The sequence below is a fragment of the Serinus canaria genome, chromosome 20 (genome assembly GCF_022539315.1).
Source record: "Serinus canaria isolate serCan28SL12 chromosome 20, serCan2020, whole genome shotgun sequence".
NCBI classification, from domain to species: domain Eukaryota; kingdom Metazoa; phylum Chordata; class Aves; order Passeriformes; family Fringillidae; genus Serinus; species Serinus canaria.
The window spans coordinates 8,248,075-8,302,992 of NC_066333.1; the positions used below are offsets into that span (position 1 = coordinate 8,248,075).

The window sequence follows — 54,918 nt, forward strand, 5'->3', positions numbered from 1 at the left end:
ATCAAGTGTCAGTGTTGGCTCTGAGTGTGGCTTTCAGTGGAGGGCTCCTTCTTTCACTAAGTGCTGGCAGGAACTCGGGTGTGTTTTCTTTTAAATCTGGTTGAGAATTTGCACAATGTGCTGCAGAGCAGCGGTGATTATTTTGGGCTGGTCACACCCAAGCCCATGCTGAGTGATCACCAGGTGACTCCATTTTCTTGAGGGCTTGGCAGAGCATCCCCCTTCCAATCCCGTGCTGCCAGCAGCACCTGCTTGCCTTGTCTGACCCCCTCAGGAGCTGGCTCCAGGCCAGGGATACCCAGACAAGAGGTAGCTTTGCTCCTCTTGGGATGTTTATCTCCTGCACAAAGGTGTTGGGTTGGAACTTTCAATCCTGCAGGAAAGGAAAATGCTCTGTGTTCAGCCCTGGAGGTCATGGCCTCCTCTGGCTGAACCCCCCTCATGTGGGGCCAGCTCCCCTTTCACTGAGGTCACCCTGCTCTGTGACAGGTCACATCCTGTTTGCTGTGCCCTGGGTCAGATATGGGACCTGCTCCTCACCCTGTCTCGAGCAGCTCTGATTTAGTAAGAGCTGCGGTTGGGGTGAGCTCTGTTTCACTTTGGCTGCTGAACTCACAACAGGCACTTGGTGCTTCTTCATGATCCCAGTGAACCTCATAGAATCACCTGAGTTAGAAGAGACCCACAAGGATCATTGAGTCCAACTCCTGGTCCTGCACAGGACACCCCAACAATCCCACCATGTGCCTGGGACTGCAATGCTCCTTGAGCTCTGGCAGCCTTGGGACTGTGATCACTGCCATGGGAAGCTTGTTTTGGTGCCCAACCACCCTCTGGGGGGAAGAACCTTTTCCTACTATCCAACCTAAAATATCCCATGACACAGCTCCAGATGTTCCCTCAGGTCCTGTCCCTGGTCATACACAGAGATCAGTGACTGCCCCTCCCCTTCTCTCAGGAGGGAGATGCAGACCCTGACAGTTTCTCCCCTCAGTCTGCTCCAGGCTGAACAAACCAAGTGACCGCAGCTGCTCCTCACGTGGCTTTCCCTCCAAATCCTTCATCATCCTTGTGTAGCTCATTTGGACACTCTTTGGTTTCCCTTCAGGCAGGAGGAACCGCCTCTACTCTGCCACCAAGTCTTTATTTGGATAGAAGGTGTGGTATTCTTGATCTCCCATCACTGCCCATGATACCTTCCCTCCCAGCACTGTAGTCTTGAAGGGTCACAAATCCTTCTAGGCACCCATGGGAAGTGACAAAGAATGACTCAGTTCAAGAAAACCAGAGAAAAAATTTATTATTGTTCTTTATAAAATATCTCCAATAAGTTATATAGGCAAATATTTAAATTAAAATAAATTAACTCCGCTCTATGCTGGGACACGCAACTGCCCATAAAGTCAAACTAGGATTTACGTTTCTCTGAAAAAATATGCCCTAGATCTCCGCTGTAAGATTTGAAAAAAATATCTATGCTTGGTGAGAGGAAGGAGAAATCTGCACTGGACAGAGGGGTTAAGGTGCGGTGCTGAAGCTGCCTGGTGCCAGTGGCACCTCCAGATCCAGCTAAGTGCTGAGAGCATCCTCATCGTCGCTCCAGTCAGGGGGAGCGTCCGTCCCGAAGTACCGATCTCCAAAATTCCCTGTGGGGAGACAGAGAGTGCAGCACTGTGGGAGCCTCGAGACCCATCCTCCTGCCTGTCCTCATCAGAGCAGGCAAGGGGACCAGAGCAGGTTTATATGACAGCTTGAAGAGCAGGAAAACTTGAGTGGCAGCAGAACTGGAGCAGCCTGTAGGCTGGTTTACCACCCGGTGGAAGGTGTTTCCTGGCACAGTAGAGGTGAGGACAGAACACAGTGAGCTTATTTTGGGTGAACTTGTGGAAGGCGGCAGTTTAGGGAAGGAGGTGGGCACAAGGCTGCTTCAGCTGTCCCAGCCTGACTTCTCAGCCTGGGGCTGGAGGAGGCTCATGGCATGTGGAATGGCTCCTGCTGCTGACAAGGCGATGGCTGCCCCGCAACCCCCAGAACCAGCATGGTGATCCTGACACCCAGCTGGCAGCAGGACCCACGAGGGGCAGTGAGGCTCTGGGTAATAGCAGAAAGGCCAGACCTAAACTGCTGCTGGCAACCATGTCTTCTCCCCACCAGAAGCACTAAAAATCCCCTCAGAACAAGACCTGCCTAGCAGGACACTCACCGATGCCGGGGATTATCCGAAAGAGGTCATTCACCTTCTTGTCCACAGCTGTGGTGATGATCTTCACCCGGGGGAACGCATAGGCCACCGAGTGGACACCCATCTCTGCCATGAGCAGGGAGAGCAGGAAGATCTTGTCCTCTGGGACATCATGATCCTACAGGAAATGCACAGGGATAGCTCAGGGTAAGTCACCCCAGCCTGTGCTGTGCACCCTGACACCCTCCTTCCCACAGAGGAGTCAGTTCCAGGCACATCCCCTCAGCATGGCTGTGGCAGGTGCTTTGCAGGCTGCTCTGGAGCAAAGCCCCTGCCTGACCCGTCCGTACCAGCAGCACCCTCACTGCCATCATGGCCGCAGCACCCGTGGAGACTGTGCAGTCCATCAGGATGACGTGGTCTTCGCTGATGTCCTTCGGCAGCCGCAGGTAGTGGAGCTGGGCGCAGAAAGGAGAGAGCAGCTTAGAGGCTGTAGGTAAATGGAGCAACCTGAGTCCTTCTCTTTGAGGAGTGAAGGATCCCTCCTGCCTCTCTGTCTCTGGACCCTGGCTGTCAGCTCAGAGCCAGCACAAACCAGCCCTTGTGTGCATAAGCCTGCTGGCAAAACCCACCTGAGCAGCTTTCAAAGCACTCAGCCCTGAATGGGCTGTCACTGCTGGGTCACTGAAGGGCTGTCAGGAAACACCTGAGCCACAGCCCCACCCTGCATGCAGGTTAACACCAGGAGATGTCCTCAGCAGCCCAGGGCCTTACCTCTGGCTCGCCAGTGTTGCAGTTGGTTTGAATGAGGATGGTGCCAATGCGGACGTCCTTGCACACCGCGCGCAGCGCCGGCTCCATGGTCTCTCCGGCTCGCAGGATGGACACCCCAGTGATCTGCAGCACATGGCCAGGGTGGTTGCACAGGGCAGGAGTTGCCACCACCCAACACTGGGTCTCAGCAGCGGGGGACTCTAATGGGCAATCTAAAAGCCTATCCCTTCCAAGAGGGTTGTGCCACTCCCTCAGTGAGAGGGCATGAGCGGCACAGTGACAGTGCTGATGGCACCCTTGGTCATTGACCAGCCTTTCCTGGTGGTACAGGGTGTCATACTCATGATAGCAGGCACCAAACCCAGCCTGATAGCAGCCAGGGCTTCCACTGCACCCCCATGAGGCAGGTCTCAATGGCTTCTACTTACTTGCTTCCCGCTGTATGTCCTCCCTTCGTAGTCGTGTCCCTGAGGGGTCTGGACTGTGCAACTCTACAAAAAACATGTGAGAAGAGTTACCAGGGGCTCTGACCTGGCTCTCACAGGAGCTCAGGAGTCAGCAAGCCACGGGGGCTGGACCCTTGGACATCAAGGCTGGACAAAGAATTGTCACCCAGGGCCACAGCATTGCTCCATGGCCTTGGGGAGTACTGGTGCATTTTAATCTGAGGGTTGAAAGGACTGGCCCATGGGGAAGGTTGGAGGAGCAGCACCAGGACTGTCCTGGCTGCCCAGCAGTTGAGGGCTAGGAATCAGAAAGGAAACCCAGCACCTACAGCCTTGAACTCACCTGGAATGGGAGCAGGGAGAGCGCGTGCTCAATCAGCAATCGCATCAACCTTTTGGAGTAGAAAATGAACTCGTCTCTGCTGGTCTCCTTGTTTCTAGAGGGGAGGGAAAGGCAGCATCAGCTCTGGACCAAAATGTGTCCCAGGAGATGCTGGCACAGGTCTGGCAGTCCCTGCCCCTTCCTGGTTCTTGTTTGCACCATCTGAGCCTGAAACTGTGCTGTCTGTTTCAAGGTAAAAAGCAGAAAAACTGTTGGCAAGATCACTGAGCAGTAACTGCACAACTCCTTTATGCAGGGGCCACCACCATTTGCCCTGTCTTGTGTCTCCAAGCCATACTGACAGCCAAAAGTGGGATTGGGAAGCCCAAAGACAGGCCAGCCCATCCCATCAGCAGATGAGCCCCATCCCACCCCAGGAGCCACAGCAGGGGCTTTACCTGATGATGGTGTGCATGCCCCTCACCTGAGGGGTGCTCTTCAGCACACTGAGGGTCTGCGGAAGGGGGTGGCACTGGTGGGCAGAGGCCAGGGCAGCCCTGAAAACCAAACACATGGTCAGAAGGTCTGGGGAAGGCTGCCCAAAGGGTGGAGCACAGCACATGGCCAGAGCCATCCTCCCAGATGTCATCTCACACTGCAAACACACAGAGGCCATCCAGCTGAACTGAGTGAGCAGCCAGCCCTGCCTAATCCCTGCCATGGCAAAGGGACCTGCACCCACAAAACAGGGCCACTGGAGTTAGGGTGACCTGCCCTTCCTTCTGGACAGCTCACCCAGGATCATGGTTTGGGTTGGAAAGGACTTTAAAGACCATCTTGTTCCAGCCGTGTGCCACGGGCAGGGATACTTTCCACCAGACCAGGTTAATCCAAGCCTTATCCAAACTGGCCTTGAACACTTCCAGGGATGAGGCAGCCACAGCTTCTCTGAAGGTGGCTGGCCCATCTTGGTTTCCACTGTTTGGGAAGAAAGTAGAAAATAAAATCAAAACTTCTCCTATTCCAGAGTCTTATCTATTGATGGATCTTGGACTCATGGGCTGAGAAGGGGCTGTTGTGGCTGTCTCTGACCTACGAGTGCCAGATGCCACGAGGAATTGGACAGGCAGCCAGGCTGGCAGCACTGGCACATATCTGGAATGTGATTATTTTAGAGACCACTTGGCCCATTTCAAATTGGGAACAGCTTCAAGACTTTATGGCTGAACAGGACTGGCTCTGTGTGACTCATTCCACATAACGAATAGGGCTGGGAGCTATTCTGGGATCAAGGGAACACCATTCACGGGGAAGCACACAATGGAGCCCCATTAGTCACTTCTCCCTGTGAGAGTGGCAGTAATGAGAAGGTCACATTTGGCTTCCACAAGGCTGGGCAGGATGGACAAGCAACTTTGTCTGGGAGGAGGGCTGGGGCTGGAAAGCCACACGTCAGATCACACACGTGCCAGTGGCTGCATCCAGCAAACACCACAGAGATGTCAGGGAGGCAGAGAAGAGAGCAAATGAAAGCACTGCATGATTAAGACTTCAAATCAAGCAGAAACCTGGATTAATGGCACACAGAGGCACGCAAGCAGAGAGGAAGACAGAAGATGGATAGGCATGGAAGAGGGCAGAGCTTGAGGCCTCCATCCACACAGCCATCTCCTGGTCTTGGCCAACCCACACCAAATGAGACATTCTCAAGATCTGTGGGTACTTAAGGGCTCCTTCTTGCTTTACCAGCTCCTCTCCTCCGTAACAGCCAAGAGGTCCATGCAGGGAACACTCCAGGACAGCTGGCAGCCACACAGAGAGCATGGATGGGTTGTGATCCCCCCGTGGGTTTGCCTGCTGTGTGCAGACCCCATTGCTGGTTGGGACAAGCAGCCCTCAAGGCCCCAACCCTGGTGTCAGTGAAGCAAGCTCACTCTGTTAGTTGCTGTCCCATGAGTTAGAAGCCCTTGGAAATGCTCCCTGCTGGCAGCACTCACAGCTCTGCCCTCACAGCCCTCCCTTCCCTCTCCTGTCAGAGCTGGCCTGGGGACAGATCCTGGGCACACAGACCTGCCTAAACCCCTCTCAGCCCCTGGGATACCAATACATGTGGTGGTGAGGGCCTTGGGCAGATGTTGGTGCTGGCATGGGGGCTGCCAGCTCACCTGCTTTATGGAGCAGAGACAGGCCCCCAACACAGAGCCACACACCCACACGGCCCTGGCTGGGTTTGCCCAGGTGATAAACTGCTGTTGCCTAAACCAGAGGAGCTGTTTGGGTCATGTCCCATCACAACAGCTCACCAAGGAGCACAGGACTGAGCTTGCCACTGACACTTTTCCCCTCCATCACTGTCAGGTCCATGTCACAACATCCCACCATGCCAGCGGAATGGGCAGACCCCCTCCAGTCACAATGTGACCTGACTACTGCACCCTGCCCCAGATACTAAGGGTTTTCCAACCTCCATGAGTAGTGGGAATACCTACCCAGCATCCTAAGCTATCAACAGACCCGGAAGAAATGCTGTCAGCATTCTGTCACCAAGTTTTCCCCACCTTCCTTCGACACCCATGCAGTGTGGGGACAGGAAGGTCTGGATAGCACCTTGCTCAGAAGCCACTCACTGTTGTGAGGGTCTCCCCATGGTGCTTTCTGGGGAAACAGGTCCCAGTTTTGGGATAAAGCTTCTCTTTCAAGTGCCCCCACAAAGCCCCAGCAAGGCAGGACCCCATGAGCTGTGTGCCCCAAGGTGCCCTGCCTGGGTTAGTGAGGCGGCTCGCCCTGCACAGCCCTCGCCCACTCCCCACTGTTAGTCACAACCAAACACTGCCATAAGCATTTGTCTCCTCACATATCCCAGCGCAGCTTCCTCTGGTCACCCGGTGGGAGGGATGTTCAGGGGAGACAAGACAGGAGACACCAGAGTTTAAGAGGAGAGGGACAAACATGACATGAAACAGAGGAGAAAGCACTGTCATTAGTCAGAGGGGGAAAAAAATCCCCTAATTGATCAACGGCTCTTGGACCTGCCTGGTGCCTGGGCCATCACTGTGCAGACACAACACTCCTCCCTTGGTGACTAAGGCAAGTCACCACTGCTCTCCACAGCACTGGCTCCACTCCAGGCTCCATGAAGGAAAAGAACAGTCTGCTCTCACTGTCCGGAGTCACAACAGGGACACTGTCCCACCTGTGTCCCAGGAAGTACCACAATGCAATGGTGGCTCTTGGAGTTTGAAGGGACGTAGAACCATAGAATGCTAGAATTATTTGGATGAGAAGGAATATTAAAGATCAGCTCATTCCACCCTCCCTGACACAGGCAGGGACACCTTCCACTACAAGAAGTTGTTCCAAGCCCCATCCAGCTTGGTTCTCAACACTTCCAGGGCTCATGCCAAGCCCTCACTGAGGGCTCAAATGCAAGTTCAGAGCAAGCACAGGCACTCAAGGCCAAAAACCTTTGTCCAACCTAAACATTCTTCATACAACCTGCTCCCAGGCAAAATGCTTGTGGACTTCCAGGGGTGTCCCCTTCCTGCACGATGATGATCTCCAAGCCTTGGAGAGCACGGAAAGCCAAGAGCACTGGAAATGTGGAGAGAAACCTGTCTCTGAACAGAATATCATCTGCAGGGATGACTTTCCTTCCCCTGGGCTCACCTGGACCTGCCCGGGGCTCACCATGAGTGGAGAGGGCCTACAGGCTGAGGGAAGAGTTCAGCCCTTCCAGCAGCCATCTACCCTGTCACTCCCTGCCCAACCTGGGAGGGAAGGAGGGACTGTGATCCCTCCTGTCCCTCCCTGCCAACACTGGACTGTGACGGAACATCCAGACGGGCAGCCATGAGCACGTCAAGAAAACGTCTTATTTTGGAAACTTATTTTTTCCCCCTGAGAACAAAGGCTTTAAAGGGAAAATAAAATGGAAAGAAGAAGAAAGAGAGAGAGAGAAAGGGGTGACCATCTCCCAGGAAGGCTTCAGGGAGCATCCTTGGCTCTTTGTGGAACATGCTATCGAGCAGGAAGCAGACAAGAGACATCCAGCTACAAAGGAGATGATGCAGTCAAGGCATTTCAAACACGTACACGGCTGCCTTTCAGGGCTGACATTTCAAACAAGGGCTATTAAACTGCGCCATGGGTTGATATTTAAAGACACAATTGGCAAAGGGCACGCCGAGCTGATCGGGACCTTGGGGGTGGGGAATATTGATTGGCCAGGGGAATGGGCTGGAAAGAGCGGCAGCTCCAGGAGCGGGGCTGGATGCTGAGAGCGTGGCAGGAGGGATGGAGAACAGGCTGGGCTGGGAGCACTGTGCCTCAGCATGGGCTGGCTGCTCCAGCTCCTGCTGCCAGGCTCCAGGAGGAATACCCACCTGGGAGTGCTGGTATGGAACCATCTCTCCAGCATGAGCACAGTCAAACAGGGGGGAAGCTGGACAAGAAATACCCTAAGAATGCTAAAGTCCAAGCTGTGCTCTGAGGGATTAACTGGGAAGGCAAGCATGCTCCTCAGGAGCCAGTAGTTTCAGAATGAAAACAAGCCTTGCATGTCCAAGGAAGGCACTACTTGCTTTAAGCCCCCCAGAATTCACCCATCAGAATGGGGGAAGGCAGTCCCTGCCTGTCCCAGCCAGTTACTTGGCCGGGAGAGGCAGCCCTGGAGCACAAGGACCACAGAGACACCTGGGACTGGGGCCAGATCTGAGCATTCAGGTTTTATCCTACCAGCACAAAGCCCTCCCTGTATCCCCACCACTGCCAAACAGCAGAGACTTCAGAACAACTGTGACATTTAGATGGAGCCATTCCAGACAAGAGGATGGGAAATTGTTTGTGATGAAAAGCCTGTATTTGCCAGGCACATCTCACTCGATGTGACTCTCCATCCACCCCACTCCTCTTGCAGAGACAGCAGGGCTAGGGGAAACCACAGGATCAGTAAAGCACTGGGGCTCCAGCAGCAGCAACAGACTTGGGTTTTTGCAGGAATTTTTTCTAAATTTTTTGTCAAAGGCATAAATGGAAGCTTTAAACAGAACATAAAACCACTTTGAGTGTGGTGATCACAGAGGTGTTTCTGGAGGTCAGAGTTACCTTTCCAAACTTGCTATCATAAAACTTCTAATAATTTATGGATATATTAAATACCCAATTTTTAAGTGCAGAAGAATATCACTTGTACTGAGCAACCCCTTGATTAAGGAAGAGAAAGGAAATTTGATGTGTGTTTAAGTATCTATCTATCGGTCTCTATATACACATATCTATTTGCACACAGTCTCCTCTCTGATGTTATTCCTGCCATTATTAAAGCCACAAATTTCTCTTCATACTAAAGAGCGCTGTCCCACCTGGACCTCCAGACACAGAGGGAAGCTTACGTTGTCTGTATGGAAATACCAGGCCCCAGGGTGTTAAACAAGCAAAGGGAAATAAAATAAAACATCCACTTGTCTAGTCTAGGAAGTGACTGGCTGAGGCAGATATAAATAAAGCAGGGCCTTTTCCATCTTCATCTCAGTTATTTTAAAAGCTCATTGTATGCCAAATGCAAATCTTAAGGTTACTTGAGTATCTCCATGCAATGATGGAGATCTAAATAGAAACCCATCTTCAGTAATGCATTCCCCCTCTGCTCCCTGAAAGAATACCTGAAAGCCTAGGTGGCTTCTTAATGGAAGCAGGAGAGCTGAAGTCCCATCTGGGGCCCCATGCTGAAGAGGTTAAGTAATCAACATATATGTTAGAGCATCCAACTGCAGATACTGAGAATTTAGAAATCCTGCTGGACTTAGGCAGCAGGACTTTCTCAGTCCTCCAGAAAAGGCTCTGCATCCTCCAGAAGCTGCGGGAAAGTTGGTACCTCTGGCCATGTGAAGCTGCTATGCTCCTTTGGGTGCCTCCAGGCAGATCCCTGTTTGCAGTGAGGGGCCCAGGGCTCCCACCACCCTCAAGATCACAGACTGGTTTGGGCTGGGAGGCACCACAAACACCATCTTATTCCAACCCCATGCCAAAGGCAGGGACACCTTCCACTATCCCAGGTTGCTCCAAGCCCCATCCAACCTGGCTTTGGACATGACACTTCCAGGGATGGGCAGCCACAGCTTCTCTGGGCACCCTGTGCCAGGGCCTCAGCACCCTCACAGGGAAGAATTTCTTCTTATTACCCAATGTAAATTTCTCCTCCTTTAGTTTAAAACTTTTCCCCCTCACCCTATCACTACCTGCCCACTTAAAAAGTCACTCTCCATCCTTTTTTCAAGATGCTTTGACTAATCTAATAATTGATGTTTAATGATCTTTAATCATCAGGGATGGAGAGCGGCTCTGAAAATTGTTCATTTTAGAGGACAAAGAGAAAAAAAAGACAATCTCAGGATGCAAAGCCTACCCTCCTGCAGAGACCGGGGATCCCCAGGTACAAACCTGGCCCTGTCCCAGCCTCAGGGGTCTGCACTCATGCTGGCAGTACCTCCCTGGGGAGCAGCCCTGTCCCTGCCATCCCAAAGCCAAGGGCAAGGTGGCCTTTTGTCGCCGTGGGGGTGACAGGGCCGTGCGCCCTGCGAGCCGCCGGTCCCGCCGCGGGTCGGGGTGAGGCCAAGCAGTGCCTGGCATTGGAAATGCCTGGGCTGCACACACAGGACAGAGTGAGGGCTCTTACCTGACACTGAGTTCACGCTGCGGCAGCAACACAAAGACACAACGCAACCGGTATTAAGTATTGTCAACACCAGGGTCGTTTCAAGATAAAAAAAAAGGAAAAATACGAGTATTTTCCTGAATTCACATGCAGCCTTTTTGCCCTTCTTCCCCTCCCCAGGTCAGCAAAGCCCTCCCCAAGCCAACCCCTTGCCTGGCTCACAGTGGCACCCCGGGGGTGCTGGGTTTGCTGTGATATTCCCTGGCTGGATCCCAGGAGCTAGGGGAAACAGCCATTCCCCTTTCCTGGGCTCTGCCTCAGGGCTGGGTGCCCTTCTCAGCCTGGCACTACCAGAGATACTGGGGCTTTGATCCTTCTTCCTGTGACCGAGGGTTTAGAAATCACCTTCCCAACCAGAGTTTGGTGCTGGGAATTCAGGCAGCCAGGTATTCCAGGAGGAGGAAACTGCCAAGACACCTTTGCAAGAGCAGTCCCTCGTAAGCAGACACGGGAAGCTGGATGCCAAGCTGTGCCAGCTACCACCCCAGGGCTGAGCAGCTCCTGCCACTTGAGAGCTCCAAAAACGACTTGAAAGAATCAAGCCCTTTACTTTCCAGCATATCTATATCCAGGTCACAGTCTCTGCACTTCCCAGGACATCACTCTGAGCATTTCCATGACTGAAACATCACCAAAGCTATTGGGTGGGAGGAGACTCTGCTGCTCGGGGACTGCAACACAAAATGCCATCAGTTCATTGCAGAGTCCCAAACCACTGGTCAGGACTGGCCCAGGACCAACAGGAGAAGACTTAAAGCCAGCAGTGGGGAAGTGATGGAGCATGTGCCTGGACTGGGGCTCCAATGTGACAAGACTTTGAGTTTTGAAACCCAGGAGCTGCAGGCAGCACAGAAGAGAAGTGGGTTCCTGACTGAAAAGGCTGTGCAGCAGTGTCTGCACGGGAGGGAAGAGGAGAAGCCCAAGAGCAGTGGAGGGTTTGGAGCAATGCTGGCCCTGGGAGGGTTGCAGACAGGGGGACACACCCCTTGGATCATGGAAGGGTGGCTGGTTTGTCCCCTCATGACTTGCTGCCCCAGAGAGGGAAGAAGTTGCTGCTGGACCACAGCTGGCAGAAGAGCCAGGACCGAGCAGAGGACAGGGAGAAGGCAGTTTCCTTCACTGGGCTGTGGGAGAGGGCTGGGAGGAGTTCACAGGAACTCCCATGCCTGGAGCACAGGAGAAGCCAGTCCATTCCCACCTGGGCACCCAGAGCACAGCTCCCTGCCAGGCAAGGCTGTGAACCCCCCTCACCACCCACGGACCGGGCAGCTCTCACCTCTTCCAGCTGGCTGTGGACATGCTGAACAATCAGGTCGATGGCCACAGTGTTTCCACTCCCTGGAGTGACCCAAAAGCAAAAGAATCACAGAATCAGGCTTGTAAATGTTGGAAAAACCCTCTAAGATCATGGAGTCCAACCATTAAATCAGCACAGCCAAGACTTCCACTAGACCATGTCTGTTGGGGTGACACTGGGGTTAGGGTTCAGGAAACCAGAAAGCCCAGAGTTCCAAGGACTCTGCAACTACAAAAGGCATGCCAAAGGAAACACAGGACTGCCACACCATGGCTCCCCTCACATCTGTCTGCTTGGCACCAGCCTTACCCCCACATGGGTTCTACTGCTCTGCCTAGGGTTAGGGTTCAGAAAACCACAAAGCCCAGAGCTGAGGGCAGAGGGCTGGGGTCTCTGGGTGGTGTCAGGGGTGCCCCTGAGGACTGCCCTGGGCAGCTACCTCGAGGCACAACGATGTCTGCCAGCCTCATGGTGGGCTGGATGTACTGATCGAAGGCAGGCTTGACAAACTTGTTGTACTGCTTGATGACCCCCTCGATGTCCCGGCCTCGCTCGCTGATGTCCCTGCGCAGGCGGCGCACCAAGCGGATGTCTGAGTCCGTGTCCACAAATATCTTCAGATCCAAGAGCTGAAAGGAGAGGGAGGGACAAATACCACTGGGTCAGGTGTGGGACTCAATCCACCTTCCCCTGCTGCCCCAAGCAGGGCTGAGCCCAGCCCAGAAGCTGTTTAATAGGGCCTGGCTCTGCTCTGCTCCGGCCTGAGTGGAGTTTTTCCCTGGAATGCGGCTGGTGCTGCTGTGAGCCCCCTGCTGCCACCTTGTTCTCATGTCCCCTGAGACCTGTCCTGCTCCAAACTCTGTCCCTACTGCCAACCAGCTCCAACACTTGGCTGGATGTTATTTAAGAGCAAGGAGGAGATGAGAAGTTACTGTCCGTGACACACACCAAACACTGGCTTCTTAATCAAAGAATCCTTGGATAGTTGAATTGGAAGGGACTTTAAAGATCATCTCATTCCAAGCCTCTCCCACAGACAGGGAATTAATGCTGGAAAGGAGCCCAGCCCAGCAGGGCAGCTCATGACTCTGTCCTTAACTGCAAGAGGCAGGAGTGGGGATGCTGAGCGGAGTCTCCTGGGGGATTCACCCAGCTGTCCACTGGAGGTCATCCTTGCTCCAGGAAAGTGCAACCCAGGCTCTCACTTGGCACGGGAGGAAACTTTCCAGACAGAGCTTGGCTAAGTTTGTGCATGGCTCACTGCCTGCTGCAGCATTTGTCAGAGGGCTGCAAAGATGGTCTGAGGGATGGAAACAGGCTGAGAGAGCTGTACAGAGAAAACAAGGTTCTGGAGAGACCTCAGAGCCCCTTCCAGTTTCCAAAGAAGCTCCAAGAGAGGTGGAGAGGGACTTTGGACAAGGGCTTGGAGTGACAGAACAAGGGGAAGTGGCTTCACAATGCCAAAGGGAAGGGTTAGACGGGATACTGAGAGAAATTTGTCCCTGTGAAGGTGCTGAGGCCCTGGCACACGGTGCCCAGAGAAACTGTGGCTGTCCCATCCTTCAAAGTGCTCATGGCCAGGCTGGACGGGGCTTGGAGCAACCTGGGATCATGGAATGTGTCCCTGCCCATGGCAGGGGGTGGAACTAGATGAGCTTTAAGGTCCCTTCCAACCCAAACCATTCTGTGATCCTGTGATATATCCAAATAATCCCCAAGAGAGCCTGAAGTGCTGGATGATTCCATGCTAGGAACACCAGGCTCTGTGCAGCAGAAGTTCAGCAGACTTTGCCTCTGGCTGTGCAAGCTGCAGCATGCAGTGTGGAGGTGGGCTACTTCTAGTTGTGTTGATGCACCAGCTGAGTTTGAGGTATTTGCTGAAACACTTGACTTCTGCCAGGGGCTCTTCCCTGGCTGCTGAGAGTCAAAGCCTATTTCTCCTACCTGGGAAGTGCTGCAGCATCTGGGGTAACCTGGAAGAGAAGGTAACCTCCCCGCTTCAGGACCTCAGGAGAGAGCATCCTCCCACCATCTCTCCCTGGAATGGCTTCAAAACCTTTCCTCACCTTCAGGAGCTCCTTGTCTGCAAATGCCATGATGCCTTCAAAGATAATCACATTGGCGCCATACAGGGTTTTCTGTGGAGTCAAAATGGATGTGGTTGGGCACAGAACATCTGTTCAGAGGTGCCCTGTCCCAGGGAATCTCTCTGGGCTGTGACTGTGCCAGCTCACCCAAAAAACACACCCAGGCACAGAGCAGAGGGTAACAACACCAACTGGACTGCAAAGGCCAGGGGCTGGAGGGATGCAGTTGGCTCCCACCTGTTCTGCTCTGGCCATCCCCCACCTTGTCCCACCCCCCTCAATGTCCCATACCCATTCCTTCTTCCGGCTGTGGGTGGTGAAGTCGTAGATGGGGATCTTGACACTCTTGCCTTGCTTCAACTTCTTCAGGGTGGCAATGATGAGGTCAAAGTCAAAGGCATCAGGGTGGTCAAAGTTGAAGTCGTTGCTGGCTGCCTGCTCCTGCTGCTGCTTGGTCAGCACCTGCCACAGAGCACAGCTTAGGGCACATGGCTGGGCAGTTCCCTCCCCTCTGCTCTGCCCAGTCACCTCTTCCCTGCCTCACAAGAGCCACTGGAAGTGGAAACCACATTGCTGTCCCTAAATCTACAACATGTTTCCTTACCAAGGGTTACCACAATAATCCCAGATTGGTATGGGTTGGAAGGGACCTTAAAACTCAAGTCATTCCAACCCCCTGCCATAGGCAAGGACACCTTCCACCAGAACAGGCTGCTCTGGGCCCTGTCCAACATGGTCTTGAACCTTCCAGGAATGGGGCAGCCACAGCTTCTCTGGGCAATGGCAAATTGAGGAGCCTGGCCAGGCCGACATGGGTGCAGCCTCACCTTGTAGAAGGAGTCCATGGACAGCAGAACCACCCATGGGACATCAAGAGCTTCAATGATCATGGTGGCCACCGTGGTCTTCCCAGAGGCGCTGCCTCCTCCCAGGCCTGCCAGGGAAAAGGTGATGAAGCCACCAAGCCCAGGCACAGCCCTTCCCACCACAGGCTGGAGACCAGGTCCTGCATGGCTGCACTAAGCTGGAGGGGCCTCCAAAGAGGGAAGTCACAGGCAATCCAAGAGATTATCCTGAAAATGTCAAATGGCATGTACTGGAACTGCCAGCAACATGCCCAGCAAAAGCTGGGAAACTCATTGTTAGAAGGTTATGTAACATGGGGAGTGCTGGCATGGGAACCAGTCCAGACTGCCTCCCTAGGAACCTGTGACAGCCCAGGCAACAGGAGCCAGGGGAACAAGAAGCAGAGTGTGGTGTCCTACAACCCATCACCCCCCTTGCACACTCTCAGGTTCAGCCCACCCAGTCAATGCAGGCCTAACCACAGGCACTCCCCCTGCTCCTCTCCAGGCTGGAGCCAACCTCCAATTTCCAAGGATGTGGTGGGGCAGGACTCCCACCAAGACCTCCAGGAGAGCTGTGGGGCAGGAGGCAGGGACGCAGAGGTGACCCACCTATGACAAAGGCCTCCTTGGACTGCGTGCCGTGCTCGTTGTACCAGGGGGGCCGGCCTGCAGTGTAGATGGTTCTCTTGCTGGTGCGCAGCAGCGGCGGCTCCGACTTGCACTGGCTGGTGGTCCGCTTGCGGGGGGGCTTGGAGGAGCCCACGGCGGGATACAGCCGGTCCAGGGACTCTGCACTGCTGCTGCTGCTGGGCAGAGAGGGGCACAATTACCCTGGTGGGGAAGGACACACCCTGCTCCCACACTCCCCTGGGGTGTGGGAGCAGGGTCTTGGGCGATCCTGAGTTGTACAGGTGAAGGGTGGGACAGCCAAGCACAGCCCTGCTGCAGCATCACCAGCACCCACATCTCTGTGGCCCACAGCCACAGACAGCACTGAGGAAATCTCACACAGAAGCCATTTGAACGTGGAAGAGGTGCTGTGCAAACATCCATCCCTAAAGTCCTGCTGTCTGAGGAATGCCTGCATGAAATAAATCCCCCAGGGAGCTCTCAAAGCCTTGATGGTTGTTTTCCAAGGGGCAACAACCCACCCAGCTGTGCCAAGGGACCTTTCTTGGGGTTAGCAGTCAAACACATGGGTTACAGCACAACCATTCTCATCCCCCCATCCCCAGTCCCTTTCCTCTCCCCACTTCCACTCCCCCCACACCCAAGACCTAGTTCTCCCAAGCTTCTGTCCTGAAGCTCCCTGGGACAAGCCTTCAAGCTGGGCAGAGCCATCAGCTTTGCCTTGGGAACTGAGAGAGCTCTGAGCTCACCCAAAGCCTTGGAGCTGCTGAACACTCTCCCTTATCTTCCCTGCTGGAGAGGGAGTGGAACAAGGCACCCTCCAGAGCCCTTTCCAGCTTGGCAGGAGGAGAGCTGTGGCCGGGAGGCGATAAGTGGCCTCTGGCCAGGAGATAAGCTGCAGCCGCTGCCTGCCCAGCTAAGGGACAGGGAGGATTATTTATACCAGTGCCTGCTCCTCCCTGCTCCTGATCTGCTGCCCCAGAGGGATGTCTGCTCCCTAGGAGAAAGTGCAAAGGGCTCTCCTGGCTCTTGCAGTTCCTCTCCCCAGCCGTGACTGGGCTGGAAGGGAAATCAAGAGATCTGGGCACCACTGGCTCCAAGCTGTCACTGTTTGGTACAGCCCAGCTGAGCCAGCAGGGCTTTGCTGCTGCTGTGTTATGGATTGCTCTTGAAAGGGCTTAAACTGCAGGGCTTTACAGATTTTGGGTTGATTTTAAGCTGTTTCGGTATGGAGATTAATTCCTTTCCCTCCCCCAGCCCTTTCTAGAACAATTTTAGATAAAGATCAAAATTTCAGAAGGGCCATCTGTGTGTGAAGTGAAACGGCAATCCCCAACCCTGCATGGCAAACAAACCCCCTGGGCACGGTGGGATCCCCCTGGGCATGGCAGGATGCCCACAGCACACCATCCCTACTTCTGGCACATCCCTGTGGAGAAGGCAAGGAGACAGGGATTTGCCTGTCTTTGCTGAACTCCTGCTAACAAAAGGCAGGCTGCAGCTCCTGCCCCTGCGACAGGACCTCTCCCACCACTGTCCACCCTAAGCTGTGCACTCATGGAGCTCCCCACAAGAGCTCAGGACACCAACACCCCATCCTGGGCCAGAGCCCATCAGCACACAGCTAGCTCCAAGCACTGCCAGGCTCAGGCTCAACCAGGAGCCCAAAACACCCCAACTACGACTCTTTAAAAGCAGCCTCAGGAGATGACACCCATCAGGAAACCTGGGATGTCTTCCTGTGAAAAAATGGCTCCTTCCATGAGGAGAAGCAAGCCCAGGCGGGATGTTTGGGTCTCCTGTCCCATGGGTGATGCTGCAGCAGCCGCTCCCCACCAGTGCTACTCCCAGAGCGGCGCTGCCAGCAGGGGCTGGTGCTGGGGCACAAACAACGTCACTTCAGCTGGATAAAAGCAGAGGTGACACAAACACAGTTGTTTACCACAGCAGAAAGCGGCTCCTTTGATCCACATCCCAGCCCCTCTCCTGGGACCGCGCTTGCTCCAGAGCCTGAGCTCGGCTGCTTCTCCTCTGGGACTGCACGTCAGCCTCCACAAGACAGGCGAGCCCGTGGGGCTGCTCTGCCCCTTGGTGTCACACAGCACCAAGCTCTGCTGTGCCAGACTGCAGATCCTGACCCAGGCCACCATGCCCAAAGTGACTCCCAGTTGGATGAAGCTCTGTTTTTCGGAGTTGCAGCAAGGCTGAGCTCTGCTCCCACCAGCTTCAATAACATCCAGCTCCTGGCAGGGAGGGAAAGGCTTGGACTCCAACAGCTCCACCAGTGCCCAGAATTACAGCCACAGCCCCACCTTGCTATCCCATCATCTCTCCACAGTGCCTACAGCACACCCAGGGTGTTGGCACAGAGGGGACATTGCTGCAGGATGCAGGGACACACCCCTGGGAGAGGAGTGGAGCCATCCTCCCCCTGCACACCTGGGGCTGCTCTGGGATGCAGCACCTGAATCCCATCCCAAGAGTTGGTATTCTGCCTTATCTCATCCAAATAATTCTGGACTCTCACCAAAATTCCACACATTTCTATCAGTATCACCCAAACCTGTACCTCTACACCTCATCTACATCTGTATCCTCCAGGCAGATGATATTCTACAACTCTCAAATCCACAATTCCCATGATTTATTTGGGAGAAGTATGGCTGTGGGACTGTAGGGCTGTCCTGGAGTTCTCCAAAGGTCATGCCTTTTCTCCTAATGTTACACTTCAAGATTCATAGATGTTTTCCGTGGCTGCCTTTGCCAGGAAGGGGCTCTTCTTGCTCCAAAGGGTTGGCTGCTCTCAGCCATCTCCACTGGCCATTTCTCCCTGCTCCTTTTCAAAGATTCCCTACAGCAGTGCTGAAGCCCCTGCAATGCTCTGTACCCACAAGGTGAAGCCCCCAGAGAATAGGACTCTGTTTAGAGCTGGAGCCTATGCCATTGCTCTGCCCAGAGGAGGGTCCTGGTGCCACATGGACCCTCCCCAGAGGAGCAAACCTCTGGGGTGCCAAAGCCACACAGACAGGAAAGGAAACATCACCTGGGCTTGGGAACCCCTCTCCTGCCAAGCCTTCCTGGAGGGCTTGGCTACCACCAGCTCTCTCCAGGCTGTCCCCAGCTTTTGGGGATGCTTTTGCCTTCCCTATGGCTGCTGCATCCCTGCTAGAGGGTTGTAGGAGAATGAATTACAGGCAACCTTCACCTGGATAAGCCACAGCTGTGCTAATTACCAAAGCCAGCCTTGCCCTTAATGGGTCATAGCTGTGACCAATAAGGATGGGTGGTTAGCTGGCTGGGAAAGGTCTGACCAAATGGGAGAGAGAATTGCTGCAGTGAGGGGTCTGCTGTGAGCTCAGTCTGAGTCTGCAAGGGAAGCCCACAGTGGGAGCCTGCTGTAGTCAGAGTCTGTGAGTAGCTGAAGTTTGCTGGATGAGCTGTGAGGAAAAATAAACCGGGACCTTGGCTGATGAACTAGAGTGTGTGTCTCGGCTCATTTCTATCTCTAATGTGAGGTCTGCTGTGACTGAGTATCCCAGAGGAAGCCTGGGGGGCCCTGCTCCTGAGAAGGGCTCTTGAGCTCTGCTGTTGTGCCAGCACAAATAAAGGCAGCATTTTGCTCCTGCTTAGTGCAAGCACAGATTTACTGACACCCCTCTCCTTCCCCACTCTGCTCCCATCACCAACCCTGTGCCCTGTGCTCAGGCTCTCTGCATCCCACTGCCTTCAGAGACCCCTGACCACCCTGGATCCATGCTGGGCTGACAGAGCAAAGGCAGCAGGTCCCAAAAGCGCCCACACCAGCAAGGAAAGATGGCACAGCCCCAAACCTGAACTTGGCAGCAGACAGGAGAGCATGTCCTGGGCGCTGCACCCTGTAAACAACACACTGACTGAGCTCCCAGCCCTAGGAACCCCCCAGCAGCCCCCCACAGCCTGCTGAGGTGCCCAGCTGGCTGCAGCCACGTCCCATGGGAAGCCATGCTTTTCAGACAGGAATTGGGGCTGAGGGACTGGGACAGGAGCCACCAAGAGTTCACTCCAGCAAACAAACGGATGAAAACCAGCAAATTCCACCCAAAACCAAAGCAAAACTCACCCGCCATCTGGCCCAAGGGCCCAGCAGCCGGAGATGCGGACGCTGGAGAAGGCTGGGGGGCTGCTCATGTCCCCCTGCTGCCAGCCCAGGGGTGATCCTGGATTGAGGGTGTCACCCCCTGTCCCTGTCCACACTTCAGCTCCCGTCCCACAACCTCTGGCACTACCAGGGTAAGGGAGGGGTTATGCCAGCAGGGCTCCCAGGGTGATTCTTGGGGCACAGAGCCATGTACAGAGAGTCCCCCTGGAACGGGCACTGAAGGGTCCCAAGAGGCCGGGGTGAGGCAGAGCCCCAGCAGAGCCGGGGGCTGGAAGATGGCGGCAGGAGAAGGGAGCAGAGCAGGGGGAGTGTCTGTGCCCAGGAGCTGCGAGGCGGTCAGCAGCATAAGAGGATAGCTTAACCTCCAGATTACGTTCATTACCTGATATTAATAGCACTGGCTTGATTAAAGAAAAAGAGGGGGGCTGGGGATGAGGTGACACCTCCCCTCACCGCCCCCAGCACAGGCAATAAACACCAGCCCCAGTGCCTCTGCTCCTGGGACTGGGGGTGCTCGGCTGTCCTGGACTGTGGGCTCAGCAGAGAGGGCATCTGGAGAGTGACATCCACGTCCCCTGGCACTGGTGAGTTCCCAGGGACTTCTCCACACCACTGGGGAGGGGGCTGCAGGGGGCAGGAGGGGATGACCTCAGGGCAGGGGGTACCCAGCCAGCACCCCTCATGCAGCTGGTGGAGCAGCTGGGGCTCGGAGCCAGGGGCTGCTGGCCATGTAGGGCTTTCTGGTCTGGGACTCCCACCCCTCTCCCTTGGCTCCCATCGGTGGGGGGTCTGGCTGAAGGTCCCCCCTGGTCACTCAGCTTCCCCAAGAGCTGCCCCTCAGCCCTGGAGTAAACAAGTGGGTGAAACTCAACACCCCGGGGCTGCCGGTGGCTAAGAATAACATCCCATAGGCTGTGCCTGGCCATCCGCTCCCTCAGCACCCCCTGCCAGCTGCCCTCGCCCCCCCAGGCCAGCCAGCTCCTCTTCCAGCATCAGCCTCTCCAGGGAGGGCAGGGAGCCTGGGCAAGCTGCAGGAAGCCCAGGGAGCCAGGAGGCTGCTGAAGGGCAGCACACGTGCCAAGGGTGGGAAATGTTGGGCACCACAGCAGGGGGGTCCAGGCCAGCCCTGGAGCAGGGACTGGGGCAGAGCAGCCCTCAGCCCACAGCCTCTGGCTGCCAAGGAAGGGAGGAGGTGGCACAGGGCACACAGGAGGGCAGCCAGGCTCTGCCAGGGGCACAGAGCACCAGGACAAAGTCCCATGGCCACCAAGTGAGATGCCAGCATGGTGAGACAGGAGCTTGGCCCCTGCACGCCCACTGCCGAGGGGTTCCAGGGAGGGAGCTCCCTCCTGCTTAGTACCAACCCCTGGAGATGGGGCCAGAAATGGGAGAAGACCCTTTCTTCCTCCTCCTCCTCGAGCCATCAAGGTTATTCCAGCAGCAGGGGAACCACACTGCCTCCCAGAATTATCAGGAAACCCCTCTTGCTCCTACTCACCAATGGGACCTGCAGAGCATCATCTCAAAAGATGGAAACCTGATGGGAACCAGAAATGACGGGCTGGTCCTGAGGCAGGGGACAGGGACAGGAGGGTTTTGGGGTAACCTGTCCCCAGCATGAGCTGCAGCTGCTGCCCCAAAGTCAGGGAAGTGAGCGATGATCAAAGGAACTTTTCCATTCCTGGTCTCTGCCTGGACTCCCCTCTTGCTGTAAAAGCTCTTTCAGAAGTTTAAAAATAAAATTCTCTTCCGGAGCCACTTCTGTTCCTTCTCATTAAAGTAGCAAAAAAGCAAAGGGATGCGGGACACGGGCGAGCCCTGGCCCAGGGATATTGTTCCTTATCGCCTGCTCCTGCTGCCACTTTTCCTGCCTTTGTTAAATGTCCAGGCAACAGGAGCAACTCTCCCAGCATCCCACCCACCATTCCCACTGGGCTCCCAGGTGGGACACCCTGGCTCCAAAGGCCAGCTGGGACTGAGCCTTCCTGCTGGCACAGATCTCTGCTTCCCAAGCCCCTTCCCAGCTTCTAAGCTCTTGAACAAGTTGAAATTCCTGGGTTTATGACTTTTTTCTTCCAGTGATTTCTAAGCAAATCCCTCCTCTAATGGCAGACTTAAAATATGGCAAGAGAGGAAAGCAGGCACAAAGGCCAGGATCTCCTTTTCCTTCTGGTGCTGGCAGCTGCTTGGTGGGTTTCCCCTGGGATTTAAGGATGGAAGCTGGACTGCATGTGGATTTTCCTCGTTTGGTCATAAGTATTGTCACTGGACGGGTGTAAGAGCTGCAGACACACCAAGCCCCCAGTGGAAGGATGCCTGTTCCCAGGAGAGGGTCCTGCTCCCAGATCCCATCCTGGGAGCAGCACCACAGGAGAGCGGAGGTCTAACCTGCTTCCTCCATTGCTGAGTTGGGCTGGATCCATGCATGCCAGCTCTTGGCTGGGCCTTCCCTGTCCAAGAAACCATCCCAAGGGATGAAGGAACACAGCCAAGGAATGGAGGAACATGTCCAAGGGATCAAGAAACCTCCCCATGGGATGGATGAACCTGCTTGAGGGATGAAGGAACCTGAGGGATGCAGGAACCCACACAAGGGATGGAGGGACCTGGCTGCCATCCCACTGTCACATGCCAGGCCCATGCCCATCCTGGAACCCACGGAATGTCACTCCAGGTTTAACCAGCCTTGTACCAAGCTCTGTCCTGGCCGGAGCCACCTGGAGCTGATGGTTCATCTCAGCAGCTCCACACTCAGAGCTTCCAGCTCTGTTATGGGCTCTGCTCCCTCACCACAAAAGGACAAACATTTCCCTCTGCAAAACCAATTATCTGTTGCTATTTATACCAAATGAGAGCCATGATGGAGGGGCTCTGTTACACAACCCAGTTATTCATCCCTCACTCTACCAGCACAGCTCTGGGAGACTCCTTCCTCTCATCCTCATCCTCGCCCTCCCTGCTATCCACCACTGACTTACAGGAAGGGCACAGGCAGCTGCCAGCAATGGGCTTAGCTGCTGGATCATGCAGGATGGGAACAGGAGGGATGCTTTGGCACTGACGCCAGGGTTGGTGGGGTGTTGGTACCCTACAAGCAGGGATAGAGGGACACTCCATCCCTGAAAACTTTGCCACATCCCTGGAGCACCAGTGATGCTCCAAATGCAATTCCCAGATATTTGATGTTTGGGAGCAGTCAGTCCCCTGAGGTTTGTGCTGGAAAACGGGGTGGAAAATAGAAGGGAAACATGAGTGTGTGTGTGGTGGGGGGGCTGAGGGCAATCACCCTGTATGGGGGTTTGGGGTGGAAAAGTTTAGGTTGTCCCACTCTTCATCTTGATGGAGAGGATGCATGTGCGAGCAAGCTTGGAAAATGGGAGGCTGTGGTTTATCAGCTGGGAAATTAAAGGCAAAAACCATGAAATAAGGTAAATAAGAGAAAAGGTAACAACACGAAAGGGAGGGGGGAAAAGGATGAAAATAAACAAGGGATAAAGCGGGGGTGGGAAGAAATGGTTGGTGGGAAAAGCGAAGGGATTTCATGGAGCGATGGACACGGGGAGGCCCCACTCGCGGAAGTGGCACCGTGGGGGACGGGACCGGCACCGAACCCTCCGGAGCCGGCGGCGAACCGGAACCGGGGGACCCGGGGCGCCGCGGTGCCGGTCCCGTCCCGGAGCGATTATCCCGGGGAAAAGAAAGCGGGGTCCTACCTGTCGTGCGGTTCCACCGGAGCCCCCTCGGGCACCGGGGCCGCGGCCATGGTGCTGCGGGGAGAGGCGGGAGCGGCGGGGGCGGCGCTGCCGCGGGGATCCCCGGGACTTGTAGTGCGGGATGGGAGGGTGGGGTTTGGGGGAATCTGGGCACCGATGGGTGCCCTGATGGGGCATGGAGGGGTGCTGTGGTCATGGGTAGGAGCTGTGCTGGGAGATGGGTCTGTGTGGGCACGGCTGGGTGCTGTAGGGCACAGGGTTGGGTTGTGGGGCGCGGGTGGGTGTTCGGAGGTGTCGGTGGGTGTTTTGGGCATGGGTGGGTGCTGTGGGGCTCAGAGTGATGCGGTGGGTACCTGTGGGCGGCTCCGCAGTAGCATCCCAGCCCAAGACGCTGAGGGATGCAGCACACAGCACCCCTCACCACCCTCCAGCTGGGGGGAGGCGCGGTTTGGGTGACCCGGGCTCTGACAATGTCTCTGGGCACTGGGGAGAGCCGGGAGGACCCCGGCCCCGTGGGGGTCCCGGGACGCTGACTGGGATCTGGTTTTACTCGGCACCATCCCGGGGCTGAGGTTCGTGGTACCACATGTTCGGGGGTGGGGGGCGAGCACCGCTCCCGGGGTCCCCACCCGTCCTTGGGGAGGCGAGAGCGCCCGCGGGGAAAGGCTGCGCTCTCAGCCAGCAGCGAGATCAGTCTAAATCTGTCCCTGCCTTGGGTTCGGTGCCAAAAAAGCCATTAGGGAGCAAAAGAGGATTTATTCCCACGCTGGGAGAGCCGGGGGGTGGCCCCGGGTCGCGCAGAGCTCCCCAGGGTGGAGAAGTCCTGGGCTGGATGTGGGCACTGGGGCCAGGACATGCTGGATGCTGCTGATGGGATGGGTGGATTGGAAAGAGCTTTAAGGGGATTTCTACCATGGGAATGGGGGGCTTTGGGCTGTGGGCATTGGGGTCTCCCTGGTGGCACCCGGAGTGCTGGCTGTGCCAAGCACCACCAGTCCTCACCATCCCCATCCTGGTTTTGGGGGCACCCCTGGGTTGGTGACCACACACTGCATCCTCAGCAGCTGGGGAGGGGTCCTCTCAGCCACTGCCAGGAAGGACAAATCCAAACCCCCTGGAGCCCATGTCCAACCCTCCCATCGAAGTGCCCAATAACGGTGCTGACAGTGCAAATAAAAAATCAATAACCATTTATTCGATACAGCTGTTTCATACATACAGTACAGGGAGCGCCTCGGCGCTGCTCGGCTGCTCGGAGCTGCTCGGACAGTACTCTCCAACTGAGGATTTGTCAATGATTAACAAAAGAACAGATCATCACAAATTGGGAGTTTATTATAAGATAGTTTACCGTTAAAACAATTTTATTTTTTGCAAATAAACACTTTTTAATATATATATTTATATATTTATATATATGGTTACAAGTGATAAATTGAAAATTTTTTTCTTTTTTTGTTGTTTTTTTTCTTCTGTTTTAATTTTTTCCCCAAAATACACTTATGCACTAATAACTGGCATCGACGAGAAACATTCGGATATGCCGTGGGATGGGTGTCACGAGGAGAGAAAGAAAAGAACAAAATGCTCTCAAGGTTCCTGGGGGTGGGAGATGCTCCAGGCGCAGCTCCATCCACTGTGGCCAGAGCTGGTGTGACACAGCCAACCTCACCAGGGTGTTGGTGCCAAGGGTTCCCCAGCTCCCCACGATCCAAGCTTTCCATTACTTCCCACAGGCTTGCAGCCCATGCCTGCTCCCATGGAGGTTTAACCCTTTCCTTGGGGACAGGGGTGATGGGATGGTGGGTTTCCCCAACAGTGGAGATGCAGGACCACAGTGTCACTGTGCCCAGGGTGACAAAATCCCCAAATCCCACAGGTGATGGGACAGAAGGGGACAGGACAACTCGTCCCCCCTCTGGTCCCACAGCCTCTGCTTGTCCCTTTGGATCAAGGTGGTTTTCCCTCTGGCACTGCCTCGCTGGGAGCACCTGAAGGGGCGCAACCTACTGACCCCCAGCAGTGACACTATGGTGTCACTTGGCCCTGCCTGTACACCTGTTGTGGCACTGGCAGGTGCTGGTGATCCCAGCATTGCTCTGGAACTTTCCCTGGACAAGCAGGGGAATAAAGGATGTCTCATGGAGAAGGTATAGGAGGGGAACATGTTCCTCTCTGAGTGATGACTAGTGGGGAAAACACCTTTTTTGGGGGGGGAAAAACCCTGAAGTTTTCACTTTCTCATAGACATTCCCTCCTGACCATGGTGCTGCCCTCACTGGGGCTGTGAGTGCTCTGAGGGTGACAGGGACAGCCCCAGCACCAGGACCGGTGCTCCCACTGCCTGCCCTGAGACCGCAGATGGTCCCTGGGGTACCCTCCTGGCTGGTGTCACTCCGTGAGGCCACTGCAGCTGTCCATGCTCCTGTCCCTGCTCCTGCCAGACACTCATTATGGAAGCAGAGGTGGATTTTAATCTGGACCTCACAATGACCCCCTGAGCTGGCCCTTTCCCATGTCTAACCTGCCCTGAGCAGCTCCCAGGGCTCCCCGCCTGTGGAGCACAGTGCTGCCAGTTAATTTAATCAATGAGAAGCCAATTAATTGCATGTTAATGAGAACAGAGTCCCAGGACATGCCCAAGGGGAGACAGTGAGGATTGTGTGGTGACCATCCAAGCCAGCAGCCAGGGCTACACAGATCTCCCTTCCCTAGGCCAGGACATGGAGCTTTCCTGGGGCCTTTCCTCCATGGCAGGACATGATTTTGGGATCCAGATGCTCCCTCTGCACCCTCACAGAGATTTCAGTGCCAGGCCCACAGCTCTGCCTGTGCTCCCCTTCCTGCTGCTGCCTGTGAGCTATTCCAAGCTGTCCTACAGCTCCCAAAGCTCTCCCCACTCCCCAGGGAGGCAGATCTACCCCAGTGACACCATCCAAACATGATCTGATGAAGTGCAAGCAGCGACCAGGCTGAGCTGCAGTGACTAATTAAGCTTTCTCACTAATTGCCTCGAGGCCCAGCACAGCCAGCAATGCTCAGGCAGTTCCCTCAGCCACAGGCACGTGCCCAGCTCGCTGGGCAATGCAGAGGTGGATCCAGGTGCCAGAGCTGTGGACAGAGCAGGAGCCCTGGCTCCCTGAGAAGCCACCCTGGCTTCAGCCACCACTGTCCCCCCTCCCTGGCTGGAGTAACCTGCCAGTGGAGGATGTTAATTGTGACTGAGCTGCTGCTCACAGCAGGGAAAGACACTGAGTTTCTGGTGGGCGACAAGGAGCAGTGAAGGAAAGTGAGGACTGAGGTTTGAATTGATTAAAGCAAAAGCAGAAGCTCTCCCTCTGATGCCTCTTTCCTGGCTCTGCATAGGGGAAAAATCAATTTAAGGTTTTCTGTTGTGCTACTGAGAGGAAACGTGCCCATTTCCCAAGGACCGAGGTAGCCTGGTTTTGTCTGGAGACGGGCACACCCCGGTCCAGGGATGGCTCCCCCAGGCTGGAGCAAAGTGTGATGTCAGTGTCAGCACAGGAGCAAAGAAGAGCTCCAGGGAAGAGCACAAGCAGGGATGGCACCACAGGGACCTGCCACCCTGAGAAGGGTGGTCAGGGGCTCAGATGCATCTTTGGAAGCAGAGACTCCTTCTATGGTGGGTCCCAGCCCAAAAGGACAAGGGGAATGTGAGGTGCTTGGGCAGCAACTGGGCTCATCCTACAGCAGGACCCATGATTGTCTCTCGATGCTGCCCCCGTCCCTGTTACACACCTCCTGTGGCCACAGCTGGGGGACCGAGACTCCATTCCTCCCTCCTGGGCGATCGGCACCGTTGGGATGGAGCACAGGGACCCTGAATCACCTTTGGATGCCCCCAGGCCGGGGGACTGACATCTCCCCCTGACCCTGGCACTGCCATCGTGTCTCTGCCATCACAGCACTCCAGGCCCGGCAAACACAACCCGAGCACCGAGGCACAGCACCCTCACCACAGCTGCACTGCCACTCTCCACGGTGCCCACAGCATTCTCACTACTTCCCATTGAACCCTCCAGCCTGACCAGCCGCAGAGCACCCCCTCTCCTGCTCACACCTGCCACACCGCCAGCGTGTGTCCCGCTCCTTGCTCCCTGCTCTGCCCGTGCCTCGCACCACGCAGACAAACAAACCCTGCCGAGCCCCCAGAGCCGCTCCCTGCCCGGCACCTTCCCCCTCGACCCGCGGCTGCAGGGAATGCGCGGCCAACTCCCCCGCTCCGCAGCATCCCCCGCCCGACCGGGTCAAACATCTTTGGAAACATCACCCCGGAGCTGGGAGGCCGCCGGACAGCCGGGCAGCTCCCCCCGGAGCGGCACGGAGCCGCTGGGGAGGGTCCCTGCCCACGGGACCCCGCTGCTATTGCACTTCTCTTTCGCTCAAGCGTCGCCAGGTTGGCGCAGGGGAGGGGAACCACGGGCCGGGGGAGGCAGCGGGGCCCCACCGAGGGGTATGTACATGGGCAGGGGGTGGAGAACGTTCCAGCTTCCTTGATCCTGTTTGTTTTCCAGTGTGAAACAAGGTCCGTGATTTGTTTAAAGTGGTTAACTGGTATTTTCTGTCTCTTTTTTTTTTTTTTTTTTTTTCCTTTCTTTTTGTAAAAAGAGGGTGAGAGGAGGGTGGGGCAAGGGGAGGTGGGATGGGGAGGAGGGGACATAAAACTGGGAGAGACCCCCACCCTGTTACCCTGGGCTGTAAACGAATCCTCGGAGACAAGTCTCTGAGCTGCTCATTTCTCGGGCAGCTTGCTGGCTCCTCCCTTCCGCTGGCTCGGGGGCTTGAGGGCGAGCTCGTCCCCCTCGGGGCTGCCCCGGGAGCCTTCCCAGTGCTCGAGGGTTTTCTTGTGATTAGTCTTTGCTGCCACGCTCTCTCTGCCCTTCGGGGACATTTCCAGAGGCCTCTCCTTGGGTTTTCTCCCCCTTTTCTTCCCGTTTGTGCTTTTCTTTTTCTCCTCTTTGCTGGAAGAAAGCTGTTCCCTGTTTTTCTTTTTCCGGCTGGCCTCTGAGGAGGTTCGGAACCAGTTCTGTGTCCGTGGGGTGACACGGGGGTTAGTGACAGTCCTGGGGGCAGGCACTGGCACCGGTACCAGCACCAGCACACACACCCCGAGCCTGGCCCACCCCTCACCCCACTGGCATCATCTCTCTGAGATCAAACTATTCAGGCTGAGCTGCTGCAATGTCAGGGACACCAAGGGGGACAGGGAAGAACCCTCCAGGCTGACTGGGAGCTGTTAGTCAGCTCTGCTCTTAACAGAGATGGATGGATGGATGGATGGATGGATGGATGGATGGATGGATGGATGGATGGATGGATGGATGGATGGATGGATGGATGGATGGATGGATGGATGGATGGATGGATGGATGGATGGATGGATGGATGGATGGGGACAGCCCAAGGATGCGTGTGTCAGAGCAGGGACTAGCCCAGCCCAGCTCCAGCTGTTTCCTTACCTCCGAGTGAGCCTTGATGATGTGGTACTTGACGCCACTCTCGGAGCTGAACTCCTTCTGGCACAGGAGGCAGCGGTACTTGCCCACTGAGTGGTCCCCCTGCAAGACACAGCAGCTCCTGCAGAGCCCCAGGCGCCCCAAGGGGTGGCCCTCCCCTGGCCCTGGCCCTCCCATGACCTCAAAGTGACACAAAATAAACAGACACAGGTGGTTCAGACACTCATGTCTGAACTCATCTCTGCCAGTCTCGGTGCTGGGCCAGGAGCTCACAGCCACATCCTCTTTCTGATTTTCAGTCCATGCCACTTATGCTGCTGCCTGTGTGTCCCCAACATCAGGTGATGGGGCCATTGCTCCCTGTCCTCACTATCAGCAGATCTGTGATCCTCTGGGACTGAGCCACCATCAGATTTATGTCCAACACTCACCTAATTTTCCTGTTAAATTGTCAAAGAGCCAGGGTGAGTGCTGGATTCCTGTCACCAGCGCCCTGGTGGGATGACAGATCTCCTGGCTCTGCTGCAGGTCATGGCACGTGGGAGATAATGTGCTCTCTATTGACGAGGGGGTTATGGATGGGCCCCTCTGGGCCATATATTTCCTCCCTGGGAATTTCTCTATAGCTGTAAATCTTGACTCAGACAGGTCTCTCATTTCGGGAGAGGACAGGCCAGGCTTCAGGAATCCTTGTGCAAAATCATGCTGGTGCATCAATCCCCACTGGGGATGGGGTGCTGGCTGGGAGCAGCCTCTGCTCTTGCTAAGGCTCTCTGTATTGCAACCAGTTCTGCAGGATTTTACAGTGGGAATCACAGACCAGTCCTGGGGGGCTGTGATTTATTTATGCCAAATTTGTTGGCACATGTTTTCAAAGTAAATCCTCTTCCCTAAGGGGAAGAATCCTGCTGACGGCAGTGTGGGGGTCACAGAGCAAGTCCCCATTGCTGACTCCCAGTACCTGGGCTCAGCTGTACCAGATCCAGAGGGTGCAGCTCTGTAGTACATGGAAATGTTCATGCAGATCTTGGCTGCTTCCTGTGCATGGAACCAACCAGAAACCAGCTCCATTTTCTGTCAGAGAAGGAGCTGTCCTAGTCTTCTGTGTTTGCTCTTTTATCCTGCATAAATCCAGCTTCTCCTGCCGGATCTCTGCAGCCCATTTTCTAAATGATCTCATTAAGGGCTGCAGTTCCAGCTAGCGCTGGAGGAGTGCAGGAGTTGGTGTTTTTAATAACCACGGGGTATGTATTGGAGCTGCCTCCTGGAAGCTCCATTCAATGGAAGCTGCAGCTGGAAATGTTTCAGGGTATAAAGCTTTAGCAGCTCTTACTTGGTTCCAATTTGAGGGACCTACACAGAGCTCCTGATCCCTCCCCTGGGGCAGCTGCAGGGCACTGGAGCTCAGGGCTGCTCCATCCATCCAGTGGGGGGGCACTGGTCTCTGCATGGACCAGCTACCTCTTCCAGACTCAGCTTATCTCAGGAGGCATTACACCAGCATCCCTCCAGCTGGGCTTCCAGAGGGGCTGTAGGGCTGCCCAAATTGATGGGAGAAGACTCCTGATTCCCACCTGCCTCAGGAAACATTCAGTTTCCAGCACCCAGCTCCTTGGCTCTGAGCTGCTGTGGCTGATGCGTGGTTGTGTGACATGCCGGCCATGCTGCTTAGCCAAGGGCTTGTGAATGATCCAGGGGCTGCAGGGACTAGCTGGGCAGGGGCTGGTGTGGGACAGGAGGACATGAGGTAGGAGGACTGCTGTGGGTCCAAGTGTGTCTGGAGCTCCCTGTGACACTTTGTGTGTTAAAGTTCTGGGCTTGGGTGAGAAGCCTGTGTTGTGGGACCTTTTCTGTATAACTGGATAGCGGCTACATCCCCTCCATCCTATGTACTCAGCTCAAGCCCCTCTGCCTCCATCTGCCTAGTGACAACTCACTTGGAGCAGCACTGCCAGCCAGACCTCCCACAGCCACCATTCTTTAACCTGTGCCATTGTCCCTTGCCTTGCTCCTTCCAAACCAGCTGGTGGGGAAGAGAAAACCCAACACCAAAGCCACCTCTGAGAAAAGGGTGTAAAAGGCAGGACCTACCTTGTTGCAGTTGGCCAGGTGAGCCTTCAGCCCCGAGACACTGGAGTAAATGGCTTCACAGCACTGCAGGAAAAAACAAAGTGGGGTTAGACATGATCCCCTTCATCCCCTGCCTTCCTCTGAGCTGTGGCCAGGAGCCTGCTGAGCCAGCACGACCACTGGCCCAGGCTGAGCAGTGTGAGGTTAATGCTCTGCAAGGCGCCCAGGGCTCTGGTCACACGTTTCCCATTAGTGCTAATGGGAGTCATGTGGCCACATCCCTCTGCAAAGGGCTGAGAAACATCTCCCCTGAATGTCTCTGTGGAAAACCTACATTTGTGAGCTGTCGGGAGGTCCTGCTGGGCTACAGGAGCTCTTGGAGCCACAGCAGAGGCTTAACAGAGAGGAGAAATCACCCAGGCAGCGGCATGACCAGTTTCTGAGCAACGTCTTTTCCAAGTGCCTGTGTATGACATTAATTAGCCAGCCCGGCTCCCCTGGCCTGGTGGGAACTGCCTCCTTCAGAACTCCCATTAGCAAGGCTTTGTTTGGGACGATAAATCCAGGCTCAGCACCAGGGTGGGGTTCACCTCTCTGTCAGCTCGGGCCAAGGCTGTGTTTCACAGGGAGGTGAGGCACACGCACCATGCCCTGAAGTCTGTGCTTGTCATAGGGCTTTAAAAAGCTTGGCTTAAATCTATCTTCACTTAACTCTGGGAAAAGCAGGTTCTCTGCATCAAAAGGCTGTGCAGGATGTGCAGCCTTCACCCTGTCAGGATCTTGGGAGCTTCCCAAAGGCAGCTCCAGAGCTCAAATTGGGCAATGCTGCACCGTCAGCCCAAGGGTGGCCCTGTCCCCAAGCCTGGTGGCTTCAGCACACAAGGAGGATCACAAAGGTAGGACATGCTTTAAGCAGACACAGCAGCTAGCTCAGAGAAAGGAGGTGAAATGAGTGTCTGAGCATCGCTGTGATCAGGGGACCAATAAGAACTATTTTTGGTGGGTTTCTGTCCAAAAACCTCCCCCTTCCTCCTGCAGATGGAGAGCAGCCAGCCCCCAGAAGAACAGACAATCCTTACGTTGTTAGGACAGTTGATGCGGCCCTTCTCCTTCACTTCATTCTTCCAGTTTTCCAGCAGCCTGGGATTGAGCTTTGGGAGCCCTGGCCGAGTGTAATTGAGCTGTGAACAATAGCAGTTGATTAGCAGAGCTGCACACCCCAGCCCAGTCCATGGTCCTGCCTCTTCACATGGGTCTTGCCCTGCTCTGAAGTGAATAGGAGCTGAAAACCACTTGGGAGGCTTCCTGAGATGCCACTCTCCCCCTGGGCACTGCAGAGCAGGGAGGTGGCTCTGCCCACTGCCCTGCCACCAGCGAGGAGTCCATGGCAAGCAGGAAAGGAGAGGCTCCTGCTCCCGGCTCCATGCCCACAGGGCCAGGACTGGACTCAGCCTTTTTGGTGCATGGTGTCAGCACAGCCCTTCTGCCATGTTTTATAACCAGGGGAATAAACAACCCTGCACACTGGGCAGAGGGGCCAGGGGCCTCCGTGGCTGTCTTCCATGGATGAATGGGCACAACCCGTTAAACAATGAAAGGCTCTTGTGTCTCTGCCTCTCCTTCTGGCAGGGCTGCTCCCTCCAAGTGCTTTTAATTAGCGCTTTATTAGCGACTTTGAGGGTTAGCATAGCAGGCTGGCCTTCCCAGCTCCAGTTCTGCCTGTTCAGCACAAGCCAAGGCAGCTGAGGCAGCTCCAGGCATCTCCGGGCCTCCCAGCCACTGTGCCTGGCCCTACCTGCAGGGCTGGTCCCAGCCTGACACTGAGCCACAGTGCCAAGGTCTGCAGGGGACACCGGGCTGCACAACCACACCAGCACAACTCCCAGCCCAGCCTGGTGAGCTCTGCTAGAGCAGTGGATGTTGTTTTGGTTCCAAGCCCCAAACCTTCCGAGTGGGAGCAGTGCTGGGTGAGCCCACAGATGGCACGGTGCAGGTGTGGGTACCTGAGCACCTGCCACTCTCCATAGGCACCTCTGAGCACAGGACCCAACTGCACCCCTGCATCCATGCTGGATGGACAAGATGCATGGCCACAAGGTGCTTGCAGAGGTGCAAACCCAGGCTAAACATTCCCTGAGGTCCTGGAGCTGGTGATCTGAAGGCAAAAGGAGGCTGGCTGGATTTCTTTTCCAGCTGTGACTTTTCCTGAACATGCTGATAAAGCTGCAAATCTGCATTTGGCCGGCTTGCCCCAGCTGTTCCCAAACCTCCCTGCACAGGGAAGCTTGGATGTTGAAGGCTCAGATGCCAGCCCCTCCTTTCCGCCCAAACTGAAGTGATCCATGTGCCCCTGCAGCCCTCCCCTTGGCACGTGGCAGGGCACGGCTGGGTCAGGGAGCACTGGGCTCCATGTGAGGGGCAGGGGCACAGGGCCTTGCGAAACAGCGCTGTGAACACTGCTAAGGACGGATGTGGATGTGGAAAACTCCCCCGAGCCCCAGTGCTGCAATTCTGTCGTGCTTTGCGGCTGGGGGAGATGCCAGCAGAGCTCTTTGAAGCTCTGGGATGGTGCATCTACCAAGAGCTTGGTCCCCAGCCCAGGGAAGGCAATGCCACCTCCAGGGTAGAACACAGGAGTCCCTTTTTGCCATTGATACTAAGAGCCAGGATGCCAAACAGCCTCCATAATTAAAACCCAATCAATCTCATGAATGAGCAAACATTAATGGTAACCGCACACAGCCCCAGCAACAACCTCTCCCTCTGCATGTCCCTGGGGAGGAGGCGAGGGGGGATGTTCAGAGATGTGGACTCTGCTGCTCTGCTTTCCCACTCCAGAGAAAAATCCCTCCCTGCTCTCCTCCAACAGTCCTGCACAATAACATGCAAATCCCATGTCTTCCCAGGGCGCTGCGGTTCTGGGAATGTCAAAGTCATCTTTATGTCTCTATTAAGAGGGAGCCCCAGGCATGGAATATTTTATATTTTTTTTTCTTTTCCATTTATTTTCCTCAAACAGCCTGTAAGTGAAAATTTTCATGGCCAAATCATTAAACGACTACAACTGGTTTTGGCTACAGCCCATCTCTTCTGAACAGTCGAAGGATGCTGGGCTGGGAAGGTTTGTTTCCTTTGACTGATGGTTTTATTTAATTAACTTTAATATTTCAATCCTCTCTGTTCCCTAGACAGCTCTCCCCTTCCCCAAAATATATCACAGTAAATGAGAACCATGCAGGACGTCTCAGCCGACGAGTGCCCCTGAAGCCTCACCAGGTCCCCAGCACAAGGTACAGTTCTCCCTTCATTCTGTGGAAGTTGTGGGTGATGCTGTGAAGGCAAAATGCACCCAGGGGTGCTGGGCAGAAGCCAGGTCCCACTGGAGGGTCTGCTGAGCAAGGGAAGGAAGGATGGACTCAGCCCCACAGCTGGAGCTGGAATCCGGTTTGGCCCCCAGTGCCATGAGTCTGCAGGGCTCAGCCTGGCTTCTGCCTGCATTGCAGGGCCATTGTTTTGGGGGACAAACCCAAGCCAGCCTCTTCTGCTCTGGAATTTATCCTGGTTCCAGTATAAAACCTCAAGCCTGGAGATGACTTTTCCCCTTTAGCTTTATGACTGGCCTATGGCTGCCCCTTGCTCCAGATCCCTGCACCTCACAGCACCACACTCCACAGGGATGTGCAGACTCCATGGCTGCACCTATTCCACTGAGACCCTGAGCTGTGGGGAGGCAAATGGAGTGTCCATGTATCCCACAGTGGAGCTCTGCATCCCTCCCTGTGTGGCACAGCTCCTATCTGGGCTGCAGGAGTCCAGCACAACCTCCAGCACCTTGAAGCGAGGAACCCCACCTCAAGCTCTACCAAGAAAGTGTCACACACTGAAACAGTGGAATATCCACAGTATTTTCTCCCCTTCTGCCTCTTAGATGACTCTTCCCTCTTCTCAAGGACGTTGTTTCTCATCCCCCACTACATCCCAGAGCCCACTGCCATGAGCTGGGAACCTGCAGCCTCAAGGCTGCTCATGGGCAGGCAACAGCTCCAGTAAAGGCCAGAGGAGGGTCGGCATCATCTTCACGGAGCTTCTGCGGAGGGGATTTTTCCCAGAAAAGCAGCAGGGGTGTGCCCTTCCCCATCTGACATCCCCAGCAAGCGGCTGTTGTGAAACACCCCATCTGTTTCAGCTTATCTGGAGGCAAATAAAGCTCGGAGCGAGAAAATAAGACTCCAGTGTATATTTAGAAATGCTGGATTTGGTTAGCAGAGACCGAAGGCAGCGCAGGGCCTGGGATGGAGCAGCGATCGTTTATTCTGATGCCATTGCTTTGGTGTGAAGGAATCCATCCTCCCGGGGAAAGGCGAACGCATCCCAGCGCAGGCCACCAACGGGATCCAAAGCCAGCATCCCTCTATCCCTCTCCCTGGCTGGGACCGGCTGCCACGTGGCCACAGAGCAGGGGCTGCAGTGGGGCTGAGAACCCCTGTGTCCCATCGGCTTGTGCCTTCCCCTGGGAAAAGGTCTTGCTGCCTGGAAAAGGGATGGAGAGGGGTGGCTTTCTTCATCAGCTTCCTTGAAATCCACACTGACTGCTGCGACCATGGTGGGGAACTGGAGAGTTCAGGGATGGAGCTTGTCCTGTGTTGCAGCAAGTTTGGGTGTATCTGTCCACCTCTGGCTAGAGACCTGAGGTGGGAAGCATCTGTCCCTCTGGAATCCTGGAAGTCTCTAGGGCTTGCTGAAAAGGTGAAGGAGCAGCTGCCATCTGCTGCTGATCCCTATCATCCCACTTTTCTCCATGTCCATTACAGGGTCTGCAGGCCCAGCAGTGTATTCCCAAAGGCTGGGCATGACTCAGGAGGAAGAAGAGGTGGTGGTGGTGTGGTGGCTTTTCTGGGAATTCCATCACTTCCCACTAGTCCCAGTGCCCTGGTCAAGGTGAACTGGTGTTTACCTTCCTGCTGCTCCAATGGCTCTGGGCTGTCAGTTCCCTCAGGGAGGGCCACCACATGCACTCGGTGGGGTGGTGGCATGGGGACACTGCTGGCTTCTCTGAGCCTCCCATGGGGCACAAGGCTGACCCACAGGCAGTTCTGTTTTGGGGTCATAATGAGGTCAAATTGGGCACTTGCTGGGAGATTTCTTTCTACCCCTAAACTGAACCAACTTGTAAAGACAAAGCAGTCCTGAGCAATTCAAACCGTGGCTGAGCAGAGCAGCTCAGAGCGTGCTGAAGTCAGCAAGCTCCCACCAGGCTGCCTGGGCAGAACCTGCCTCCCACCTCCTCCCAGCATCGCTCATCAAGGAAAAATGTCATAGACTGAACAGATTATGAAGTGTTGTCAAGGGAACGTGACAGTCACTGCAAGACGTACCCACAGGCACACGCATGGCTATGTACGGATTCACCCACTACACTGACTTCCTCCAAAATCCATGTGGGACTTCATGCAGGGCCTGAGGTCTCTTGATCCTCCAACTCAAGAGCCTTGTTTTGCCATCTGGGAGTTGATCCAATTCCCCCCTTTCCCATTTTTAATGCAAAACTGCTTCTGCCAGCCTCACAGCAATTCTTTGCTTTTTAGCACTGAGATGGGGTTCAGTTAAACTTAAACAATCAGACTCTGAACACAAGAAATGTCTCATTAAAAAAGCCCACCAGCACTTCATGGAGCAATTACACCAGTGCTGGGACCTTTACAATGCCTTTGTCAGCCTGAGCATGTGCCCCTGGTCCAGGCCTGGGGTCCTGGCTGGCCTTTAATTCAAAAAGAAAATACCCAAAGTCATGAGTAAAGGGAACAATTCCAAGTGCAAAGAGAAGACTGCAAAAGCTGAGACAGGAGAGGGGGAAAGAGAGCAGCACACCTCTTCTCGCACAGTATCTGAAATGAAACAGCTACTTTGGGCTTGGTTTTTTAAAGTTAATGCATTACAGCTGAAGTCATCTGGAAACCAACAGTGGCAACACCAAGCACTGGTGAAATAAAACGTTTGCAAGCATTCTGGCCCTGAAATGCCCAGCTCTGCCCCAAGGTGAACAGCAGCGCTGCAGCTGGATCCCCTTCTGTGCCAGTGCCTCACTGGGATGCCAGTGGGGGTAAAGAAACTGCTGGTTTGTTTCTGGGCTGGTTTTCCAGCTGTCCACCACATGCAGACCAGAGGTGAGCCAGGCTTAGCTTCTCTGGGGTCTCTGCAGGACCATGGTGACACTTCTGCTGAGCACACACAGGTGGCAGGACAGCATGGGACAGCCTGTGGGAGCAGGAAGGCATTTTGGTGCAAGCTCTGCTCTCCTGCCACCCCTTTTCCTGAGGTGACCACCATCACTTCTCCAAGCTGGCTCTGAGACTTGGGCTGGTCTCATGGCTTGGGGTAGGTCCTCTGGGCTGGGACTGTTCACACTGTCCTGCTGCCCTCTGATCCTCACTTTCATCTTTGCAATGTGCCCAGTATCTTGCCAGAGTGAATTTCAAAGCACTGGACAAGAGATGCCCAGCTCTTCAGAGCAGGGAACAGGCCTGGCACCTATCTGCAGAGTCACCTGCTCAGGAAACAGGCTGCACCTCATGCAGGGACTCTGCATTGAGTCCTGGCAAACAAAAAGAACTCCTATTTCCTCTCTTTTTTCCCTTTTACACTGAAATGGTTTATGATTTACTGCTGCTTTATTGCTTTTACAGTCCAGAAGGAGGATACCTGAGGGAATTTTAGCTTTAGTACACCCCCAGGAATAATCACATCCTCCCACAGGCAGAAGGGAGGTTTGGTTTAATGTGTACTCACTCCAATGCCTACAAAAAGCTCAAGCCTTTGGGGCCCTGTACAAACCCCACAGCACTGCTGCTGCAGCTTGGGGGGCTCAGTTCTGTCTCCACTCACTGCCTTCCTCTGCTCCCAGCAGTACTTGTCTGGGATGCTGCAGGCCTTTTACCCCCAGGAAAGCATCTCCCAGAAGTTAAGGAAGAGACATGGAAGGGAGGGAATTCTGCCTGGGGCATCTTTGCTCTCTGACAGTGCAAGGGAGATGGTTTCAGATCTGATCTGCTCTCTTCACGTGCTCCTCTTGGCTGCCAGCCTCTACTTCCCTGCTCAGCATGGACCAGAAATGACCTCCCACCCCAACACTCTCGGGGCCAGACCTTGATCTCTTCCCAGTGCACCTCTTCCTCCAAAGGGCACAGCTGTCTGCCGCTGGGAGCCTCCAGACCACAGCAGCTCAGCCTGTACTGGGTGGGCTCTTCAGCAATAAATCTGCCATCACAGCTAATTAATTTAAGGCACAGCAAGTGAGACATGTGAGCCTTCAACCAGCTGGGGCCAGGCTGGAATCCTGGAATCTCCGTGTACAGCTGGAGCCAGGCTGGAATCCTGGAATCTCTGTTTACAGCTAGTGCAAAACCAAAAGAACTAAAGGCTGCTCACCCGCTTTGTTTCAGGCACCAGGTCATCCTTCATCCTCCTTTTGGTCCAATCCCTGGCCAGCTCATCCTCTGCTATCTCCTGGAGGTGGAAGACGGCGACTTGGGCCGACGTCCGGCGGATGCGGCCGCTTGGGGTCCTCTCAAAATCTTCTACAGGACCAGGCTCTGGCTTCACCTCTGGCTCCTCTGGAGGCTGCAAGAGAGACAGAGTCAGGGAGGGCATGACAAGAGAACAAGCGAGCTCTCCAGCCCCAGGATGGGGATGCTGGGATTTGGGCTGTGTCTTTCCAGGCTTGCTTTGTGCCTGCCCTGGAGCATGGGAGCAAGGGGAGCACCCGCCTCCCTCAGCCCAGCAGCAGCCATAGACTGTGTCCCTCCATGCTCCCACGTGTATAAATGTCTCCAGTTATTAGACTTAGGGAGTGATTAGTGTCGGATGCACTGTCAGTAGGGATCAACAGAACAAAAAGGGATGCTCCCCAGGGATAGATCCTGCCACCCCAGCACTGGCAAGCAGCTGGTGCTTTTGAGGGAGCAGCCTGAGGTCTGTTTTTTTTCCTGCACAGCATAGATGCAGGGTGGAGCAAAGCCCTGTGGGCACTGGGGAAAGGGAATGCTGCTGATCACTCCCATAAAGCAGCATCTTTGGAGAGGTGGAGGAAGGTGCACCCTGCTCCCCCCAACACTGCATGGTACAACACACATGCATGGTGATTTGAGGGAGAAAACAACACCGGCCCGACGTCTGCACCTGCCTTGCCCGGCCCGGCCCTGCCCGGCTCTGTCCTGCCCACGGGCTCCGCAGCTCTGCAGTCCCCCCCGGGGGGGGATGGCCCAGCTCCTCGGGCTGTGGGGGCCTCCGGGGGGCTCACCGAGGCCGTGTGTTCTGACCGCACGTGATAGTCGTGGCCAGCCTTGGATTTGTACTTCTTGCCACAGTGTGGGCAGCTGAACACGGGCTTGTCGGCCTCGGCAAGCTGCTTGCCACACCGCTTCTGGTGGTACTGGTAGCCCATCAGGCTGGAGAAGTTGGCCACGCAACCCTATGGAGATGGGGAGAAGGGGAGGGTTAAGGAGGGCTGGGGTTTCACGTGGCCACGTTGAAAAGGTTGGGGTGCTGTTTCTCCAGGGAGGAACATTCCCGAGGAGCCCACTCTGAAGAGCAGCTCTGCCAACCCATCCTGTCCAAGCGCTGGGGAATTTGACAGTTCCCAAAGAGCCAGGCAAAAGCACAACAGACAATGCCCTGGAGGGATGGGAGGAGCTGTCCCTACCCCGGCACTCCCCGCCCCAACACACGGACAGAGCTCTCTGGACAGACACACAGCAGGCAGCGGGAGGGGAAGGCGCTGAGGATGGGCTGCCTGCACGGACAGCAAAGCACCCGCGGGACAAACCTCTGCCACACGCCTCCCTTACCTGTTCGTGACTTGTCTGCAACCCGCTCGCTCTGGTTTTGGTGTGGTTTGGTTTTATGCTGTGCCCAGGACAGGTTGTGCTCCTTGCTGAACTCAGGAGGCAGAACCTGCCCTCCAGCGCTCCTCAGTCTGCCCTGTGCCCCCCCTCCTGCAGGGCTGTCCTGTTGCTGGAGTGCCCAGAGCCACTGGGACAGGGATTGGGATGGCTGAGCTAAGGTGGAAACGTTGAGCACATGCCAAGGGATGCCTGGAGAGTACATGTCCCCTTCTGCACGGGACTCTCTCCTTCCACTTTTTCACAGAACGAGAAACAAGAATTGTTCTCGTACCTCATTGGGGCATTTCAGTTTTCCCATCTGCTTTAGCACTTTCCTCAGCCTTTCCCGCTCTTCCTGTTCACCAAGTCCAGCGGTTTCCACAGGAACAGGCTGGAAACAAGGAAGTAACAGAAGCGACAGAGTCAACCATTTACTCATGTCCTCTGTGCCAGGAATGGACGGTAAAGCCCTGCCTTGCAGGGAGCTGCCCTGGGCTGGATGGAACCTCTCATTAGGAGAGCTGGATCTCCCACTGCTTTGTTGTTATGTGCTGGATCTGCTCATGCCTTTCTTGTGATTACACCCAAAGGGCCAGCTGAGAAACCCAGGAGCTGTTCCTGCACAGAGGATTCACCAGCAAGACTGGAGAGCAGGAGATTAAGGCACAGGTAAAAGACAAGTCACAACTGGTAAGCATGGGACATGTAGAAATGTAGTTATGCCTTGCCCTAGTATCTCAGAGAAGTACAAAATTTATTCATGATAAATTTTGTGGCTGCTTCTCCCATGCACATTGAAGAGCTAAAGACCAGATTTTGAGATTCGTGCAAGGCAGAACCCGTCAGTCCCAGATTTGCAGGCACATTTTTGGAGGCAGAGCTTTGCCACTCAAAATCCACCTCACCATACTCACCAGGTCTTCCCCATGTTGGGATCTGAAACCCTGTTTTATTTTTTCAGTCCTCTGCTCTACTTATCAGGATCAACATGAGCCTACCTCACTACCTGAGGAGGAAATGCTTTCCTTGGCAGGAAGGAGGAAGGCCACCATCCAGGCTGAGCAGTGTGAAATGCTCCAAAGGTGGATCCCTCCTTTACAAAGATCATGGAGAGAGGACTTTTGATGGAAGGCTTCCTCACCTGCATGGAGAAAGGAGGCACAGGACGAGCACAGCCCAGCTCCCTTACCTTACTGACGTGTTCAGCCATGGTGTGGTAATTCAGCCCAGCTTTGGACTTGAACTGCTTTTTGCAGTGCTGACACTTCAAGGCATCCTGCAGCTGAAGGAATTAAAGGCAAGTCACCAGACAGGCCACATCCTTCCAAGGGCTGCTGTTGCTGCTGCTCAATAACCCCGTGGGTGGCTGTTGCTGCAGCAGTACCCAGTGGTGGGACCCAGCAGGCAACACAGCACCCCTGTTTCCCATCCCAGGCCCTGCCTGCAGCTCAGAGATTTCTCTCTGTTGTCCTGGATACTGTTATCAAACCCACATGCCCCAGTTTTTGGAAAACATTCCATTTTGGATTTAGATTTAAAGCCTCACTGGCAGAGAACATCTGGATCTGGTGTCTTACTCTTCCTGTTAAAGGGTTAGAGAGAGAAGAAGCTTTGATCTACCAATGCCAGTGGACTGTGCTCTGCAGTTCTGTTAAGTGAGAGAGATGCTGGCATACAGTGCAATTTCTGGGTGCCTGAGCTGTGTGAAATTAAGGACACAATCACAGGAGGATATTTTCTACCTCTCATTGCCCTGCTGTTTGACCCAACTCGGCCTCCTGAGTGTGTGGGGAGATGCATTAACTGCACACCCCGAGGTACAAGGGGCACTTGCACAGTGGCTGAATCAGATCTTGACTTTTGCTGGGGCAGGGACCAGAATCTACTGATTCAGGAGGTTCATGCTCTGGGCACCAAGAGACAGAGTATCTCAACAGGGAGCCAGTGCCTGGCCAGCGGTGGTCATTCCTGCTTCTCCTGACAGATGATTGAAGGGAGAGTGGTGAAGGTGAAGCAAGACTGAACTAAAAGCTGAAGAGGCAATGAAGATGGATCTGCAAATCTCTCCTCATTATGGAACTCTGGGAAAATGAAGAATAGACTCACTGCAGTCAATTGGGAGTGACTCATAGTAGCTGCACTTCCATCAGTTAATCTTGTCCCAGACCCAAGCACTTCACCCTAACAAGGTGGATGCTAACAGCTCCTTCACTCATTAGATGCCACTAGCAGCAAATTTGGGATTTACTCCTCTGGTCAACACTTAAAAACATACCATGTCCACATTCCAACAAGCCCTCCCACCAGGGATACCAGGAGAATATAACTGCCCTTGCCTCCTTCAGGCCCAAGCACGTTGCAACCCTCTCCATCCCTTAATTCCTTTCCAAAACCAAAGGAAACAAGTCACAAAGCAGACTGCTTAGTGCAGACTGCTCTTTTTTTTAATAAGAGTTTTGAGAGCCTGCACATCCTTTTCCCATTGTCCAGCTAAGGAATATATCAGTCATTAAAAAGAGGGGTGGCTCTGATAGGGATCCCACATGGCTGTAGCAGCAGGGTCTCACTAAGGTTGTGCCACAGGTTCGTCTCAGAGATGGAATGCTGAGAGCTGGACCTCTGGTCCACACACCTGGAGCTTAGGGACTGTCCTGCCTGGGTTTCCATGAAGCATCCCAGCTCCCAGAGCAGCACAGCCAGCTCTGGCAAGGACTCTCCCTCTCGGGAAGTGTGACAGAACACCCACTCCATGGGCTGGAGCCCGAAATCTTCAGCTGAATATAGGGCTGGCATATTTCCAGCAGAGAAGACACTGCTGACTGCTCCAGCAGAGCCCTGCTCAGCAGGTCATCTGGCTGTGCAGCCTGCACAGAGCCAGCCTGGCCTGGGAGATGCTCCAAAGCAGAAGAAATATGACCAGTGATGGCCAGGATCCCCACTCCACTGAGGCCAGGAGGATATCGGAGGCGGCAGGATTCTGCCCACTGTTGCTGTAGGATGGGGTTTGGGAGGGAGAGCAGCCTCCCACTGCTGTATAAACAGCAATGGCAGGGGAAGCATTTACAGCAAATGAATGTGGAATCAAAGCCCAGCCACATATTTTCAAAGCAGGAGGCATCGATCCCACGTTGGCTTTCTGTGGCGACGACTCCACCAGGTGACGGATGAAGATGTAATCCTGTGCTCTGATGGATGGTGGTGTGACACAGAGACAATTTTTCACTGCACCATTACTGAACTCCTGCATCCTGACAGCCTGCCTGAGCACATCCAGGCTCAGAGTCTCCCTGAGACATGCTCTCATGCAACCAGTTGATCTGGTCTGATACAAGGCAAAGCACACAGTGAAACCCCACAGCCAGGGCTCCAGAGGAGGCCGGATTAGAGACAACCCCAACAATCTCTCCAGCCTTAAAACTATTTGTTTAGCTACTAGAAATACCTGACTCTGTTGAGACACTGGGGCAAAGGGATTCAGAATTGCTGAGAATTAGTGTCCAAATCCCTCTGAGTCAATGCAAGCCAGCCAGCAAGCTGAAGATGACCAACAAGTGTTCTATTAAACACAGTTGAGAAAGGTTTTAGGAGCATCACTGCACATTTGTGAGAGGCAAAGATACACATCCATTACCCCCCAAATCCATGTGTTTGACTGAATAAAGCAAGGCCTTACTTTCTGGCAGACATCCATGTGTTTCTTGAGCCCCACAATAGTTTTCCTGGTTATAACACTGCAGGTTGGACAGGAAACTTCCCCCTTCTCACTGATCTCCCGCTGCCACTGGTCCTCGGGGTTTGCTGGTGAGGGAGAGAAGAGAGGTGTTACATCCAACATGCCTTGGCTGCTTGATTTGAGACGTTGAAAAGCAGTGAAGTGGGAAAGTTTCTGATATTAAAAAAGAGATAGGCTCTCCCAGGCAAAGCCCAAACGGGTCCCACTCTCCTGCAGCTGCCCAAGTAAACTGGGTCACTGGGTCAATTTTATGTGGAGTTACCAGACCTGGTGACCTGGGGAAAGACTCAGGTCTTTCCAACCACTCTGGTATCCTGCACACTGGGAGTTATAAAAAGGTGATGATGCCCCCAGCCACCTGATCCTGCCCTGCTTGGAATAACTTCCCCCTGCCAAATGAAACAATTAGCGGGAGTGAAACAAAGGTGAGTGGCTCAGCTCCATCCGGGCATGTGCCTGGAAAGCTCCTCTGGCAATCCTCTTCCCGACAGACACGGAGGAAGCTGGGGGACTGCTGGCTTCCAGGCATCTGTTTATTTGAATGGCTGTGACTGGCCTTTAAAAAACACAAAATAAGAGATATGTGGGGCCAAAAGCAGCTCCCTGGCCCAGAGTTCACGCCGTGTTCTCAGCAGAGCAGCGCTGGCCTTCCAGCAAGGGAAGCCTGGGCTGAATAAAATCTGCCAAGTGTGTTTATTTGGATGCTCTTGCATGGCTGTGAGATCAGAGAGTCGTTTATTTGAATTTGAAAGCAGTGCAAGGCACTGCAGCTGTGTTTATCTTGCACATCCTGTGTTCCTCCTGCTGTCAGAGCTCTCAGGGAAAGCAAGCAACCTGTGCTGCGTGTAGGCTGCACCTCGAGGCTCAGGGAAAGCATAATTATGCCCAGAGTTATGCACTGGTGTTATTCATGGGAATGATATTAGAAAAATGCCATCATCACATGGGTCACATGCTGACTCACAGTGAAGCCAGGTGGAACTTGGCTCTCAACTCCCAGCACTTTCATCACCTGACCTGGCAGTGAACTGAAGGCAAGGTGCCCCTCAGTACGTCATTTGTGGCAGCACCAACATTTTAGCAGCAGTGGCTGTTTCCACATCTGTGTTTTATCTCAAAAGGGTGGGAGCTGTGTGCTTCTACCTCTGACTTTCTGCTGCTTCTCCTGACAAACCTCCCAGCAAACAACCCACTGGGCCAAGAGGGTGGGGGGACCACGAGCTGAAGGTGAAGGTGGGGATGGAGGCATGAAGACAGGGGCCATGCAGGCTTGGGGTGGTGCACAGAAAAGGAGCTACACTGCACACAGAGCTGCTGCCTGTGCTTTGTCCCCACCAGCCTCACCTGCTGGTGGATGCACAGGTGTTTCCTTCTTCACACCAACTCCTGGAGGTTTCTTTTTCAGCTCTTCCATGTTGGCATTTCCCTCCAGCTTCTTGGCTCGATGAGCTTTTGCTTTGTCCTCTGCTTTGACAAGACCTGTAAAGAAAGAGGATTTTTATTCACTACTTGCTTTAATGCCTTCAGAGCAATTCACATTTAACAGGTAAAAAAATCTTTCCCTCTAAGCCAGGGACACTGAGCTGGCTGCATGTCTGCCAAGGCTGTACATGTAGGCTCAGGTCCATAATTATGACAAGCAATATTTTAACAGCTTGTGGTGTTTTACAAACAGCATCATTTTCCCCAACACAAGTTTATGAACTATGGAAACTCCATGGCAAAGTGAGGTAGGATGCCTCCAGCCAGGCAGACAGGCTGGGAAGAAGGGAATAAGGTGTTTTGCAAGAAACTGAAGGAGGGAATTGGAACAGCAAGTTCAGTGTGTGAAAGGGATGTTCCTGCTGACGTTCCTGCACTGGAAAGGCTGTTTAACTCCCCTAGATCCCCAAATCCATGTGCAGCTCAGCCCTGTGCTTGCGCTTCCACAGAAGGTGCTGGAGGCAATGAGGTGACTGCCAGGTCAGATCCACGTCCCCCTAAACCTGGGGGTTTGACTCTTGCAAACCCAGGGTCTAAATGGACTCAGCACCCCATGATGTGCTGGGGCAGTGACTGCTACATGGAACTTGGGGAGCTTAGGCAAACCCCTGCCCCATCTTCACCTTCCATCTGAGGCACTGGGTCATGGGGACACCTTGTTCTCCAGGAACCCACAGCAGATGGTTCAGTCTCCAGCAGCGCCTCTGTGGGGAGGATAAGGGAAACAAGCCCAGACTTCCCAGGAGCCAGAGGAAAGGAAATCACAGAGACTACATCCAGCCTGCTTGTCAGTGTTCAATTCTTTCAAAGCCATTAGTGCCTCTCCCCCGAGTGCCTCATACTGGAAGGTGCTGCCTCCTGCAGTGCCTGGAAATCTGCTTCCTATTTCTCTGGCTGAACATATCTCATAGTCAGCCTGAATCCAGTTGCTCTCATTCCAGGGATGCTCCAGGATTCCCCCTCCTTCCCAGCCCATTTGAGTGTATTTATGGAGCATGACCAAAGTCCCACTTGCTCTTGCTTTGTCAGGCTGCAGCAGCCAATTCCTGGGCCTCCTCTCAGCAAACATCCCAGCAACATGTCTCCTCTCCCTTGGATTCATTCTCCTGAATGTGGGCGACCAGCCCAGGAGATGGAGGCTGAGGGATGGGTGCGTCACGAGCCTTTCTACGCAGCAGAGCTCTTCCCGACGCCGCTGGAAACGCTGCGACACGCAGCATGGTGGGGTGCTGATGAGGTGATGTTTCTCATATCTCACTGGTGTCAGCAGCTCGTGACTCTTGTGTTACAGATGAACATACCCCGATCCTTTCCTCTGTCCCCTCATTTCCCAGCGCCAGGCTCCGGAGCAGAGCAGACAGGGTTGTTATCAGTCCCAGCTCTGCTGCTGCTTTTCACTCCCTTTATGGCTCGCTCGTGGTAAAAGGTGCCAGATCCTCCAGTGTGAGATCCTCGGGGTTGTCTGGCTCCACCACAGGGAGGGATCTTGGGGAAGGGACTTCCCTGCAAAGCCCTGGGGAGAAGGTACAACCTACAGCTGCCCAGAGCTGTTCTGCATTACCTTTCAGTCCAAATGTCCCCGAGATGGATGGCTGCTCCCCCGTAAACTTCTTAGGAGTTTTCTGTTTCCTTCCTGACTCAAAAGAGAGAAACAGAGAGAGAGATTTGGTCAAATAACTGTACTGCCAGGGGGATTCATCAGTCCCGGGGCATGGGGTGGGCACACACTCCATGTTAGGAGTGGGTCAAAGGCTGTCAAATGAAGCACCCACCCACTAAACACCAACAGACTGCTGCTTCCCACTCCACAAAATCAGCATAAATCTGTTATTCAGGATTAATATAATGAGTGAAAGTGGTGGCTCTATCTAGTGCAAAAGCTAAGCAGTTCCCACATGTGGCTGTGGTGATTTGCTTTGGTGCTGCAAGCAGTGGAACACCAAACCATGATGGGGACAACCACTGCCCTACACTAGCTCAGCAGTGGCCATGGACAGAGAGAGACTCCTCACTCTGTCCCAGTCCTTCAGGAAGATGGGTATGCCAGAACCATTCTGGTTTAACCTCACACACTCAGAGAGAACAGACGGGCTGACATGGCAGCTTGCTGTGCTGCTAGGAATTCAACCCATTTCCAATGCTATCATAGGATTGTTAAAGTTGGAAAGATCTCTAAGATCATTGAATCCAACCATCACACAGGTCCTTTAGAAATATTTCCACCACAGCTGCAACAAGGTTTTAAATTCCAGTGAAGCTGCAAGAAACTGGAGAGCAGGGCAAGTCATCAAGGTCTGTAAACAAGGCTTGGCCATCCTTTGCATTCAGAGACACTCTCAGCAGTATTGGCTGCAGCAGATCCCCTTCCCAAGGGACACCTCCTGAACCAGCGTAGCCCTGGGCTCTAATCTTACTGTGCTTCATCCTCTCAGGGTCTTCCTCCTGCAGCGAGGCCTGGCTGCCCCGCTGCTGCCCGATGTCCTTGCCACTGGAGGATTTGGCTGTGGGGGTGGCAGCTGCCATGGCCTCAGCTGCTGCAATCTGGAACTCCTTGCTCTCCCGGCTCTCTGCCAGGCACTCGCCATTCTCCGCGTGCTCCTGGGCCACGGCTTTTTCCGTCTTTGCCTGTTTGGGATGGATGGTGGGGCAAGCTGAACTCTCAGCAGGTCTAGGGCAAAGCACAGAGGGCTTGTTTAAAGAGGGCTTGTTAGACAAGTGTCCTGACACCTCTCCCCCCTCGCCAGCCCAGGTTGTAGGAATGGAGGCAGGCATGTTCCCCTTCTCCCAACCATCCCCGTGCCACTGCCATGCAGCCCAGCCACAGCCTGGTACCTTTTCTTTCCACTGCTCTTCCCAATGGCCTTGGGCACTTTGTTTTCTGCTTTGCTGGTTGGCACTGGCCGATCCAAGTGATTCCAGAGCCGATGCTTTTCCAGCTGGGTTTTGGAGGTGAAGGCAGCTTCGCAGTATGAGCATGAGTATGTCAGCTTCTCTGAGATTGCACCCTGAGTGGAGCAGGGAGAGGCAGGTGAGCACAGATGTTAGATCACAAAAGAGAGGCATTTTCTGACACAGGTATGAACATAAATCATGTGTAGTACCCTTCTGCACTTCCAAACGATTACCCAAAGTCCACGATCCCTCTGGGCCAGGCCTCACACTGAGCTGCAAGGATCTCAGACCCTCTCACACACACACCTCACAAACTGCTCCTGGCCCACCTCTGCCCTCCCCATTTCCTCATTTTAACCTCATGTTTTTCTTGGTGTTTAAGGCCTGAGAGCAGCTTTACCCTGCAGATGGTAATGCAAGAGCCAGCCATTGGAAAGGACAGACAGTTCTCCAGTCTCCTTACCCCTTGGCAGCGCTGATAGTGGTACTTCAAGCCATAAATGCTGGGGAACTCCAGCCAGCAGCCTGAATTGGGACATTTCACCCGAGAGTGGGCTTTGAATTCGTCCTTCCACTGGTTCATCAGGGGGAGCTGGGAAGAGGAGAAACAAGAGATAGCTGAGTGAAGAGCACCCTGTGCCTGTGTGTGTGCTGATGCATCCCAAGGGAGCTTGGAGAACACATGGAACCTCTGATCACTCCCATCCATCCTTTCCATTTTCCACCACCAGTCATGAAGGGGACCCCAGGGGTGTGTTTCAGTTGTTTCAGTGTATCAGTGCTCACACCAGTGAGAGCTGCTGGGACAGATGCTGCAGACTCCATAGGCTAATGATTTCTGCTGAGGCTTTACCTCGCTGTGCTTCCCAGAGCACACACACACTCCCTACCAGGGTGGGGAATAAATCAGGCCCGAAGTCACCTGGCTGATTTAATCACCCCACATTTCATCTAGTCCATAAATCACCCCATGCCCCTGCTCTCACGACAAACTGCTCCATGTGTTGTCCATGCTACCAGGCAGGAATTAAACTGCACAATTCTGCAGGGAATAAATCACCTCCTTGCCACTGCTGCCGGCTCATTAGCCAAGCCTGACACGACTGTGACAGGATCCAGTCATCTGGACATGGCCCTGGGAAAGCAAGGCTGGAAAGGGGTACAGTTCCTTAACCAGGGTTTTGGAAAATAATGGATGCCTGCATGTAAGGGTTGAGGGACCGAGATCTTGCTCAGCCCAAGACAAGGCTGCTCTGGAGATTAAATTACAGGGAAGGAAGGCTGAAGGTTTAACAGTGCAATAGGGCTGGCTAGAGTGTACAGTGCAGGGCACATCAGACAGAGTGAAGCAGGGAGGGCTCAGGGACTGGAGTGTTTGGGGTCTTACAGGGATGTCTTTCAGCGCCTGGTTCTCAGCCTTGGGTCTTCCTTTCTTCCTGCCTTCAGTTTTGTCACTGGTTGCATTTCCTGCAAACAGACACAGCACAATCACCAGCCGTGCCAGAGGAGCCGCTGTCCCAGTAGTTCTGCTGCCCAGCCCCAGCTTCCTGCTTCCTGCCTTGTGCCCTCAGCTCTAGGCTGGCCATTCTCTGTCCTAGCAAGGATGGAGATGCCCCTCTGGAAGGCAATGGCAGCTCCCCTGCAAATGAGGTGCTGATAAGACGTGACACAGGGAAAAACGGTCTCCTGAACACAGGCGTGTTCATATTGCGGACAGCTGGAGTTCATTCCCTTTAGCAATAAGTTATCCTCCTCTGTTTGCAATTATGGCTTTAATCCCTTCAAGGTAACAGTGGCATCTGGGAAACATTTAGGGCACATGCATTTCCCCACAAAGCCACTGATTTTGGAAGCTCCATCTGAGCGACATCTCTGGGGTCCAACCCTCTTCAGGGGTGCAGGACCCCCTCGGCATCCAGAGTTGCCCTTATCAAGGTAAAGGCAGTGGGATCCTCTCTCTTAGAGGGGATCTGCCCAGCATAAACAGACAGGAGGAAAAATCTCCTTGGGCTTGGAGATTCCTGGATAGAGAAATCAGCCATCCATCAGCGTGACAGCCCTTAGTGTGAGGGTCCCCTGGGGCTTGTACGCTAGCAAGCCTCCATCCCGGGGCCGCGACACAGGAGGCAGCAGATGGCCTGAACTCATTTAAGCCTTTCCATCCTTTGATGTAACACTTAGCTACCAACACGATGAATGGGCGGCGAGACACCCATCTCGTTAAGCCAGACACACGCCTCCCTGAAGGGAGAGACTATCTCCATCCCTCCCCTCCCGCTCCCAGCAACCAGCTCTCAGAGCTGGGGCTTTTTGGCCAGCACAGCCCTCGCTGGTGAGCTGAAGTGAGGAGCAGACACATCGAGACCCAGGCCACCTGTTTTGGCAGCCACACCCCAACTCCTGCCTCTGGGTTTATCCTCTCTGCCCCATCCACCTCCACTGAAAGGACAAATCAGCTCCTTACCCAGCTTGGGCAGCTCTGCCGGTGGGTTTATTCTGGTCTCCGTCCTGCTTTCTTTGCTGGCAGTGGGTTTGTTAGAGCCTGCAGTTTTCCTTCCACCTTTACAGGTATAGGAATCCGCCATCTCTGAAAAAAGCAGGGGAGGCGTTAAAATTCACTCCTCGGAGCTGGGAACAACACATGGTGAAAGCAGGGAGAGCTGCTGGGGAGGGAGGCAAATGAGAAAACCATCACGCAGCCTCAAGATTCCCACAAAGAGAAGAAACGGGACGTGCTTCTGAGTATTTGTTCTACAGTTAAGGCACGCCGCAGACATGGCTGGAAAGCTGCTTTCATTACAGCCTGGCTTCCCCTTCACATACAATGGCAAAGACTTTATTAAAAATTATGGGCTGACTTTGCCCAGAGAAGTAGTGAATAAATGGCTTTTCCTCTTCGTTTATTTCTCCGCTTTCATTTAAGACACCAAAAGCAAAAAAAAAAAAAAAAAAGTGAGTTTTAATGAACAGATGTAATGATAAATTTCCAATTTTCCTTATTAATGGGAAACTGTTATAAACTGAGAATTGTTAATGTTATCTGAATTTTCTGTATTAATAATTCAATTTGGCTTCTCTAAAAATAATGAACGTTAGGAATTATCGCACAAGGCCCACTCTCACTCCTGATGGAAGTGGGCAGTAGGACACCCCTTCATTCAGCAGTGCCAAGAGGAAGCCCACGGCATGACTGGCTCTGCCTCCAGCTTCAAGTTCCTTCTTCCCCTCCTGACAGCACAAGCAAAGGCACATCTGAGGATGGGGGCTGCTCTGGGAGATGCCATATATGGATTTGGAAAAAAGAAGTCCTCCATGCCTCCACAGTGAGAACATCAGGCCCTTGGGAAGAGATTCCTTGGACCACCATCTGGGATGGGATGCTGATGTTCACCCATGCGTTTTTTAAAACATGGATTTGACTCATCACCTGGAATTCCTCCCACATGTTTAGCATCATTCAACTTGAAGGAGCTGATTCCCAAGAGCATCCACACTCATCCTGTCTGTCCTCATGCCCAAAGGATGAAGCAGCATCTCCTGTGTGGCCAGATTGCCAGCCATGCCACCAACATGTGGGACACGAGGGTCTAGCAGTTCTTTCTGAGGTGTCCCCAGGGACTTTCCATGTAGGATCAGGGACTTTCCATGTGGGATGCAGCCCACATGCTCCAAGAGCTGGCAAAAGCTTCCAGCATGTGCTCGGCTGGTGACACATATGTGGTTGTTTGCATGGGCACAAAGGTTAATCGGATCAAGTGAGAAATTCCAGCTTGGCAACTGGCTCTGTGGCATTTGGTGCTGAACATGGGCATTGCTGATTCAACTAATTTGGGCTCTTTTGGTGGGAGAGCTGGGTAGGAGTTTGTAGCCTGCCTGACAGCAGTTCCTTTCTGGAGCAGGCACAGAGAGGGGTCCCTGTGGTTCTTTCCCAAATCACTGCTCCACTCCCACCAGTGTGGGCACTGCTACTGGCCCCAGTCTCCAGGGCCAAAGTGCCAGTGCCCTTCCTTCCCATGCTGTGTCCTGGCACCTCTGAGCAGTCCTCACTCAAGCTGCTCAAAGGAAAAAGGGGAAAAAACAAAAAACAGACTCACGAAAAACCAGTGAAGTGAAAGCTGAAGACAAGATTTCTGTGCTTACAATGGGGTGAAAATCGAGGGGAAACCCACACAACTGACACCTCTATCCAGCCAGGGCTAGTGCCAATTCACCATGGGGGATGGAGCACAGAACTTCCTTGCCTGCCTCGCTGGCCAGCTCGAGGTGACACTCAAAGAGTGACAGTCAGGACAAACCCTGTTGACATCTCTGGTGCTCTCCTCCTTCAACTCATGACACTGCACACCACTGAGCATCCCTCCAACTCTCCCTTCCCAAAACATCCAAAGTGCCCAGCTAAGCTCTGCTCCAGCAGCTGGACACCTCTCATCCCCCTGAACACATTTGTCCCCTCAAAGGAATCCTCTCTACCCAGCTTAAGAGGTTCTGAATCTTCTGTATTTCCACACCAAATACTCCTCTGCATTTTCCCCATTATTTTTTAACCAAAAGAAAAATAAAAATCTCATAAACCTGTCAGCAAGAGCCAAAATCTGCTCCCTGGCCACTGAAACAATCCCAGGGATCACAGAGGAATTGTCCAGGAGACACAGAACAAAAACCAGACCATTGTGGGATTTTTTGGTAACGTTCACACTTCTCACTCATTTTTGAGTAACACACATTGAAAATAGGCAACAGCCTGTGCTCTTCCACACCTTCCTTAAGGTTTTGTTGAAAACTCTTTTGCAACTGGTAATGGGAAGAAAAGGTATCCACAGGTTCTGGTCATAAGCCCGGGGTTGGATGTGATGTGGGAAGGCTGGGCCAAGTAGCATCTTATGAGTTCTCCAGGTCTTTCTAGGTAACTTTTTAGAACTTTGTGGCAACATTTTTGAAACATCTCGTTCCAGGGAAAAAAAGCTCCTGTGAATGCAGGCACCAAAATGTGATGAGTGAAGGCCAAACCAGTATTGCTGGAAGCAAGAGTAAGGAGGAAACCCATGGCTGCGGGAAGGGGGAAGTGACATTTGGGAACGAAAGACACTGTTCCCAAGCCACTGGCAACCCTGTGCAGCTGGAAATTTGGCATAGAATGGGAAAGGGGAAATAATTCCATGCAGAAATGCCTGTTTATTTATTCGGATCAAGCCTGAAGGAGCAAGTGCATAGCCAGGGATGGCTGCAACCCTCTCACAACGTCCTTATGGTTATCAGGGGAAAGTCACCTGCAGACCATGACCCCAAGTTTTCCTGCTGGGATTCCCACCTCAGTTCCAACCCTACAGATGAACTTTGCCACACAACAACTGCCTGGTCACCTGTCAATCTGCTCCACCTACCACCAAGAATCTACCAACAGCTCCAGAAGTACGAAACACCAAAAGCCAAGGGAGCTGCCTGTCCCAGGACAAGCCGTGTGCCAGCAGAGGGGCAATGAGACCAGCACAGGCAGTGAGGCAGTGCCCTTTGGCATCCACACCAGGGATGCCAAAGGGCACTGCCATCCCTGTCACTGTCGGAGGAGCTGTGCTCCCTCCCATGAACTCCTGGCAGAACCGGAGATGCTGGGAAAAACTTGCAGGGAATAAAGACAAGGCAGTGGAGGGAGAGGCTTCCTCTCGAAGAATCGCCCTTGCTGGAGGTTTCCCCAGGAGGCAAGCACGTGGTGGGTGAAGCCCTGTGAGCTGCTGCCTCCCTGAGCACGGCTGGCAGCCGGGCAGCCCGGAGGGACACGGCGCATCCCGTCGCTATCACCCAAACCGAGTGACACCCATCGAGGCTCTCCAGATGGGAGAACCTCACCCGAGGCACGCACACACCGCTCCTGCCGCACATGGCTCTGGCCAGGCGCAGACGAGGCTTTGGAGGGTGTAAAGTTTCTGTTCGAGGCGCGTTATCCCGTCCCTCCCCTCTCCGTCCCCGGGCACTGACATGAAGGGAAAAAAGCCCGCACATGTGTGTCCCCGCACATGCCTGGCAGACAACGAGTCCGCACCGAGCCGCGGGGACTGGGGTGCCCCCTGTCCCGGGGGTCAGTGGGTGGGGGGAGCTCTGCCCGCTGCCGCTGTCACCTCCCGGGCGCGGGGAGCTCTGCCCTGCCGCTCCCGCTGTCACCTCCCGGGCAGAGGGACCTCTGTCCTGTCACCTCCCGGACCGGCCGTGCCACCCGCGTCCCCTCGCTGCCCCTCCCCGCTGTCACCCCGCGGGCAGCGCCTCCCGGGCCTGTCACCCCGCGGGCCCGCGCCCCATCCCCGGGAGGCGGCCGGGGCTTCCCGGCGGCGCGGGGCGGGCCGGGCCCGGCAGGGAGGGCACGGAGGGCCCGGCCCGGCCCGGCCGCGCTCCGGGAGGGGAAGAGCGAGCGGCAAAATGGCGACGCGGCGGCGGGCGGAGCGGAGCGGAGCGGGGCGCGGGGGTCCCCGCAGCGGGGCCGGGCGGGCCGGGGGCCGCTCGGTGCTTACCTCGGCGGGCCGGGCCGCGGTGCGGGGCGCGCAGGGCCGGCACCCCCCGGCCGGCCAGGCGGTGCCGCCCGCCGCCCCCGGGCCGCCGTGCGGGGCTCCCGGCGCGCCCACACCCGCGGCGGCGCCGCGCTCCGCTGCCGCGCTCCCGCCCGCCCCTCGCCGCCGCCGCCGCCGCCGCGGCTCATGCGCGCTCCCCGCCCCGCCCGGCCCAGCCCGGCCCGGCCCGCCCCGCGCTCCTCACCGCCGCCACCGGGCCGCTCCGGCCTCGCCTGGTTCCGGGACCGGCACCGGGATCGGCACCGGGAGGACGGGCGGGGGCGCCGCCCAAGGAGGGCGGGACGGGGCAGCGCCCCCCGGACCGGGCTGACCTGGGCAGGTGCGGCCGGAGCCCGGTGCGGGCAGGGCTGCGCTGCGCTGCCTCCGCGGGATGCGGGCAGAGCTGCCCTCCGCACCTCCGGGCTGTTTGGCCTCCGTCGCACCCGCCGGGGTGCGGGCAGCGTGTCCTGCCCGCCGTCCTGCCCTCCAGGGTGCAGGCGCTGAGCGTCCTGCCTGCCATCTTCCCCTCCAGCGTGCCCCCCCTGCGGTCCTGCCCTCCAGGTCGTAGGCAGGACGCCTTTCCCTTTACCCTGTTCTCCAGGATGCAGACAGGATGACTTGCTTGTCATTCTGCCAAGCAAGGTGCCCTGCCCGTTATCCTTTCCTCCAGGGCGTCCTGGCCATCATCCTACCTTCCAAG

General features: G+C 54.7%; 2 protein-coding genes across 12 annotated transcripts; both read right to left on the minus strand.

Annotated features, from left to right (window-relative positions):
• Positions 1 to 1,274: 1,274 nt before the first annotated feature.
• On the minus strand, positions 1,275 to 23,232 carry UCKL1 (uridine-cytidine kinase 1 like 1). 8 transcript variants are annotated; one of them, XM_050982195.1, is made up of 16 exons: positions 23,150 to 23,232; positions 15,278 to 15,471; positions 14,648 to 14,754; positions 14,112 to 14,282; positions 13,800 to 13,871; positions 12,173 to 12,362; positions 11,713 to 11,774; positions 10,398 to 10,414; positions 4,520 to 4,702; positions 4,183 to 4,281; positions 3,746 to 3,839; positions 3,385 to 3,447; positions 2,957 to 3,079; positions 2,533 to 2,640; positions 2,204 to 2,360; positions 1,275 to 1,646 (listed from the first exon to the last, which is right to left on the minus strand). In XM_050982195.1, the coding sequence occupies exons 1-16, from the start codon at positions 23,197 to 23,199 to the stop codon at positions 1,570 to 1,572; spliced, it is 1,767 nt and encodes a 588-aa protein (XP_050838152.1). In that variant the 5' UTR covers positions 23,200 to 23,232; the 3' UTR covers positions 1,275 to 1,569. The 8 variants fall into 8 exon arrangements, with proteins under 8 accessions (XP_050838152.1, XP_050838151.1, XP_050838153.1 ...); XM_050982194.1 differs by having other exon boundaries at positions 15,278 to 15,474; positions 23,150 to 23,228; XM_050982196.1 differs by lacking the exon at positions 23,150 to 23,232 and adding an exon at positions 20,935 to 21,542.
• A 1,090-nt stretch (positions 23,233 to 24,322) lies between these two features.
• Positions 24,323 to 54,445, minus strand: ZNF512B (zinc finger protein 512B). 4 transcript variants are annotated; one of them, XM_050982119.1, is made up of 17 exons: positions 54,424 to 54,445; positions 50,147 to 50,269; positions 49,070 to 49,149; positions 48,146 to 48,274; positions 47,623 to 47,795; positions 47,205 to 47,458; positions 46,352 to 46,423; positions 44,653 to 44,787; positions 43,249 to 43,373; positions 40,765 to 40,857; positions 39,868 to 39,966; positions 38,876 to 39,163; positions 38,122 to 38,313; positions 31,776 to 31,877; positions 30,718 to 30,780; positions 28,630 to 28,728; positions 24,323 to 28,196 (listed from the first exon to the last, which is right to left on the minus strand). In XM_050982119.1, the coding sequence occupies exons 2-17, from the start codon at positions 50,265 to 50,267 to the stop codon at positions 27,903 to 27,905; spliced, it is 2,319 nt and encodes a 772-aa protein (XP_050838076.1). In that variant the 5' UTR covers positions 50,268 to 50,269; positions 54,424 to 54,445; the 3' UTR covers positions 24,323 to 27,902. The 4 variants fall into 4 exon arrangements, with proteins under 4 accessions (XP_050838076.1, XP_050838078.1, XP_050838075.1 ...); XM_050982121.1 differs by lacking the exon at positions 54,424 to 54,445 and adding an exon at positions 54,183 to 54,316 and having other exon boundaries at positions 38,993 to 39,163; XM_050982118.1 differs by lacking the exon at positions 54,424 to 54,445 and adding an exon at positions 54,183 to 54,316.
• Between the last annotated feature and the right edge of the window lie 473 nt (positions 54,446 to 54,918).

Excerpts from the sequence above, each read along its gene's own strand:
- UCKL1 (XM_050982194.1), bottom strand. The coding sequence starts at position 23,199 with ATGGCCGCGGCCCCGGTGCCCGAGGGGGCTCCGGTGGAACCGCACGAC. Across the intron at positions 3,080-3,384 it reads GGACATACAGCGGGAAGCAA|ATCACTGGGGTGTCCATCCT; the intron begins GTAAGTAGAAGC and ends CATGTGCTGCAG. Across the intron at positions 2,361-2,532 it reads TGGCAGTGAGGGTGCTGCTG|GATCATGATGTCCCAGAGGA; the intron begins GTACGGACGGGT and ends CATTTCCTGTAG.
- ZNF512B (XM_050982119.1), bottom strand. The coding sequence starts at position 50,267 with ATGGCGGATTCCTATACCTGTAAAGGTGGAAGGAAAACTGCAGGCTCT. Across the intron at positions 48,275-49,069 it reads AGGCGCTGAAAGACATCCCT|CTCCCCCTGATGAACCAGTG; the intron begins GTAAGACCCCAA and ends TCCTCTTCCCAG. Across the intron at positions 43,374-44,652 it reads ACCTGTGCATCCACCAGCAG|CAAACCCCGAGGACCAGTGG; the intron begins GTGAGGCTGGTG and ends CTCCCTCACCAG.